The sequence below is a fragment of the Schistocerca americana genome, chromosome 7, assembly GCF_021461395.2.
Source record: "Schistocerca americana isolate TAMUIC-IGC-003095 chromosome 7, iqSchAmer2.1, whole genome shotgun sequence".
NCBI classification, from domain to species: Eukaryota; Metazoa; Arthropoda; class Insecta; order Orthoptera; family Acrididae; genus Schistocerca; species Schistocerca americana.
The window spans coordinates 84,513,458-84,585,546 of NC_060125.1; positions in this window are offsets into that span (position 1 = coordinate 84,513,458).

The following is a 72,089-nucleotide window of genomic DNA, read 5'->3' on the forward strand; positions in this document are numbered from 1 at the left end:
TAGAGAGCCAGCTGCTCATCTCTTAGGCAACTCCCACCAAGCCGTTCCGAGCACTGGACTGTAACATCAACGCGACTGCTATAAAAAAAAGCAACTATTAAAAAAGCATAACACAATCACGACGACAGTAAATATCTTTCCAAGAAAATAGAGAAAAATCCACTTTCTTTTAGTTTTATGAGTAAATTAGGAATACTTTTGACGTTCGACTGCAGGATACAATTCGCATCTCATTATTTTGTAATGTCCAACGAAGTGCACCGCCACCAGTCACAAATGATCACCTTGCATAAAATCAGGAAAAAAAACTTTGATTATTCTGCTGCGAAAATTACCGACCACCAGGATGTCCTCACTATCTCGAAACCGTCGTCGGAGTAAAGAAAAAGCGAGACTTAAACTCCAAAGAAAAAAATATAAATTAAGGAATTTCTTTCAGCTTGCTGAACAAACTATCATGCACATGTGTATTACAAACATTTCAGACAATCTTTCACGCCATTGGCTTACATGCCAGAAAAAACACTTTCATTTTACATTCGACAACAACAAGCTTTAATTCAAGAATATGTAGCTGTGTTGTCCACTGCGGCAGGTCCTGCCTTGCTATTGCAGTCCTATATCGTACTAGAATTTCCGAATCAAATCGTGAGAGCCAGTCTCTCCCTGTGTAGGTGGGAGACAGAAATTTCGTTAAAAGATATCACCGCAACGAAAAAAAAAAGAAAAGAAAAAGAAACGCCTGTCAAGAATCATTCTGTGGTGCCCTAGCCATCTCCTCCATCCACCAGGAGGCACGTCGTTGATATCAATTTGATAGGCTGTGTAGTTAAATTGATCATGTGGATCAGTTTGCATGGCAAGGAATTATTATTTTTTTTTTTTCAGTAGCCGGCTTACACTCACTAGGGAGGTCAAATGAGAATCCGTGGAGGGAAGACGATGTTATTTCAAAGGAACACTATTGAGAACCGACATTTGAAGCTGACCGCAGAGGGACTCTACAGCCCACGCCACACATTTCGTGTAAGGACTACACTGTTAAAAACACGATCGTAGCGACTATGTTACCGTCCCATGCATAAAATGCGGTCTTTAGTCTGCAGGCACATACACGAGTTGCTGACAGCGTTACATTTTTGGGCCGAAATGCTGTCTGAGATTTGGAATCAGGTCTACTCATTCTATCATGAACTTGCGCTGGATCCTGTAGAGACGGCTTTTAATGATTGCAGCCAATGGCGAATCACATTCGTGCCACTCTCATATCTCGAAACGAGTCATCTTTTTCGAATCTATCTGCTAAGGACCCCATACAACAAAAACGCCAGCACTGTTTTTTAAACAGTCCCTCTGCATCTTGTAACTGCTCCTCAATCTCTGCTCTGGCATCCTTGCAGCTTCGTCTATGTTATGGTCCCAATCTAAGTCGGACCTGAGCGGAAGTCAGAGAGGGCTGTATCTGTGACCTTCTACATCTGGTGGAGAAACAGGACGAGCTGAGTTAATGCGACAGGAGCGCGTTCTGACCATTCAGTGGAAATGGGAACATGTTCCGTAGCTCCACCAACCGTGTACAATGTGTAAGGTCAGCGCCAAGTGAAGCTTTCCCCTGCAACATGAGGTAGTAGAAAAGATAGTACGAGCAGTTACGGTAGTGTGACTCCACATTATGCATGGCATGGAGGAAGGACAAGGATTTTGCTATTGCATTGCGACACATCTGCAAACTACATACACGTACTGCAGTCCAAAGGAGATCTGCGTCTCTCAAGGTGCATTCACGTCTATCACCGAAACATTCTCTCCAACCTCGATATTTTATACCATTCAATAGAGAACACCCATGAACTATAAAAACTCTGCTATCGTCATCTGTTAGAGAACTAGATAATGTATTACCACGTCCCTGTCTTCTGATATATATGAAACAAATACAGTCTGCTTTCTGGCATTGACCATGCGTGGTGATCCTATTAAATATAAAGGTATTGGTTCATTGGAGCCGGTGGTTTGTGATCGAAGTCGCTTCCTCAGCCCTGTGTAAAGTTTCATCACCTGTAGTGTAGAAGGATCATATCCAACAGACTATCAATCACACGAGAAGGTTCCTGTATTTTTCCTTCATGAGCAGTTTAATACATTGCTTTTTCAGTTGTAGCACACCCAACCAGTGTACACCGTCATACACTTTGTTTTCTCCACCATGACTTAGATGTCCGTGTCAGTTGCTGCTAAACCGGCATTAACACGTTTTGATCCTTTGGCTCTCAGCTTTAATTCCGCCAGTACCTCGTCTCCTACCTTCCAAACTTCACTGTGAGGACGGGGCGTTAGTCGTGCTTGGGTAGGTCAGTTGGTAGGGCACTTGTCCGCGAAAGGCAAAGGTCCCGAATTCCAGTCTCAGTCCGGCACACAGTTTCTAATCTGCCAGGAAATTTCATATCAGCGCACACTCCGCTGTAGAGTGAAAATTTCATTCGACATCTGACTGGTTTAGCAGAAACTTACAGTTCTGAAGCCAATGCCAAGTCCTGCAAACTGCAGCCAAGCATTTCATAGAGCTGTCCAAGTCTATGACTCAAGGCTTTCTCTAGACTCAGAACCAGCAGGCACTATCAGTTCTTGGGGCACTGCTGCAGGTTGTGCACTTCGTCGAAACTCCATTAACTTATCTATCTTCTCTGCCAGACGCTGGAATGATCCAAGTACGATCTCGGAGCTGAGATCTTTTTCCCAGTGTACGCCAAAATCTGCAGCAGGTGCATCCTGTTCTCTCAAAAGCTGCCGAAATAGCCTCTTCAACATGTCGAATGACCAACAGTGGGACTAAAGTGGACTGTTAAGGGGAGCTTGTACCACAACACTGGCACTTGAAACGTCCCCTTTTGATCATTTATACATGACTGTGCTTAAACTGACACACAATATTTTGTTAGCGCAACGCAATCTGACTTTCAAAATTCCCTACAAAAGAATGGCCCTGACTAACATTAAACTATACCTTTCACAAATCACTTACCTCACAAAAATCTTCGCTGCTCAAGCTACTGCAATACAGCGAGCGCCACTACTGCCAGCTAAATAAAAGATTCAAACTATGGAAGGCACTAACTACTGATAGGGATAGTTAGCAAATGAAAGATATTAATAGAGAACAAACAATGTATTTACCTTGATATCATCATATATAAATATAGCAGTTCATGACAAATTTCAAAACTCCGCCATCTCTCTCTCCACATCCACCACTGCTGGCGGCTCACCTCCAACTGCGCAACGCTACTCGCTGTTCACAGCCAGCTGCCTAACACTACAATGGCGAGTATTACAATAATGCAAAGCAGCTACAGACTGCACACAGCACAGCCAGTTATTTTCATACAGAGGTGGCGTTACCAATAAAAAAACCTAAACAGCCTACTTACATAGCCCCCATGCTCCCCACAACAAATTTTACAAATTGGATTGGGCAGTGGCCAATACAGATTTGAAAAATTTTTTTCATAGTTACAATAACAAAGAAATCAAATGCACACACTTATTGATACAATGTTGGTCAAAAGCTAAAATTGTCTCACAGTCCATAAAGACAGTCCTAATCGTACATAACAGTAGAATAGCAGTGTTTTTCTCAAAGTCTGAGCAGTAAAAGAAAATGCACACGGAAGTAGTGGATTTCCATGCAGTCTTGAAGAAGTAGCGTTGTCCTTCCAACGGAAAGACAGTGCTGACTCTTGACATGCTGACAGATAATGGGCCACAACAGAGCAAACCCACAGCAGAGTCAGTCGTAGTTTGGAAGAATATTGGTAGGTAGGTCATCACAGAGCAGACCCACTGTAGTCCTGGTAGAGAGTATGGTATTGGTGGGCCACCAGAGGTGCAGACCCACTGTAGTCCTTGTAGTGATAATGGTATTGGTGGGTCATCAAAGATGCAGACCCACTGTAGTCCTTGTAGAAATAATGGCGTTGGTGGGTCATCATAGATGCAGACCCACTGTAGTCCTTGTAGAGATAGCCAGCAGCCATCTGTTGTGACTGTGCAGGTGCACAATCACCATTGCAGAGTCTTGCGGATAATATAGCAAGTCCATAAACCACCACTTGTGCACTCACAAAGTTTTTGGAATTGTCCTTAGAACCAGCAATGCTGTTATCCAGTCCCTTGCTGAATCATTAACACACGTGCAAACACTAACAGTCCCTACTTCTCACATATTGTCCATATACTATGACCAACAGAAACGTGTGCAGTGAAATGTAACTAACAAGTTAATAATATCATGAACTGGTGACAATTACAATTTTATAACATAAGAATACAATAACAAAGGTACAAAATACATCATTAAAAACATAACAATACAGATAACATTTGTAGTACCGGCTTTACAACAGAATAGAAATAAACATGTACATCAGTGGAATTATGACATGAGTACATACATAAAAGATCACAATAACTTTTGAAACATCAACTTCACACATGAGCATTAAACAGAACAGAATTAATAATGTCTAACATCTTTACAAAGTAAATAACATAGTATCAGAAAAATTCTACAATGTAACTCATATCCGCTAAACACAGAAAGACAGGAAAAACACAAATATACAAGAGTACACAAACACATAGCAGAATAACACAAGAGGAAAGGGCAGGGTTTGTTTTCAGTGTAACATTTGGTACTGCAGTCCAACCTAAAACTTCATTCCATAGATCTTTCGTCTTATTTCAAAATTTGTTTCCACCAAAAAAATCCTATCAAAGCATGCTTTCTGTATTTATATGTTCACATATTTCTTACCTCATTATTTATTTCCAAGAAAATCTTACATAAACCTGTTGTCCCTAAACCCTACTTTTTTGCTCATATCCTCTTTCAAAATACTTTTTTTTGGCCAAACCATTTTCTTATAGCTTCTCAATGCATTTCATCCAATTCATCACATCTCGTTCTCTCATATAGCCTACCCCATCTTAAGCTAACTTAAATCTACTGAGCTCAGATGCTAAACTAAGGGACGAGGCAATGCAGCAGCACAAAACAATTAACACAAGCAGCAATGACAAAAAATACAGATTGGCAAAGCTAGCAGCAGCAAATGTAATAACTTATATCAAAACATGACATAGCTCAAGCAGAAAAAAATATTACACTAAAAATGGCCATGTCTAATACCTATGTCACATCTTAACACTAGAGTGATGCATCACAATTTATTCTACAAAAGAAATTACCAAGTACTTGAAAAGAAAATTATGAATGCAGTTCCTGTGAAGGTAAATGTCGCTTTGTGCTCCCTCATTTTTTTGAAAAAAATTATTATATACTCGATCTGTAGACAGAAAATATTTATATTAGTACATCTATAAAATTTTATTTTAACCAATGCTGCAGTGCAGCTAGAAACTAGATATCAAATGAAATAAGCAACTATGTAGAAAGCAAAGCGTAAGAACATTGTTCAATAGTCATGTGGCATTTCATAAGTAGTAAAAAAAATCTCTCATCTAGAAAGACAGTAGTCATAGTCAGGTGTGTAGACAAACTATTTCTTGTCATTTCATTAGGCATTTCAGTAAATATCAGAAAGTACGATATATTTCCAAGTAATTAGCGTGTCGGATTTGCGATGCTTTCTCTAAAGGAATGACAATGGCCAGGATAATGGCCTCCCTTTTTTTCCCTTCCTGTGCTCTGAAAGGCACGCGCCAATGGCCCTCTCTCCAGGCGTCTGACACAGCTGGGTGCCCACGACGCATTACGTGCAGGTGGTCACTTAACTTTCTTACGGAAATATTTACGACAGCAGTTTCCGCTACAGTGACAGTCTCACATAAAAATATTTCACAGGCCAAGAATTAGCGTTGCAAATCTGTAGAAAGAAAATCCTATAAATATAAGTGTCCAAATAAAATATTCGTCAGCATTGTGATACAGTCACGCATATACACACATTTCATAACTCTTAAAGTACGATTCTTGGTTTCCAACATCCTGTTTCACAAGTCAAGAGTCCCTACCCACTACTCATTACTCCTTACCTTATTACACATATATATATTCGTCGACACGTCAATCTTGCGACGACACTTCAATATTTCATCATAATAAATACATAGCATAACCAAATTCCTCATATAGCATCATCTTATTGATCATAAACATATCTCAACAGCATAGTACACATCGTCGTCGTAATAATAACACCTCAGTCAAATCTCAAAATCGTCGTAGCTTCCTCCAGTAATTTCAAAACCTAAAAAAAATTCTCTGCTCATTTCAATAGTGTCATCTACCTCAAACGTACTTTAAAATCATGCTCCCTTACCAAATACATAATTCAAAGCTCTCATAGTATCACAATGATTCCGAAAAAATATGAAGAGTTCACACAGTACAGACAAAATACAATTTCGTAAGTGTGAAGTTATCCAACTGTGTAATTACGTAAACATCTGTCACTGATGGAGTAAAAAAAATGTTTATCTCTCAGTTAAATAATCAGATAGCTGTGTAATTTGTGTGTTAGAGAAATATGGTACCGATGTGTAAAGTTGTGTAAGCAAATACCATATTAGCTAGGGTTCCTTGTGGTTGCCACACACATGGTACACAAAGTAAGCATGTACCCCCCTGAGGATTAATGTAATTATACCCTCAGGTGTTACAGATTACACCAATGGAATGAAATATATCACGGAAAACTTTCTTTGTAATTCAAAAATCTTTAAAAATAAATGTTTTAAGTACAAAATTAATAACTCAAATACGTGTACTGTAGCGCTAAATGTGCGTCTTGTTGCAACATAATCTCTGTGGAAGTGTCGTAGTTATCGTCCTCCGAAAGCTAAGTTCTGCAGAAGTCAATGTACTTACCTCATAATACACAAAAGTGAAATGCTTTGCGTGTAAATGTCTTAGTTATTACACTTATTGCCGTGATGAAGAAAGTACTGTACAGTAACGTATTGTTGTGCTACGGAAAAGGCAGTCTCATTGTAGCTATACTACAAAAGTTACTACTAAAACATGTTTTACTTTCCAGAAGAATTCAGAAAAACTGTGCAGATATAAAACAGATACACTGCAAAAGCAACAAGGTAAATTGTGTCACACATTAGTAGCGTCGTGATATAGTCGTGTAGCTGTCAAATAAACTAACCACTGTGTCACCTGGTATCTCTCAGAAAGCACCTTGAATCCATAACGTATCTGCAAGTACCCCAAAATGTTGCATTAAAATCTCATTAGCAGTGCAGGTATATGTTCTAAGTATGTGAGCCTTATAGTCGTTACGTAATCGTGCAACTAACAAGCAAGAATGTACACACACAATAACACTGTGACGTCTGTTCACTATAACAATGCATTTGTAATTTCTGTTTAAAAATGTTCCCTAGGTTCTAGACTGGATATTTAACTTCAAACATTGTTGCATGTTAACAGTTTCTTAAGTCTGACAAAGCATACTAGAAATGTGAAGTGAAAAGTTTTATGGCAAAGACAAAGTTAAAATGCAGATTATCTTTCAATAAACGGTTTTACATGTGAAATGTGGTACAATCTTTTACTCTTCAAGGTACTCAGAATTTCAGCTTGAACGCAATTATCATGCAGTATACGTCGGTAAAGAATACTGGAATTTTTCACAAGGTTAGCGTCTATGTTATTTTTCCCTGAGCCAGCTGGCGCACGCGGCTGCCTGCTGTGCGAGTCATTGTCTGTCTCTTTGTTGCCGCGCGTTGTTATTGGGATTAGGAGACCTAACTTCTACAAATTCACCGTGACGAGAGGGCCCTGCTCTGTTTGAATCCCGCCAGTTCTGATGCAATTCAGGTCTGTCGTTACGATCATATCGTCTGGCGTCATGTCGGTAGATTCCATAGTTTCTTTCTTGTCGGTCACATGGTGGAGAATTTCTCCTTGAATCGTAACTGCGCGCTGATCCGTTGCGTCTAAAGTTATTCTGTCTCCCTTGATAGTATTTATTTTGGTTCCCATATTGTCTGTTTCTCTTATTGTCTCTGTGATAGTCATTACCACGGAGAGGTGATCTTTCCCTGTAGTTATTACTACTCTGCCAACGGTTGTCGTACGGGTGGTGTCTGTTTTGGTCACGATATGTGTTGTGAGAATAGCTTTGTCGTGTCCAGTTATTATTTCTTTCATCGCGGAATTGCGACGGATGTGATCTGTAATTGTTGTGCTCCTGCGTTCCGCGATTGTCAGTGTCAATTTCCAGTTCTTGTAACAGTCCCTGAAATGCTTCAATGTCGTCTTTACAACGTCCTGCCAAAATAATATGTCGTAAATGTTCAGGCAGTTTGATTAAGCAAATGCGGATGAGTTCTGAGGGGCTGTATGGGTTTGAAAGATACTGATTCTTATGCAACATGTCTTCAAAATATTTCACAAGACTGGAAAATTCAGATTGTTCGAAACGTTTCATCATTATGATGCTATGTTTTACCCGATCTTGTGTGGCTTGAGACCAATATGCTGAGAGGAAGGCATGGTAAAACTCTCCTTCACTGTGGCAATCGTGAATTACCGATCGCATTCTTACAGCTGGTTCATTCTCCAAGTAGCCACACATAAATTCTAATCTGTGCTCTAATGACCAGTTGGGAGGAAAACAATGAGAGAATTGATGGAGCCATGCTTGTGGATGAATGTCGTTGCCAGAATTCTTAAATGTTTTAAATTTACGTGTAGTAATGAACAGCTTATAGTCAAAGTCATCATGTCGGCGAGTCGCATATCGGTCATTGTTACGTCGTTTCGGCGGTTCCATTTCAAAATTCGGTGCGCATTTCCAATTTCTTTCATAATTACCGAAATGCCCTGTGTTATTATTTTGTGGCTTTTCCGTATTTCTAAGTTCCTCTTCCCGTGTTGGAGCGCGAGTGTCCTCTGAAATATGAAATTTTTGTATTACTTGTGCCAACTGATCTTGTACTTCCCGGATTTCTCTTTTGTATTGCGTATTAATTTGTTTGCACTCTTCTGTGTCATTCAGATTATCATCTACCTTCGTAGATAAATTATTGAACTGATCCGAAAGTTTGGCTACTTTCTCCGATAGTGAACACATTTCCTCAGTGTGTTTTTCTGAACCAAGTTTCAGAGTGTCCATTTGTGTTGAAATCGAATCTACTGTGTCCTTTAAGTTTTCCTGAGTTTTTGCAAGTTGCGTAACCGAATCGGTAGATGCAACTGAGTCAAATTTAGCTTGCAAGGTCTCATGATTTTCATGAACAATAATTTGCAGTTCTTTTATGGCTGCTTCGTGATTCTGTAATGCCTTCTCATGCCGCGAAAAAATAGGTTGAAAATGCTCACAAATTTGTGTTTTTACGTCATTACAGACTTTTTGACATTTCGATTCAATGTTATGTAACTCACTAGTTAAATCTTCACGTGTTTGTTCAAGTGTGGTGTCTAACTTTTGAAGATTTTGTCCCATTGCGTCTAACTGTTGCTGTGTTTGTCTCTGGTGTTGTTCCATTGTGTCTAATTGTTGCTGTGTTTGTCTCTGGTGTTGTTCCATTGTGTCTAACTTTTCAAGCTTTTGTCCCATTTGTTGCATTAATTGTAATAACAATGCACTGGTGTCTGAAACATCTTCCTCAGTGCTTTTCGGCAGTGAATTTGCACCGGCAACATTCACATTTTGACAAGCGGAAAATGTGTCTTGACTCATTTGAGAAAACGGTGAGGACGCAAAACCTGAATCTACCGTATTTGCAAAATTGTGTCCTGTCATTTCGGATTTCTGAGGCGAGCTGTTGCCGACCGATCGATCGATAATGCTTCCCTCTTCACTAATTGGTTCACTGTCCACGCCATTATTTGCCGCCCGCTCCATTTCCCTATGCACAATTACCAAATTACTACTTTGAACATCAGTTAATTCATTACTCGGTGGCGCTAACACACTGCTTTCATTTTCACTGTCATTTCTCAGTTTACTTTGGAGGCTAGTATTACGTTTTTCACACGCCATTATTGTCACAGTATTTCACACGACAACACAGAAAAACACAATTTGAAGATCAAAAATAAGAGAACACATTAACATAGCACTGAAAATAATATCTAGTTAATTGCAGCTGCGAAATACTTGGCGCAAATCTACATGCATGCCACAACTGTTTTACTGTACAACAATGAAAGTCTGCAACTACAAAGGAGATTTTCTCTACAATTACGCGCTAGCAATAAACAAAATCTACACTAATTACACAAATTACAAGAAAAAATCAGAAGATTCCAGTGAGGTATCCTCGGCTAAGGGTCAACATATGAAACGTCCCCTTTTGAACAATTACAAATGACTGTGCTTAAACTGACACACAATATTTTGTTAGCGCAACGCAATCTGACTTTCAAAATTCCCTACAAAAGAATGGCCCTGACTAACATTAAACTATACCTTTCACAAATCACTTACCTCACAAAAATCTTCGCTGCTCAAGCTACTGCAATACAGCGAGCGCCACTACTGCCAGCTAAATAAAAGATTCAGACTATGGAAGGCACTAACTACTGATAGGGATAGTTAGCAAATGAAAGATATTAATAGAGAACAAACAATGTATTTACCCTGATATCATCATATATAAATATAGCAGTTCATGACAAATTTCAAAACTCCGCCATCTCTCTCTCCACATCCACCACTGCTGGCGGCTCACCTCCAACTGCGCAACGCTACGCGCTGTTCACAGCCAGCTGCCTAACACTACAATGGCGAGTATTACAACAATGCAAAGCAGCCACAGACTGCACACAGCACAGCCAGTGATTTTCATACAGAGGTGGCGTTACCAATAAAAAAACCTAAACAGCCTACTTACACACTGTCTTAAGTAGCATCCAGTTTATGTTAATAAAGAACTGCGTTAATTCGCGTGTAACAGAAAGAGGATACTCGCCACCAGCAACGTCCTCTCCTTGCTTCCCATCGTACAAGCCTACAGTGACAACGTGACGACACAAAAATAACCACACTGGTACATTACGAATCAAAGCAGTTATTAAATCACCGAAGTAGAGAACCACAACGAGATAGGTCAGCAACAAATGAAGCTATTGGACCGTGAAATGTTCTTAGAAATTATAGAATAGAATATTTAAAAAATGGTTCAAATGGCTCTGAGCACTATGGGACTTAACTACTGTGGTCATCAGTCCTCTAGAACTTAGAACTACTTAAACCTAACTAACCTAAGGACATCACACACATCCATGCCCGAGGCAGGATTCGAACCTGCGACCGTAGCAGTCGCGCGGTTCCGGACTGCGCGCCTAGAACCGCTAGACCACCGCGGCCGGCTAGAATATTTACCTGAGTTTCCAGATCTTAACTGTAAAACATTGACTTCCAGATCGGGTCCTGTAAAAGAAATTCAAACAAATCTCAATGGAAAAACTGAATATTACTGACTATGAAATTCTTATTCGTTATCGAGACTTAAATCAACAGAAAATTTTTTTGCCTGTAATGGAATCTGAGCTGCAGCTTGTAGCTGTGACTATGGCAACAAAAATGTAGATGAACCAACTAATACTTCCGCAGAACATGATGCAAGCCTAAGATATCGGACCAAGTGAAGAACTTTCGTCACGAAATATTTTCATGAAATTTGCACACTGCTGCACAACCTGTAATTTTATGAACAAATAGAGTTTCCTTGTGCAAGCTGTGTAGCATATTAATTACTGTAAAATAATGTTTCAATGTAACGTGGGTTATGTCATTGTAAGAGGCAGATGTCATTCGGTCAGTCCATTATACACTCCTGGAAATGGAAAAAAGAACACATTGACACCGGTGTGTCAGACCCACCATACTTGCTCCGGACACTGCGAGAGGGCTGTACAAGCAATGATCACACGCACGGCACAGCGGACACACCCGGAACCGCGGTGTTGGCCGTCGAATGGCGCTAGCTGCGCAGCATTTGTGCACCGCCGCCGTCAGTGTCAGCCAGTTTGCCGTGGCATACGGAGCTCCATCGCAGTCTTTAACACTGGTAGCATGCCGCGACAGCGTGGACGTGAACCGTATGTGCAGTTGACGGACTTTGAGCGAGGGCGTATAGTGGGCATGCGGGAGGCCGGGTGGACGTACCGCCGAATTGCTCAACACGTGGGGCGTGAAGTCTCCACAGTACATCGATGTTGTCGCCAGTGGTCGGCGGAAGGTGCACGTGCCCGTCGACCTGGGACCGGACCGCAGCGACACACGGATGCACGCCAAGACCGTAGGATCCTACGCAGTGCCGTAGGGGACCGCACCGCCACTTCCCAGCAAATTAGGGACACTGTAGCTCCTGGGGTATCGGCGAGGACCATTCGCAACCGTCTCCATGAAGCTGGGCTACGGTCCCGCACACCGTTAGGCCGTCTTCCGCTCATGCCCCAACATCGTGCAGCCCGCCTCCAGTGGTGTCGCGACAGGCGTGAATGGAGGGACGAATGGAGACGTGTCGTCTTCAGCGATGAGAGTCGCATCTGACTTGGTGCCAATGATGGTCGTATGCGTGTTTGGCGCCGTGCAGGTGAGCGCCACAATCAGGACTGCATACGACCGAGGCACACAGGGCCAACACCCGGCATCATGGTGTGGGGAGCGATCTCCTACACTGGCCGTACACCACTGGTGATCGTCGAGGGGACACTGAATAGTGCACGGTACATCCAAACCGTCAGCGAACCCATCGTTCTACCATTCCTAGACCGGCAAGGGAACTTGCTGTTCCAACAGGACAATGCACGTCCGCATGTATCCCGTGCCACCCAACGTGCTCTAGAAGGTGTAAGTCAACTACCCTGGCCAGCAAGATCTCCGGATCTGTCCCCCATTGAGCATGTTTGGGACTGGATGAAGCGTCGTCTCACGCGGTCTGCACGTCCAGCACGAACGCTGGTCCAACTGAGGCGCCAGGTGGAAATGGCATGGCAAGCCGTTCCACAGGACTACATCCAGCATCTCTACGATCGTCTCCATGGGAGAATAGCAGCCTGCATTGCTGCGAAAGGTGGATATACACTATACTAGTGCCGACATTGTGCATGCTCTGTTGCCTGTGTCTATGTGCCTGTGGTTCTGTCAGTGTAATCATGTGATGTATCTGACCCCAGGAATGTGTCAATAAAGTTACCCCTTCCTGGGACAATGAATTCACGGTGTTCTTATTTCAATTTCCAGGAGTGTATTTCTGTTTGCATCTGATTAACTGTCGTAAAGTGCTCTCTAAATGACCTTTAGTCTTTTGTCACACCTATATCAGTTGCATAGGTATCGGTATTAACTTCAGTTTCTTTAATGAAGCTGCAGTATATTACATTCTGTGCTAATGTTTCACACAGGTGGAGAGAGGGGTGGTGGTGTGTGTTGCCTGTAGTAAAAGCATTAGGTGGCTAAATGAGGCTTAGGCGTGTAAGCACAGGCCAAAGGGAGCTTCCGAGCGTGGCAGTGGAGAAAACTATTGTATTTGGAATATAACGGCGGCTACAGAGTGCTATGTCAAATATGGCTGTTGCAAGCTCCTAGTCACGCGCTATGATGAACCTAAGACTGTTAAAAGCTGATCGCGGTGAGACGAGTTCAAAGGAACATAGGTCATGATTTTGCGATAGTTATTCCAAAAGCTGCGAAATTTTCTGATTGTGAACATTATGATACGCAGTAGAAAGTAATATCTAAGAACTGCTTTGAGCTATTGTGGAAAATCAGATATTAAATGAAAGCTAAGGAACTCAGTAAAAACTACAAAAGTCACATTTCAGTCATTTTACGTGTGCAGCAGATTTTAGAACAGTATGATTGTGTAACCGTGACACTTCTCTGAACTTGTCAAGGTTACACGTAATGTTAAAGTAGCATGAGTTATGCGCTTCTGTTCCTAATCGTACGACATCACAAATATTTGAAGATTGATGATATTTAATCATCGGTGTATTCATTATGTAAATGCGCATTCATAATGTTTCTGAATAAAAATTACGTGGTTAGCACTCATTACAGATTGTGACTTTCTTCGGCGTCATATACACTGAAGAGCCAAAGAAACTGTTACACCTGCCTAAAATCGTGTAGTGCCCCAGCGAGCACGCATATGTGCCGCAACACGACGTGGCAAGAACTCGACTATTGTCTGAAGTAGTCCTGAAGGGAACTGACACCATGAATCCAGCAGGGCTGTCCATAAATCCATAAGAGTGTGAGGGGATGGAAATCTCTTCTGAACATCACCTTGCAAGGCATCCCAGATATGCTCAATAATGTTAATCTCTTGGGAGTTTGGTGGCTAGCGAAACTGTTTAAACTCAGAAGAGTGTTCCTGGAGCCACTCTGTAGCAATTCTGGACGTGTGGGGTGTAACAATGACCTGCTGGAATTGCCCAAGTCCGTCGTAATCCACAATGGACATCAATGAATGCAGGTGATCAGGTAGGATACTTATATACGTGCCATCTGCCAGAGTCGTATCTGGACATATCAGGGGCTCCATATCACTCCAACTGCACATGCCCCACACCATTACAGAGCCTCCACCGCCCTGGACAGTCCCCTGCAGAGATGCAGGGTCCATGGATTCGTGAGGTTGTCCCCATACCCATAAACGTCCATCCGCTCGATATAATTTTAAACGAGACCAGTCCGACCAGGCAACATGTTTCCAGTCATCAACAATCCAATGTCCGTGTTGGCGGGCCCAGACGAGGCACAAAGCTTCAAAATGGTTCAAATGGCTCAGAGCACTACGGGACTTAACATCGGAGGTCATCAGTCACCTAGAACTTAGAACTACTTAAACCTACCGAACCTAAGGACACCACACACATCCATGCCAGAGGCAGGATTCGAACCTGCGACCGTAGCACACGCGCGGCTCCGGACTGAAGCGCCTAGAACGCTCGGCCACCGTGGTCGGCTCGTAAAGCTTCGTGTCATACAGTCATCAACGGTACACGAGTGAGTCTTCGGTTCTAACAATGATGTTTCGTTGAATGGTTTGCATGGTGACACTTGTTGATGGTCCAGCATAGAAACCTGCAGCAGTTTGCGGAAGGGTTGCACTTCTGTCACATTGAACGATTCTCTTCAGTCGTCGTTGGCCGGCCTGGGTGGCCGGGCGGTTCTAGGCACTACAGTCTGGAACCGCAGGACCGCTACGGTCGGAGGTTCGAATCCTGCCTCGGGCATGGATGCATGTGGTGTCCTTAGGTTAGTTAGGTTTAAGTAGTTCTAAGTTCTAGGGGACTGATGACCTCAGAAGTTACGTCCCATAGTGCTCAGAGCCATTTGAACCGTTTTTGAGTCGTCGTTGGTCTCGTTCTTACAGGATCTTTTTCCAGCAGCAGCGATGTCGTAGATTATCGTTTTACCGGATTCCTGCTACTCACGGTACACTCGTGAAATGATCGCACAGGAAAATCCACACTTCATCGCTACCTCGCTCATGCTGTGTCCCTTTGCTCGTGCGCCGACTATAGCACCACGTTCAAACTCACTTAAATTTTGATAACCTGCCATTGTGGAAGCAATAACCGATCGACAAATGCACCAGAGACTTACTTGTTGTCTTACATAGGCGTGGCCGACCGCAGCGCCATATTCTACCTGTTTAGGTATCTCTGTATTTGATCGCGCACAGCTGTACCAGTTTCTTTGGCGCTTCAGTGTACTCAATAGTATTGTTGAGATGATGTGCAAAATGGCAGCTACTAGATTCATTACACGCCTCATACCGTCGTACAAAAGTCTTGGACACTTCGCCAAGTACAATAGACGCCACACAGATTTCATTCGATCCAACAAGCTGACAAGAAAAGCAACTTTCATTCAGAAACCTGATGCAGGGACATTCAGCATGTAAGAGTAATAGGAACTGTTAGTAGCGCCTTTAGTTAGTTAGGAGTCGTCTGCTAATGCACATAGCTGACACGAACCGATATAGGAAAACACAGAAGGACTGTCGCTCTACAGGTCGTTGAAAATAGTTGAGGAAAAAAATCTCAGAGCCACCTCTTTTAAGAATAAGTAACAGTGAGAAGTTTCCACCCGCTTCAGGTATGAAGCAACCATGGGTTCTTCAATTCATCGATGAAAGGAGAAAGTACAAAAACGTTGAGGGAATTTCGGGAATACAGAAATACAAGTCGCTGAGGAATGAGATAGACAGGAAGTGCAAAGAAGCTAAGACGAAGTGGCTGCATGAAAAATGTGAAGAAATTGGAAAAGATATGATTGTCGGAAGGATTGACTCAGCATATAGGACAATCAAACCAATGTTTGGTGAAATTAAAGGCAAGGGTGGTAACATTAAAGAGCGCAACGGGAATTCCCTGTTAAATTCAGAGGAGAGAGCGAATAGTTGGAAAGAGTACATTTAAGGCCTTTATGAGGGGGAAGATTTGACTGATGTGATAGAAGAAGAAACAGGAGTCGATTTGGAAGAGACAGGGGACCCAGTATTAGAATAACAATTTAAGAGAGCTTTGGAGGACTTAAAATCAAATAAGGCAGAAGGGATGGACCACATTCTATCAGAATTTCTAAAATAATAGCGGGAAGTGAAAGCAAAATGTCTATTCACGTTGGTGTGTAAAATGTATGAGTCTGGCGACATACCATCTGACTTTCAGAAAAATATCATCCACACAATTCCGAAGACTGCAAGAGCTGACAAGTGCGAGAATTACCGCGCAATCAGCTTAATAGTTTATGCATCCACGTTGCTGACAAGAGTGGAAAAGAAAATCGAGGATGTGTTAGATGACGATCAGTTTGGCTGTAAGGAAATGTAAAGGCGCCAGACAGGCAATTCTGACATTCCGGTTGATAACGGAAGCAAGACTAAAGAAAAAGCAAGACACGTTCCTAGGATTTGTCGACCTGGAAAAAGCGTTAGACAGTGTAAAATGGTACAAGATGTTCGAGAATTCTGAAAAAATAGGGGTAAGCTATAGGGAGAGACGGGTAATATACAATACGTACAAGAGCCAAGAAGGAATTATAAGAGAGGATGACCAAGAACGAAGTGCTCGGATTAAAAAGAGTGTAAGGACTGTAGTCTTTCGCCCCTACTGTTCAATATGTACATCGAAGAAGAAAAGAAAAGTTCAGGAGTGGAATTAAAATTGAAGGTGAAACGATATCAATGATACGATTTGCTGATGAGGGTGTTGGGTTGTTTGGGGGAGGAGACCAGACAGCGAGGTCATCGGTCTCATCGGATTAGGGAAGGATGGGGAATGAAGTCGGCCGTGCCCTTTCAAAGGAACCATACCGGCATTTGCCTGGAGCGATTTTAAGGGAATCACGGAAAACTTAAATCAGGATGGCCGGACGCGGGATTGAACCGTCGTACTCCCGAATGCGAGTCCAGTGTCTAACCACTGCGCCACCTCGCTCGGTTGATTTGCTAATGACATTGCTATCCTGAGTGAAAATGTAGAAGAATTACATAATTTGCTGAATAGGATGAACAGTCTAATGAGTACAGAATATGTATTGTGAGTAAATCGAAGAAAGGGGAAATTAATGAGAAGTAACAGAAATTAGAATAGAGAGGGGCCTAATATCAGGATTGATGCTCACGAAGTAAACGTAGTTAAGGGATTCTACTACCTAGGCGGCAAAATAACCAATGACAGATGGAGCAAACAGGACATCAAAAGCAGACTAGCACCGGCAAAAAGGAGTTCCTAGTCAAGAGAAGCCTAGTAGTATCAAAAATAGGCCTTAATTTGAGAAAGAAATGTCTGAGAATGTACGTTTGGAGCGCAGCCTTGTGTGGTAGCGAAACATGGACTGTGGGAAAACCGGAACAAAAGGGAATCGAAGCATTTGAGAGGTGGTGCTGCAGAAAAATTTTGAAAATTAGATGGGCTGATAAGGTAGGGAATGATGAGTTTGTGTGCACAATCGGACAGGAAAGGAATATGTGCAAAACACAGACAAGGAGAAGGTACCAGATGATAGGACATCTGTTAAAACGTCAGGGAATGACTTCCATGGCACTAGAGGGGGCTGTGGAGGACAAAAACTGTAGAGAAAGAGATTGGAGTATATCCAGAAAATAATGGAGGACGTAGGTCCCATGCACTGCTCTGAGATGAAGAGATTGGCACATGAGAGGAATTGGTGGCGGGTCGCATCAAACCAGTCAGAAAGTAAGAAAAAGAAAAAGAAGACAGAGAACAGGATAGTGTCAAATTCCAGAAAGTGATACGTACGGCACGTGGCACGGTGATGGAGGAAATACGTAGAGACTTACCAGACACGTGTTGCTCCGGTCCGCGCCATAGCAGCCTGCTCTATGGTGGTCGGCGGTCGCGAGTCCCTCGTTTTACACATAGAGTAAATATCTCTGGAGTGAGCATTCACATGCGCAGATTAGATTTTGTGTTGTCAACATACATTGCCGGTCTGGTCATGTGTTCTCTGAATGTCGTTTGTTTGTCCATATAGCGCCCTGTATATTTAGAATGTCACTACATCCCTAATACAGAAGGATTCTTGTCGTACTTGTCACGGATTATTTATATATGTTGCGCAGACATTTTAACAGTATCCATTTGATACCGGGAATAGACCAGCTACGTAACGTTTAAGGGCAAGTGATATTACATCCTGCTTCTTTGCCATAGGTGTCACAGTTCAGATGCAATCGATTTTTGGTAGTTTTCAGTATGATACGGCACTTTTTAGTATTACAGAGCCTGACGTACATTTTTGCAGTGATCGTCTTGCAAAACGACTTGACAGTACGCTAGTACTTTTGCAAGTGTTCGAAAAACACAGGATTTGCCACACATTAGCGATTATATCTCTGCTAATTGGTCCTTTTTTCTGCTATTTCTGCGTATTTATTTTCTCGTTTTTGCGACCTAAAGCAGTGACACTTTGAGGTATTTATTTAACGCATTTTACATACTTGCTGCCAGTTTATTAATTAAATAGTAGACTGAGTAATCTGTATACATAATCGATGAGTCACTGATAAATGCGTGGAGGATAGTACTTGCTGAAACAACTAACCATTCCCTTTCCTGTTCCACTAGCAAATTTACGAGAGGAAGCGATTGTTCGTAAACTTTTGTACGAGCCGTAATATCTATTATATAGTCATAAAATCGTAGAAAAATAGGTCTACAGAATCAAGCCTTAATTATAATGCGCCTCGAAATTTTTAAACATACTACCAATGAAAAGTCACTATCCCTCCTTTCACATATTTTTCTTTGCATCCGTAGCAACAACAGTAATTCACCATCGCTATTACACTATCAACAAACGATGAAACACAACAAAAACTCTTGATAATATAAACTTCAAACGTTGCAGAAAGCACACACGCACAGTGAAGTCCCGAAAACACGTGACAGTCCTGGCTTAATGTTGACAACATGCGCAGAACGCAATGCTCACCCCAGAGATATTTACTCTATGGGTTTATACTTACGCTGTGTACGACTGGGCAGGGCTGCCACCTCCCACCCACTCTGTTTTCAGCTTTCCCTCTACTCCGTACCCCACTCCACGTTCCCCTGCCCCTTTCCTGCAATTATAACTCGTGTGCACGTCTGACGTCCGAAGTCTTTCTACACGATGTCTGACAGCAACAAACGCCAAAGACACGTGATTTTTGTGGCATTCACTAACATTCAAGGTAAAGTTTGGCCAAACGATCTGACCAAAAGTCCTAAGACTATTTTTTTCTTACATAAAATAAGTAAGTGTACCGAAATTTGGTATGCAGTCACTCATTGACCATACCACGTCTACAGTGGGAAATGACAGAACAGGCCGAAATACCTGAATTCGTTCTTTCGCAAGAGTTTCACGGCGGAAGATAGTGACATGGTCTCTCTTTTCTAGCCGAAATGCTAGATACTGAGGTAAGCGATCGAGGAACCGAACAGGTACAAGCGCTTAGTAGTAGGAGGGCATGCGGACGAAATCAGACATTACGCAAAAGAACTTGCTCCCCTACTATAGCAGCTTATCATTGGTCGCCACAGCAGCGAACAGTGCGTAGAGAAAAGAAAAAAGCGTAGGTCATTCCCATTTCCACCGCCCGGTGTGACAGAGCGGTTCTAGGCACTTCAGTCTGGAACAGCGCGACCGCTACGGTCGCAGGTTCGAATCCTGCCTCGGACATGGATGTGTGTGATGTCCTTAGGTTAGTTAGGTTTAAGTAGTTTTAAGTTCTAGGGGACTGATGACCTCAGACGTTAAGTCCCATATTGCTCCGAGCCATTTAAACCATTCCCATTTCCACAAAGCGCCGTAGGACAGATGCACAAAATTACATCGCCACATCGCCGACGTCTGTCTGTTGTAGAATTAATGCACGTGTTCTATGCTCATATATTAGGTCGATTCTTGAGAGCATAAATCTCCTGTATAAAAATGAACATGTATTCCAGAAATTGAGGTGTGATCGAATTTTCTCGTTTTGAGAAGACAAAAGGAGGGATATGTTATACTTGCTAAAAACAAAGATCGCACAAATATTTCTCTATTTAAAACAACGGGTTTTCTGTCATCTTCATGTGTTAAAAAACCTTTTTCTTATGAATCGCTTTCATTTTAAGTTGGACCTCTCGCCAAGTTGTCATATGGCACATTATGAAAGTTTGTATATATATAACGACTCCAGAGATGCTCTTCACACAGTACCTCACTGCCGTTTAGTGAAAAGAAAAATAAGAGCCTACCGCGTCTCGTACCAGATTTGGGACTGGATCCGCGACTTCCTTGCAGAGAGAGGACAAAACGTCGCATCTAATGGAACAAAACCGAAAGATCTGAAGGTAATTTCAGGGATACCCCGATGGAGTGTGACAGGACCATTACTGTTCACAATATGTACAAAAATGATGTATATAACGTGGGCAGCTCCATTCACGGATGATGCTATTCTGTATAAGAAGGTAACAACTCCGAAAAAATGTCAAATTCTGATGAATGTAACGCATTATGCACACTTAGGAGAAGGAATCTACAGCTGTGCAATTGGACTGTTGTTGTCAAACTGCTGGAAACTGTAATTACCGTAGCCGGCCGGAGTGGCCGAGCTGTTCTAGGCGCTTCAGTCTGGAACCGTGCGACCGCTACGGTTGCAGGTTCGAATCCTGCCTCGGGCATGGATGTGTGCGATGTCCTTAGGTTAGTTAGGTTTAAGTAGTTCTAAGTTCTAGGGGACTGATGACCTCAGATGTTAAGTCCCATGGTGCTCAGAGCCATTTGAACCATTTTTTGTAATTTCCGTAAAATATCATGCAGTAACCATCTGGACACTGTCTACGCTAATTACTCTACCACGCAAACATGGGAGTTGCACACGTCTGGTATGAGACAATCCCATGGGGAGGGTCTAGAACCGCACAATAACCCTGGGTTCGATGTGGGGCGGCGGTGGGGTGGGTGGACTGCTGTAGCCTGTTGTGGGGTTGTGAACCACTGAGGGCTACGATGGGGACGAAGCCTCTCCGTCGTTTCTAGTTTCCCAGTTTAATACATACATACATACACACATACATACAACCATCTGGAACGACCTTAAGTGGAGTGGCAACATATAGAAAAAAACAGTAGGAAAAGCAGATATCTGACTCAGATTCACACGAGTCTTAAAAAAAAACGCAGTTCATCCACGAAATTAGTGCCTTACAGGATACTTCTTCGACTTATTTTTCAATATTGCTGATTAGTGTGGGATCCTTACCGAGTTGGATCAATAGAAGTTGACGGGACCCAAACAAGAGCGGCGCGTGGCGGTACCCGATCATAATGTTGGAGCGCGATCGTTACAGATGTACCCAACAACCCCCAGTGGCAGACGGTACAAGAGGCGTGTCGAGGTTTCCTGTTGACATTCCGAGAGAGTACGTTCCAGTAGGAGTCAGATAACTTATCAGTTGCTCCATGATACGTCTAACGAAATGACAACAGCGAGAAAAATAGAGCAAATATGAAAGTTTATAGTCATCATTTCTTTCCACGCGCTATTCGCGAATGGAAGGTGGAAGAGGCATGAGACAAATGTAGCTGAAGCACCCCCTGGCGCACACCGTAGATGTAGATGTAGATGACGTCACCGATTAATGGGGTAGAAATGCGGGTACTGCAGCCACACTGCGTCCAGTGTGAGTTGCTTAAAACACAGCCCAGAGTTTTCGCTGCAGAAGCAGGAGGTGACCGTGAGCGTATCTGCGATCGCTCAACACGAGGTAACACCTCTCGACAGTACGACTTCTTCCTCGACGCGATCCAGCCTCGTATTGGCTGCACATCTGCTTCCTGGTCTGTATCCTGCACCTTAGTTTGCTAAATGTAGTTTGCACACGAAGGAAGATTAGGGTTTAGGGTCCCGTCGATTCCGAGGCCATTGGCCACGGAATGCAATCTCGGACAGTGTGCGGGATAGGGGAAGAGATCGACCGAGTGCTTTCAAAGGAACTACACCGGCGTTTGTCTGAAGCGAATTAGGGAAATCACTTGAAACGTAAATATGGATGGCCAAATTGCAAGTCCATCTTACTAACCAATGCGCTACATCCCTCGTTAACTGTAATTCATGCTTCCTGCTACTTGGGGTTGCAAACTTTTGAACACGTGACTTCCACTGTTCCAGGCCAGTCTCCACAACCTCTGGACAAGTCTGACGTTCCAAGAATTCCTGCGCAGTGCCTAGCACTACAGATGCAAAGTGCACGTGATAATTACGTCTACCGCTCTGCTGCAAATTCTCAGCTACTAGCCGCTACCGACTCAACTCCACGGCAGACACGTACTTGACCGCTGTTGAGTGTTCCCCTCAGCGGTCTATATCTCCCCTCCTCTGACTCGAGCACAATGGACAAAAATTAGAGACCTTCTGACGTGACGTCATGCACATACCGCCAACACCTCTCCTAGCCTTGACAGCATTTTCGAATCGGCAACGGTGTACTACAAGCTAATGGTTGGCTGCCACATGGTGTTTCTAACTAATGGAGGCTCCTATTGCATCACCTCACAGCAGTGTTTGAGACCTGAATGTTCAGCGTTTTGTCCTGTAGGGTTCCGCCCACAGCTGGAAGCACACCGACGGACACGTGTTCCTCTATGGCGGGAGATACCACTGATCCATATAGGGTGTTTCCACAAGAGAGTGCATAAATACCACAGAACGTAGAGAATGCTCCACTGAACTATTTAAAGTAAGGGACGTGGGGTTGGAGAAGCCAGCTTGAGGAGATATGAAAATAAACTTGTCTACTACTTTGTCTAACATTACTGTTTTCCAGCTTTTTTACAACTAAAATGCGTACAAGTTTACATATACCACAGTCTAACATAACAGTCGCGACACTTCGACTCGATTTTGTTGCCTACCGCGGCAGCAGCGCCCCAAACGGCCAGTAACTTAAACTGTGAGTTCGGCGTGATCGTGAAAGCGAATAGTGGTTGTTTATTTTGATTTGTACAATGGTTTTTACAAGCGGGAGCGTTTTTAGCCCAATAAATTGCAGCAACACTAGGAAGAAGACACCACAGCTGTCTTTCTTAGGTTTCCTGAGGATGCTGAGAGGTATATAACATGTTACTAAACTGTATCGTCAGGATTCACTTGCAAACTACACGTATATTAATGATTAGTGTTTTGATTTAGAAGCAGAAAATGGCTAGTTAATAGCAGACGAGAAGACCTTATGAATGCCACAAAGATTCGACAATCCACCTAAAGCTGTAAAACAGTCCTATGACACAGAAGCAGCCAGTTCAACTCTCCATGTATCAGTGCCAGATTCGTGTGAATCATCAAGACAGATCTGCTTTGACGATCAAGTGGTTAGATTAAGTGCAGTTATTCGTCTCTTACAAAAACATAATGTTTGGTACGTATTTCATTCACTTCTGTTGTTAGTCACTTCGTGTGATGACATTATTTTGTTAGCAGCTTGTTCACTGACATTGTTTGAAAATTATTCAAATATTTGGTTTTGCGTGAAATATAATGTAATCAGCTCATTATAATGTTTTCAACATATTTCTCCCACTATTTGGCAGTTGCTTGTCCCACTTAAAATAATATAAAGATGAAGGTCGTACTTGTGGCAACAGGCGACAATGACAAACACAGTAGCCCTACAGAACGCTAAATGAGCTGTCAATCGCTTTTTTATGTAGAGGTACATGTCTATGCTTCTTACGTGTGAATCTGAGTGTTTATATTCTTTTGATATCAACGTGGTAAGCTGCAATTCTATCCAATGTCACAAATGTTAATTCACTAATGTGTGTTAGCTTTCATGGGTTTTTTTCCATACTTGCGCTTATTTTAGAATCATTTTTAGAAACATATATGCTTTCTGATACTGCATAAATCCTTGGAGGCAAGAAAATAACTCAAATATTTCGTAAATTACGTAGGAAATGGAGTCAAAACAAACATTATGCTTACTACGCGTCCGACGTTCACCTTACTCGCCGCTTGGAGCGCTAGTGTCGTTCCATCTGTCAAACGGTAACAACTTTTGCAGCAGTGAGTGTCGCGACAGTTATGTTAGACTGTGACATATACTGTGCTGTTTATTCGCATGGACGTTCTTTATTTCCCAAAGGGAAATGAGTGGGACGAGCCTGATTACTAGGAAATCATGAAGCAGGTTTTGTTTACTTTACTTGTCCATAAGGTGGCTCTGTTGAGTTGTTCTTACATTTCCCCACGAGAGGACGTGCTATGAATCAACGACGTACCCGTTCATTACTCAGTGCTATTCAGAGACGTAAAGCACAATACGATAGAGCAGTATCGGTACAGTTTCGCGGAACTCACGGATATGCACCTTGTGGATGGGGAAGGACATTGCAATGTTCTCGCTGCTGAAAGGCTGCACAGGGAACGATTTCCTTGGAGGCATCGTCCGTCACGACGACTGTTTATTTCTCTCGATCGACGAATGCGAGAGACTGGTTCACTGGAGAGGAGAAATGAGGGACCCGGCAACATGAGGACCACTCGCACACCCGATTTTGAATAGGTCGTGCTGGTGGTGCTGGGACGTGTTGCAGCGGACTCTTCGTATTGCACGTGAAATGGGCGCCGCTCAAACTAGCGTGTGGCGAATACTCTGCGAACAACAATTACACCCATATCACCGAGAACGAGTCCATGCACTGCTTGTGACTGACTTTGCACTAAGGGTCGCGTTGTGGCAGTTGTTGCTCCAACAATGGATTGATATTTCCTCCAAATCGTACTGTTTACTGACGAAGCCTCATTTGATACTAATGGTACTTGAAACGTCAGAAATAGCCGCGTGTGGATTGAGAGAAACCCTCACGCTGTAGTAGAGTCACACCATCAAGTACGTTCTGCTGTCAGTTTCTGGGCCAGCATCAGAGATTTGATGAACGTGTTATGAGAAGTCAGTGCTGGCATCAGTAGCTGTTAGCAAATGTCCATCGATGCACAGACATGTATAAGAAAACTCAGTAGCAAACTTTGTAGGTTTCGAAATACAGACACACCCACCCACTCCCCCACCCACCCACCAACACACACACACACACACACACACACACACACTGAAGGGATTACCACATACGCTGATACTTCCCCTATGAATGTAAAGACTGATTGTGATGGTAAAACTTCTACGTTACTTGATTTTCAAACACCAGAGTGGAATTGAACGTACTGAGACTGTTTTCTCTTTACTTATTCTGATCATTTCGAAACTGATACACAATCTGACTTTTAATAATCCCTACAAAGGAATAGCCCTGACTAACAATAATCTGTCTTGTGACAGCCAGAGCGAGAGCACCAGCAGCAGCGAGTACTGTTTGTATAAAGCGTTTATTTTGCATTTTGTTTACGACCTTCCACTAAGGAAGGGATTCTATTTGTGTTTATCTGCTCTGCATAGTAACTAACAGTTCTTGATAAAACTTTACGTAGTTTTCGTGTTAGATTTCTTAGTGTTTTCTTGATCGTTTAGAACAGAAAGCGCCATAAAACCGTCTTTTGTTTGTTTCGCGGCCGTTAGCCACTAGTCACTTGAATCAGCAGTTGTCTTGTGACAGCCAGAGCGAGAGCACCAGCAGCAGCGAGTACTGTTTGTATAAAGCGTTTATTTTGCATTTTGTTTACGACCTTCCACTAAGGAAGGGATTCTATTTGTGTTTATCTGCTCTGCATAGTAACTAACAGTTCTTGATAAAACTTTACGTAGTTTTCGTGTTAGATTTCTTAGTGTTTTCTTGATCGTTTAGAACAGAAAGCGCCCTAAAACCGTCTTTTGTTTGTTTCGCGGCCGTTAGCCACTAGTCACTTGAATCAGCAGTTGTCTTGTGACAGCCAGAGCGAGAGCACCAGCAGCAGCGAGTACTGTTTGTATAAAGCGTTTATTTTGCATTTTGTTTACGACCTTCCACTAAGGAAGGGATTCTATTTGTGTTTATCTGCTCTGCATAGTAACTAACAGTTCTTGATAAAACTTTACGTAGTTTTCGTGTTAGATTTCTTAGTGTTTTCTTGATCGTTTAGAACAGAAAGCGCCCTAAAACCGTCTTTTGTTTGTTTCGCGGCCGTTAGCCACTAGTCACTTGAATCAGCAGTTGTCTTGTGACAGCCAGAGCGAGAGCACCAGCAGCAGCGAGTACTGTTTGTATAAAGCGTTTTTGTACTTATTTGCTGCGCTTAGCTTTTAAATAGTTTTTCTGGGAAAACCTAGCGTAGTTTTCGCGTCTCGTATTTCAGTGAGTGTTTCTTGATTATCAGAGTAGCTCATCAGAAGATTATCTTGGGAATTTGTCACCGTATAGAGTAGGGTAAACATAGTCATGTGTAGGGACTGTGGTTGTTGTGAGCGGACGCAAGGAGAATTGGCCACTCTTCGGGGGCAGGTGGAGGCTTTGTCTGTTAGGCTCATCGAGCTCGAGGCGCAGGCGTCGGCTCGTAGTGGCGTTGGGGCAACTGTGGTGAGACCTATGCCTACTTCGGTGGCCTTGGAATCACATGGAACCCCTGATGTCGCTGCGTCTTCCGGCAGTGAGCATCTTACCGGTCAGCCATCACTCCAGGGTGAATGGCGGACAGTGGTGGGCTCGCGCGTGCCTGGCCGAAAGGCGAAGGTGGGATCTGGCCGCGTGGCAGCTGCCTTACCCCTTTCCAACAGGTACGGGGTGCTTCCTAGTGGTGATGACATCGTTTCCGAGCCACCACAGGATGCCTCGCCTGTTGGGCCAGTGGCCGATTCTCCGGCAAGGTCCCGACAGTCACAGAGGGCGGGCCTATTAGTTATAGGGAGCTCCAACGTTAGGCGGGTTATGGAGCCCCTCAGGAAAATAGCGGGTAGGTCGGGGAAGAATGCCAGTGTGCACTCGGTGTGCCTGCCGGGGGGTCTCGTCCGTAATGTGGAGGAGGCCCTTCCGGCAGCTATTGAACGCACTGGGTGTGACCGGCTGCAGATAGTAGCACATGTCGGAACGAATGACGCCTGCCGCTTGGGTTCTGAGGCCATCCTTGGTTCCTTCCGGCGGCTGGCTGATTTGGTGACGACAACCAGCATCGCACGCGGAGTGCAAGCTGAGCTTAATATCTGCAGCATAGTGCCCAGAGTCGATCGCGGTCCTCTGGTTTGGAGCCGTGTGGAGGGTCTAAACCAGAGGCTCAGACGACTCTGCGACTATAATGGTTGCAAATTCATCGACCTCCGTTATTGGGTGGAGAACTGTAGGGCCCCCCTAGACAGGTCAGGCGTGCACTACACACCGGAAGCAGCTACTAGGGTAGCAGAGTACGTGTGGCGTGCACACGGGGGTTTTTTAGGTTAGAGGGACCCCCCCTTGGGCGAAACGATAAAATACCTGATGGCTTACCAGAGAGGACATTATCATCGTTGATAAAGAACGTCCGTCCTCAGAGACCAAAAACAGGAAAAGTTAACGTAATATTGGTAAACTGCAGGAGTATCCAGGGCAAGGTTCCTGAATTAGTATCTCTTATTGAAGGAAATACTGCGCATATAGTATTAGGAACGGAAAGTTGGTTAAAACCGGAAGTGAACAGTAACGAAATCCTAGACACAGAATGGAATATATACCGCAAGGATAGGATAAACGCCAATGGTGGAGGAGTATTTATAGCAGTAAAGAATTCAATAATATCCAGTGAAGTTATTAGCGAATGCGAATGTGAAATAATCTGGGTTAAGTTAAGTATCAAAGGTGGGTCAGATATGATAGTCGGATGCTTCTATAGACCACCTGCATCAGCAACCGTAGTAGTTGAGCGCCTCAGAGAGAACCTGCAGAACGTCGTGAAGAAGTTTCGTGATCATACTATTGTAATAGGGGGAGACTTCAATCTACCAGGTATAGAATGGGATAGTCACACAATCAGAACTGGAGCCAGGGACAGAGACTCTTGTGACATTATCCTGACTGCCTTGTCCGAGAATTACTTCGAGCAGATAGTTAGAGAACCAACTCGTGAAGCTAACGTTTTAGACCTCATAGCAACAAATAGACCGGAACTTTTCGACTCCGTGAATGTAGAAGAGGGTATCAGTGATCATAAGTCAGTGGTTGCATCAATGACTACAAGTGTAATAAGAAATGCCAAGAAAGGAAGGAAAATATATTTGCTTAACAAGAGTGATAGGGCACAAATCGCAGAATATCTGAGTGACCACCATCAAACGTTCATTTCTGAGGAAGAGGATGTGGAACAAAAATGGAAAAAGTTCAGAAACATCGTCCAGTACGCCTTAGATAAGTTCGTACCGACTAAGGTCCAAAGCGAGGGGAGAGATCCACCGTGGTATAACAATCATGTACGAAAGGTACTACGGAAACAAAGAAAGCTTCATCATAGGTTTAAGAGTAGTCGAATCATAGCTGATAAGGAAAAGCTGAACGAAGCGAAAAAGAGCGTAAAGAGAGCAATGAGAGAAGCATTCAACGAATTCGAACATAAAACATTGGCAAACAATCTAAACAAGAACCCTAAAAAGTTTTGGTCATATGTAAAATCGGTAAGCGGATCTAAATCCCCTATTCAGTCACTCGTTGACCACGATGGCACCGAAACAGAGGACGACCGAAGAAAGGCAGAAATACTGAATTCAGTGTTCCGAAACTGTTTCACTGCGGAAAATCGTAACACGGTCCCTGACTTCAGCCGTCGCACGGACGCCAAAATGGAAAATATTGAAATAAACGATATCGGAATTGAAAAACAACTGCTATCACTTAGTAGCGGAAAAGCATCCGGACCAGACGAGATACCCTTAAGATTCTACAGTGATTATGCTAAAGAACTTGCCCCCTTTCTATCAGCAATTTATCGTAGATCGCTGGAAGAACGTAAAGTACCTAGCGACTGGAAGAAAGCGCAGGTCGTTCCCATTTTCAAGAAGGGTCATAAATCAGATGCGAATAATTATAGGCCTATTTCGCTTACGTCAATCTGTTGTAGAATAATGGAACATGTTTTGTGTTCTCGTATTATGACGTTCTTAGATAATACAAATCTCCTTCATCATAACCAACATGGATTCCGCAAACAGAGATCATGTGAAACTCAGCTCGCCCTATTTGCCCAAGAAATTCACAGTGCCGTAGACACTGGCGAGCAGATTGATGCCGTATTCCTGGACTTCAGGAAGGCATTTGATACGGTTCCGCACTTACGTTTAGTGAAAAAAATACGAGCTTACGGAATATCGGACCAGGTTTGTGATTGGATTCAGGATTTCCTAGAAGAAAGAACACAACATGTCATTCTTAACGGTTCAAAATCTGCAGATGTAGAGGTAATTTCGGGAGTACCGCAGGGAAGCGTGATAGGACCTTTATTGTTTACAATATACATAAATGACTTAGTTGACAACATCGGTAGCTCCGTGAGGCTATTTGCAGATGACACGGTTGTCTACAAGAAAGTAGCAACATCAGAAGACTCGTACGTACTCCAGGAGGACCTGCAGAGGATTAATGCATGGTGCGACAGCTGGCAGCTTTCCCTAAACGTAGATAAATGTAATATAATGCGCATACATAGGGGCAGAAATCCATTCCAGTACGATTATGCCATAGGTGGTAAATCATTGGAAGCGGTAACGACCGTAAAATACTTAGGAGTTACTATCCGGAGCGATCTGAAGTGGAATGATCACATAAAACAAATAGTGGGAAAAGCAGGCGCCAGGTTGAGATTCATAGGAAGAATTCTAAGAAAATGTGACTCATCGACGAAAGAAGTAGCTTACAAAACGCTTGTTCGTCCGATTCTTGAGTATTGCTCATCAGTATGGGACCCTTACCAGGTTGGATTAATAGAAGAGATAGACATGATCCAGCGAAAAGCAGCGCGATTCGTCATGGGGACATTTAGTCAGCGCGAGAGCGTTACGGAGATGCTGAACAAGCTCCAGTGGCGGACACTTCAAGAAAGGCGTTACGCAATACGGAGAGGTTTATTATCGAAATTACGAGAGAGCACATTCCGGGAAGAGATGGGCAACATATTACTACCGCCCACATATATCTCGCGTAATGATCACAACGAAAAGATCCGAGAAATTAGAGCAAATACGGAGACTTACAAGCAGTCGTTCTTCCCACGCACAATTCGTGAATGGAACAGGGAAGGGGGGATCAGATAGTGGTACAATAAGTACCCTCCGCCACACACCGTAAGGTGGCTCGCGGAGTATAGATGTAGATGTAGATGTACATGAATCACTTACCTCACAAAAGCGAGCGCCAATACTGTGAACTAAATAAAAGATTCTGACTACTGATGGCACTAACTGCTGATATGCATGTAGTTAGCAAATGAAAGATTTTGATAGAGAACAAATAATTTATTTACCTTCATAGTGTTCAAAGGCATTATTCATGACATCCAGATTCACAGATTTCTTTTTTCTGACAGACACACGTCCAGATCGTCCGCTCATATTAACATCTCAAAACTCTGGGATTTCTCACCCCGCATCCCTCACTCCTGGCGGCTCACCTCCAACTGCCCAACGCTACGGGCTGTTCACATCCAACTGCCCAACACTACACTGGCGAATAACTGCCAGCAGTGAGTCCAACCAGCCGCAGTTTACACACAGTGCAGTTAGTGATTTTAATACAGTGGCGTTACCAACATACAAACCTAAACATCCTACTTACATAGCCCCCATGCTCCCTACAAAAACTTTTACAAATTGTAAAAGATGGCATTGGCCAATACTGATCTGGTAAAATTTTTCGTATTAACATTAACAAATAGATCAAATGCACACACTTATAGATACACTTTGGGTCAAAAGCAAAACTTGTCCTCGCAGTCCATAAAGACAGTACTGATCATTCATCACAATAGTAATTACAGTTTTATGCACAAAGTCTGAGCAGTAAAAGAAAATGCACACGGAAGTAGTGGATTTCCGTGCAGTCTTGAAGAAGTAGTACTGTCCTTCCAAAACAGAAAGGCAGTGCTGACTCTTGACATGTAGACAGGTAATGGGCCACAAAAGAGCAAACCCACAGCAGAGTCAGTCGAAGTTTTGGAGAGTATTGGTAGGTAGGTCGTCACAGAACAGACCCACAGTATTTCTTGTAGAGATAAGGGTACTAGTGGGGAACCACAGGTGCAGACCCATTGTAGTCCTTGTACAGATGGCCAGCAGCCATCCATTCCGACAGTGCGGGTGCACGATCACCATCGAAGAGTCTTGCGGATAATATAGCATGTCGATGAACCACCACCTGTGCACTCACAAAAAAATTTTTGAAATGCCCTTAGAACCAGCAACGAATTGACGTATGGTGCAGGGAATGGCAATTGAATCTCAATGTAGACAAGTGTAATGTGCTGCGAATACATAGAAAGAAAGAACCTTTATCATTTAGCTACAACATAGCAGGTCAGTAACTGGAAGCAGTTAATTCCATAAATTATCTGGGAGTAGGCATTAGGAGTGATTTAAAATGATCGTCGGTAAAGCAGACGCCAGACTGAGGTTCATTGGAAGTATCCTAAGGAAATGCAACCCGAAAATTTAGGAAGTAGGTCCGCCCACTGCTTGAATACTGCTCACCAGTGTGGATTCTGTACCAGATAGGGTTGATAGAAGAGATAGAGAAGATCCAACGGAGAGCAGCGCACTTTGTTACAGGATCAATTAGTAATCGTGAAAGCATTACGGAGATGATAGATAAACTCCAGTCGAAGACTCTGCAGGAGAGTAGCTCGGTATGGGCTTTTGTTGAAGTTTCAAGAACATACCTTCACCGAGGAATAAAGCAGTATATTTCTCCCTCCTATGTATCTCTCGCGAAGAGACCATGAGGATAAAATCAGAGAGATTAGAGCCCACACAGAGGCATACCGACAATCTTTCTTTCCACGAACAATACGAGACTGGAATAGAAGGAAGAACCGATAGAGGTACTCAAAGTGCCCTCCGCCACACACCATCAGGTGGCTTGCGGAGTATGGATGTAGATGTAGATGATATCTGTTAACCAATCCCTTGCTGAATTATCAACACATGTCCAAGCACTAACTGTGCATATACTATGACCAACAGAAATGTATGCAATGAAATGAATCCCTACTATTTACTTAATTTCATGAACTGATATCAATTACAACTTTATAACATGAGAATACAATTAGAAAAGTACAAAAAACATCATTAAGAAACATAAAGATAACATTAGTAGTAAACCAGGTCTTACAGAAGAATAGAAATAAGCATTTACATGAGTATTATAGGAATTGTGACATAATTAAATACATTAAAAAAATGAGAATATTAATTAGAACATAAAATTGATATATGAGCATAAAAAAGAAAACATAACAGAATAAGTAATATCTAAAAAAATTCCAAAGCAAAGAACAGGTTGTATTTGAGGATAACAGTACTCCTTATCATAGTAAATTCAGCTTACTATTAGAAAAATTCTACAACATAACTCTTATCAGATGAACACATAAACACAGGAAGAACATAGACACACAAGGTTACACATAAAAACATAGCGGAATCACATAAAATGAAAGGACAGGGTTTGTTTTCAGTATAACATTTGGTACTGCAGTATCCATCGTATTTCATTTATAAACAAAACTTTCTTTACTTCTTGGAGATCTCGGTTAGTTCATCATTATTCCCAAAAAGCTTTCTGTATTAGTTTTTTCACATATTCATTACCTCCATATTTGTTTTCAAGAAAATCCTACCTCACCCTGTTGTCCCTAAACCCTACTTGTCTATTCAAATTCTCTTTCAAAATAACTACTTCTCATTGTACAATACTCATTTTGGCCCAAATCTTTTACCGTATAGCTTCTCAATGCATTCTTTCCCTATTCTTCATAGTTAGTTTCTTGTATAGTATCCCAATTCTTAAGTTAACTTAAATCTACTGAGCTCAGATACATAAACTAAGGGGTGAGGCAATGCAGCAGCATGAACATTAACACAAACAGGTACGAGAAAAAAATTCAAAGTGTCGAAGTAAGTAGCAATAAATATAAATTAGTAAAGCAAATTCAACATTACAACTAATATGAGTCAATGTGCAGTAACAAGAAAAATAAATCAGTAGTAACACTGGCTTAGCAGAGTAATACATAGTGAAATTCAGTAGGACAATGCCTGACAAACAGCAGCAGCAAAAGCAATAAACTACACCTAAACATGACAAAGCTCACGCAGAAAAAATATTACTGTAAAGGTAGCAATGCAGATAAAGGAAATGTCTATTTACACCTTAGTACTTATGTCACATCTTAACACTAGAGTGATGCATCACAAACCTTACTCTAACAAACAAGTTACCAAGTCAGTGAAAAGAATTATGTATGCAATTCCTGTGGAGGGAAATGTCTATTTACATCCTAATGTCTATAGCAGTTCTCCTTCCTGTACTTCTTTAGTTTCCTTGTGCTCCCTTTTTTAAGAAAGTAGATCATAAAATTATTATTTAGTGGATGTGTAGCCAGAAAATATTTACATTGGTACATATATTAAATTTTATTTTAACCAATGCTGCAGTGCAGCTAGAAACTAGACATCAAACAAAATTGGCAAATGTATACAAGGCAAAGCATAAATATGTCATTCAGTAGCCCTATGGCATTTCACAAAGCAGTAAGAAATCTCACAACTAGAAAGACAGTAGTCATAATCAGATGTATAGGCATAAAATATTTCTCATCACTTCATAGGCATTTCAGTAAATATCAGAAAGTATGAGCTTCAAAGTGTACTCAAATCTTTTCAAGTATAAGCGTGTTGTGTTTGCTTTCTACAAAGAAATGGCAATAGCGAGGTTAATGGCCTCTTTGTTCTACACCTGTGCCTCTGAAAGGCACACACTAACGTCTCTTTTTTTTTTTTTTCAGGCGACTGTCGCACAGCTGGGCTCCCACAGAGCATCAAGTCAAGGTCACTTATCTTCTTTACCGAAATATTTACGACAGCAGTTTCCGCTACAGTGACAGTTTGATACCAATAAAACTTTCACAGATCGAAAAATTTGCATTAGAAGTGTGTAGAAACAAAATCACATTCATGCATTTACACACATTTCACAACTCTTAAAGTACGATTCTTGGTTTCCAACATCCTTTTTCACAAACCAGAGTCTTTAACCCTTACTCATTATTCATATACATACAAACACATAACCACATTCCTCATATAGCATTATATTACTGATAATAAACATATCTCAACGCCATAATACACATCGTCGTCATAAAAATATCATCATAGCACATCAATCAAATCTCAAAATCGTCATAGTTTCCTCCAATAATCTCAAAACCTTTAAAAAAATGCTCTCATGCTCGTATCAATAGCGTCATCTACCTTGAACACACTTCAAAAATCATGATACCTTACCAAACACATCTTTCACATCTCTCACAGTATAACAATGGTTCCAAAAGTTAATGTTAAAAGTTCCCAAAATGCAGACAACGTACAATTTCATAAGTGTGAAGTAATCTAACTGTGTAGTTACATAAACATGTACCACTGATGTAGTAAAAATGTTTGTCTCACTGTTAAATAATCAGATAGCAGTGTAATTCTGTGTTAGAGAAATATAGTGCTGATGTGTAAAACTGAATAAGCAAATACCATATTAGCTAGGGCTCCTTGCACTTGCCACATGTATGGTACACAAAGTAAGCATGTACTCCCCTGGGGGTTAATGCAGATATACCCTCAAGTGTTACAAATTACAGCAACAGAATGACATGTATCACTGAAAACCTTCTTTGTAATACAAAATCTTTCAAAAAAAATGTTTTAAGTACAAAAACTAATCACTCAAATGTGTGTCCTGTAGCGCTAAACTGTGCTTCTTACTGTAATATAATTTCTGTCACAGTTTAATGGCAAAAATATGCCAAGTGTCGTAGTTATCGTTGTCTGTAAGCAAAGTTCTGTAGAAGTCAATGTACTTACCTTACCATTTACGAAAGTAAAGTGCTATGCACTGTAACATATTGTTGTGCTATGGAAAAGAGTGTGTCATCGTAGTTACACCACAAAAGGTACTACAAAAACATGTTTTACTTCCCAGAGGACTGTAGAAAAACTGTGCAAACACAAAACAAATGCAGTGCAAAAGTAAGAATGTAAATTGTGTCACTCATTAATAGCGTCATAATATAATTGTGTAGCTGTCAAACGATCCAAATACTATGTCCTCCACAATCTCCAAGAAAGCACTTTAAATAAAACATGTTTCTTTAAGTAAACCAAAATGTGGCATAATCTCATTAGCAGCATATGTTCCAAATATGTAAGCACTATAGTCGTTACATAACCCTGCAATCAACAAACAAAATGTATACACACTGAGACTGTGTTGTCTGTTCCCTATAGAAATGCACTCATAAAATTACAGTCTTAATATGTTCCCTAGGTTCTTGGCTGGATAGTTGACTTCAAAACATTGTTGCATGTTAACAGTTTCTAAGTATGACAAAGCGTAATAGTGACGTGAAGTGAAAAATTTTATGGCAAAGACTAAGTTAAAAAGCAGATTATCTTTCAATAAGCAGTTTTACAAGTGAAATGTGGTGTAATCTTTTATTTTTCTTAGTACATAAATTCTCAACTCCAACGCAATTATCATGTGGTATACGTTGGTAGACAATATTGAAATTTTTCTCAAGGTTAGCGTCCATGTTATTTTTCTCAGGGCCAGCCGGCGCACGTGGCTGCCTGCTGTCTCTTTGTTGTCGCACGTCGTTATTGGGATTTTGAGATCTAACCTCTACAATTTCAACTTGTCTAGAGGGCCCTGCCCTGTTTGAATCACGCTAGTTTGGGTTAAATTCTGGTCTGTTGTTAAGATTTTATCGTCTGTCATCTGGTCGCTGGTTGCCATAGTTTCTTTCTTGTTGGTCACGTGGTGGAGAATTGCTCCCAGAATCGAAACTGCATGGTGGACCATTGTGTCTGCAGTTATTTTGTCTCCCTTGATAATAATTATTGCCGGCCGAAGTGGCCGTGCGGTTAAAGGCGCTGCAGTCTGGAACCGCAAGACCGCTACGGTCGCAGGTTCGAATCGGGCATGGATGTTTGTGATGTCCTTAGGTTAGTTAGGTTTAACTAGTTCTAAGTTCTAGGGGACTAATGACCTCAGCAGTTGAGTCCCATAGTGCTCAGAGCCATTTGAACCATTTGATAATAATTATTCTGGTTCCCATATTGTCTGTTTCTATGATTGTCTCTATCATAGTCATTTCCACAGAGAGGTGATCTTTCCCTGTAACTATTGTTACTCTGCCAACGGTTATCATATGGGTGGTGTCTGTTTTGGTCACGATTTGCGTTATAATAGTAATCTTGTCTTGTCCAGTTATTATTTCTGTCGTCACAGAATTGTGATGGATGTGACCTGTAATTATTGTTTTCCTGTTTTCGCACTCCGCGACTGTCAGTGTCTATTTCCAATTCTAGCAGCAGTCCCTGAAAATTTTCAATGTCGTCTTTGCAACGCCCTGCCAAAATAATATGTCTTAAATATTTCGGCAACTCAATTAAATAAATGCGAATAAGTTCTTAGGGGCTGTATGGGTTTGACAGATACTGATTCTTATGCAGCATGTTATCAAAATATTTTACAAGACTGGAATATTCAGGTTGTTCGAAATGTTTCATCATTATGATGCTATGTTTTACTCGATCTCGAGTAGCTTGAGACCAGTATGCTGAGAGGTAGGCATGATAAAATTCTCCTTCACTGCAACAATCGCGAATGACCGATCGCAGTCTTACAGCTGGTTCATTCTCTGAGTAGCCACACACAAACTCTAATCTGTGCTCTAATGACTAGTTGGGAGGAAAACAGTGAGAGAATTGATGGAGCCACACTTGTGGATGAATGTCGTTGCCAGAATTCTTAAATGTTGTGAATTTACGTGTAGTAATGAATAGCTTATAGTCAAAGTCCTTGCGTCGGCGAGTCGCAAATCGGTCATTGTTATGTCGTGCTGGCGATTCCATCCCAAAATTCGGTGCACCTTGCCAATTTCTTTCAAAATTTCTGAAATGCCCTGTGTTATTATTTTGTGGCTTTTTCGTATTTCTAAATCCTTCTTCCCGAGTCGGAGCGCGAGTCTCCTCTGAAATATGTAATTCTGGTATTACATGCGTCAACTGATTTTGTACTTTCTTCATTTCTCTTTTGTACTGTGTATTAATTTGATTCTGATTTTGTTTAAATTTCTTAATTTGCTCATACTCTTCTGTGTCAGTGAAAGCTACCGGTCTTGTGTAATTCATATCATTATCTACTTTTATAGATAAGGAAGTGAACTGGTCCGAAAGTTCGGGTACTTTCTCTGATAATGAACTAATTTTCTCCGTGTGTTTTTCTGAACCAAGTTTTAGAGTATCTACTGTGTCCTTTTAAGTTTTCTTGAGTTTGTACAAGTAGCGTAACCGTATCGTTAGACGCAACTGAGTCAATTTTAGCCTGCAATGTGTCGTGATTTTCATGAACAATAGTTTGCAGTTCTTTTATGGCTGCTTCATGATTCTGTAACGCATCTTCATGATGCGAAAAAATAGGATGAAAATGGTCTCAAATTTATGTCTATACGTCTTTTCAAACCTTTTGACATTTAGCTTCGATGTTATGTAACTCATTAGTTAAATCTTCATGTGTTTGTTCAAGCGTTTGTTCCAATGAGTCTAACTTTTGAAGCTTTTGCTGTGTTTGTCTCTGATTTTGTTCCATTGTGTCTAACTTTTGAAGCTGGTTATGTACTGGGCAGAACAAGCGAAAAAAACGGCTGCATACTGACGTAAAAGAATGACTGAATCAGAGGGCCACTGAGCAACTACACATTTAATTTTAAGTTTTTTCTCTTCAGCGACAAGTGCATCGACACGGCGTTAAAGAAAAAACGATAAGCTGAGAGAGTGGCTTGGTACCATACAAGTTTAATGGGCCACACCTCAAGCGAATAAAATTTGGTTGTAAGAAATATTATATAAGTGATATGAATAAACAATTCAAAGTATATGCAGTAGCAGTCCGGTAAGTGACGTAATAATATAGGTTTGATGCTACAGAACAAGTAAGGGACCGACCAACACACAGTGGAGTCACTGATTCAGAAACTCCCAACACCCATTTTTCTTTTTGTAATATGTATACATATACGTATATTATTCGTCACGTCGAAAAGAAGAAGTAACTCCCGCAATTTCTACATATCGAATGACAACATTTATGGCAATTAAACACATTTCAAGCATATTTAAGTTACACATTGTCTGGAGTAAACAATGTCTATTTTATGTAGTAGGAACATAAAACAATCTACCATGATCAATGCTGATTGAGACTCTTCTTGTAACACGATATGTTAGTTATACACCCTTTTCTAAGTAATCCGATGGGGCTGTAGTTAAACAGATTTATTCCTAGAAGCGATGCTGAATGTAGTTACAAAAGCAGCGCGTAGTGTACTTGAAGTAGATGCCGATGCTTCCCCACCTGCTCCATAAATAAATAACAAGCTCCCATGAATAATGTGAAGGGAATTTTGTACAATGTTTTCTTATGTAAAGATTTGTGATTCCAGAACATATGGATATATATATGTATGTATGTAAGGATGATAAATGTAACTGAGGTTACGCTTATTTATTCTATAATATGAATGTAAATGAATCTATTATTTACAAAATAAACTGATATGATATATCCTCAGATAGCGTTGATTACTATTATTTATCTTGTAACTTATTGAAAGATATTATTGACTGCATAATTGATCCCTTTACCTACTGTGTAAATAAATGTCTAGCTGAAAACAAGTTTCCTGATGTACTAAAAATATCTAGAGTGGTCCCAGTATATACGAAAGGTGATAAGAACTGTCCTGCTAGTTACAGACCAATACCGTTAACTCCTCTTTTCTCAGAAATTCTTGAAACAATTATATATAATCAAGTTAGCACGTATTTAGATAACTTAAACTTAATAAGTGACAAACAATATGGATTCATGAAAGGTAAATCCACAACAGATGCTATGGATTCTCTCGTAAAATATTTTCTGGATGTGTTCGAGGCTAGGGGATTTGCTCAGGCTACATTTTGTGATCTGAGCAGAGCGTTTGACTGTGTGGACCATGATACTTTACTGAATAAGCTATCCTATTATGGTTTTGCTAATAGCAGCATAAATATGATTAAATCCTTCCTTGAGAACCGCCAACAAGTTGTGTGCATTAACAGGGATAAGTCAGATCTGATTAATGTTAGGTCTAGCATGCCACAGGGCTCAGTACTTGGACCTCTATTGGTTTTACTTATGATTAATGACCTGCCATCTTTTGTAAACTCTCACACAATAATGTATGCCGATGACACGACCTTTTTAAATAAAAGCTCAGATTTAAACACACTAAAAAATATAGTTAAAGATACCCTTGCTCAGAGTTCATTATGGTTTAGAGCGAACGGTTTTCTACTAAATGAAAGTAAGACCCAGGTACTTTCCTTTAGCTTAAGAGAGAATCATGACTTGCTTAAGAGAGAATCATGACTTAGAAAGTATAAAATTTTTAGGTGTTATAGTAGACAACAAGTTGACGTGGGAACCACACGTCAAACATTTATCTGCCAGACTCTCAAGAGTTATCTATTTAATTAGAAACTTAAAAAGACATGTCCCTAATAGTTATAAGATCAGCATATTTTGCTTTCTTTCAAGGTATCATATCATATGGAATCTTATTGTGGGGCAATAGCAGTCACGTAAAGGGCATTCTACTTTTACAAAAAAAATTAATAAGAATAATAACCGACTCAGATAAGTTAGAACACTGTAAACCCTTGTTTGTTAAATTGCAATGCCTGACGGTAATAAACTTGTACATCTATAATGTTCTATTGTATGTTATGAACAATATTTCAAATATATCATTAAGAAGGGATCTACATAGCCATAACACCAGGAACAAATCATGTTTAGATGTACTATATCAGAGACTATCCAAGTCACAGAATTCATATTTAGTTCTTGGACTTAAGTTGTACAGTAAGTTAAGTATAGATTTAAAAGAGTTACCCATCAATATCTTCAAAGCTAAGTTGTACAGAATACTAGTAAATAATCCTTTCTACATAGTAGATGAATTTTTTGAAACTGAAAATACTGTCTTTCAACACTGTATCTAGCGGATGGCCTTATGTAATCCAAACTAAATTGTATTTAGCAATTAATGTTAAAAGTGTAAGTTATCTTGACGTTGTCTATTGCTATATGAGCTGAACGACAATAAAATTTGATTGATTGATTGATTGATGAAAATAATCAAAGCTAATGTAGCGTTTTAACTGTTCCCAAAATGAAACTCAGTATGAAGTAAGTATGAGTGGCATGTCAGCAATAATATATATGAATGTACCGGTATTGAAATTGTAACTATGTAAATAATGATTTGTTTATAGAGTAACAAGGTACGGAAGTAGATGCTTTATGCAAAATAAGTCTGCAGCAGAGTTGGACGGCAATTAGGTAAGGAACCTGTGTAAAAGTAAAAGTGATTTTTTTTTCTAAGGTGAAGTGTATTGAAGCTTAGTACACATATGCAAACTTACATAATTTTTTACTAAACTACACTCAAGTCTGAACAAATATAGAAGCGTTTTATAAGGAACTTACTTTATCAGCAGGTGCTGATCGACCTATTTCCTCTCCGCTGAATAAGTGCGTTTAAGACGGATAAACAATGGCTCTCGGGCCGTAAAATTGGAGGTCTTCCGTCAGAGCATCGAAATTACCACAAGCACGCACACCGTTTCCAAGAAGTGAACAAATATTTGTGGAGGAATCCACGGCGCAACACACGACGACTCCACTGCTTCTCTTCGCTTGAAATGGACATATGAGTTAAATGTAATCGGTGAGGAAGCACCCGTTAAAAGTTCCAATGCCAGGCCGCCAACTACCTGCCACGCATGTAGGCATAAAAAAGAAAGAGACTTGACTAAACCAAGCATTGTTGAATACGCACAGTATTTGATATTTGTTCTCAGTACTTATGTTTAAGATCTTACATAAAAAGGACGTGTAATTTTTACTCGTCCAACAACAATGTGTGTAGTAAATGTTATGAGTGTATAAATGTAAAATATGTATATATTAAAAATCATCATAGCCGCAAGAATATTTTTATTTATTGCGCCAAAAGATTCGTTCATAAGCATGACTTTTGCTTGCAATCATAATTTCTTCCAACCTGCGAGACATGTTAATATATACACGCCAATTGCTAATCATCAAGATTTAGTGGATGGGCTGCATGATCAGCAACCACAGAAAATTAGAGGTAAATTGTGATATCAGTGCAACCTAATAGTGACTTTTATTAAATATATTTGTGCAATAATCGAACAATTGACTTTTCGTAAAGCACCAAGTTTGCTGCAAAATCAGACATTCTAAAAATCTCCATGGACAGAGTAAGAAAAATTATGCTATATACATTATTAATTTTTGTGACTTCAGTATTTATAAATTGCTTTGTATTTTTCTTAAGCTCCGAGGAAGACTGTTCATGGTACCAGTTAAGTTTCAACAAGAATCCATGCTTTAATTCCAGTACTGCAAGTGGTAATTATCTCTCATTATGTAAATTTCATGACAATTCATACTCTTTGCGTTAGTTGTCGGGCTGCCTTACAGCACATTTATTCTAAAACCGACCAACAGACTGCCACATTGTGCCCCCAGCACATACTTGTATTGTCTCACACTTATCAATGTTAAAGCGTATTTTGTTCCTGGTTTCTGGCATTATTAGTGTCAGTTGCTGTTGAATTGTATTTTTGTTTATATGTTAGGAATAGGCTCACTGAATGAAATTAGCATAATATATGGGAGTAATTAATCCAATAATGCCAATTGTTGTTGTTGTGGTCTTCAGTCCTGAGACTGGTTTGATGCAGCTCTCCATGCTACTCTATCCTGTGCAAGCTTTTTCGTCTCCCAGTACCTACTGCAACCTACATCCTTCTGAATCTGCTTAGTGTATTCATCTCTTGGTCTCCCCCTACGATTTTTACCCTCCACGCTGCCCTCCAATACTAAATTGGTGATCCCTTGATGCCTCAGAACATGTCCTACCAACCGATCCCTTCTTCTGGTCAAGTTGTGCCACAAACTTCTCTTCTCCCCAATCCTATTCAATACTTCCTCATTAGTTATGTGATCTACCCATCTAATCTTCAGCATTCTTCTGTAGCACCACATTTCGAAAGCTTCTATTCTCTTCTTGTCCAAACTATTTATCGTCCATGTTTCACTTCCATACATGGCTACACTCCATACGAATACTTTCAGAAATGACTTCCTGACACTTAAATCAATACTGGATGTTAACAAATTTCTCTTCTTCAGAAACGCTTTCCTTGCCATTGCCAGCCTACCTTTTATATCCTCTCTACTTCGAGCATCATCAGTTATTTTGATCCCCAAATAGCAAAACTCCTTTACTACTTTAAGTGCCTCATTTCCTAATCTAATTCCCTCAGCATCACCTGACTTAATTAGACTACATTCCATTATCCTTGTTTTGCTTTTGTTGATGTTCATCTTATATCCTCCTTTCAAGACACTGTCCATTCCATTCAACTGCTCTTCCAAGTCCTTTGCTGTCTCTGAACCTCAAAGTTTTTATTTCTTCTCCATGAATTTTAATGCCAATTACCAATGTGAATATCAACAAGGGAGGTGTAGTAAGGTTACATAAGAACAACAGGTTTGGAAATCAGGCTTGTATGCTTCAACTGACCAGATTATGGCATGCTAACAAGAATCTTTTTGAAGAAACTCAGAAAATTTTTCTGAACAGAATTACAAAACAAAAAATAGGGCTGATGCCATTTGGGGTCAGGAAGTAATACAGCAAAGAACAAACAGATTTTGGAAGAACTCAGGAATAAGTTGCAAAATAATTTAAGGAAGATATTAATGAAAGTAGCATCAAAGCTCAGGAAAAACTTGTGAGAGTATCAACCAAAATAAAAAAGCTCAGAACATTCTTGTAAAAGAGATCCAGAAGGTCCATGGAAGTTCAAAAGTTCAGTGACAGGCACTACAGACAAGGTGTGAATCTGGATCAAGTAATGGAAGAGCTCATTGGAAAGAACCAGAAGGTAAAAAAGGATTCAAAAAGGAAATAGAAGCAGTTTCAATAAGCATTAATCAGTAAAAGCAAGATTGGGACTAGTTAGTATAAAGAGGTCACAAAACATATAAATACTGTAGAACCAGATGTGAGTCTACATATTGCTTCTAATACAAAACAAATAAAGAAGCTAAGTGATGATGTTTCCTGTACTGATTCAGAAAAAAAACTATACGTGTAGTATGTTGATGCTGTATTTGCTGATTTGGGGACAGTGAAACAATAAGTAGGACAACAGATAGAAACTAAGGACAAGTTGCTGTTGTGTGATGGTGTGAATGCAGAGGAGGCAGCTAGAAAGATTTGAATTGTGTGTGGAACGAGTGCTTTTGGGAAAAATACGCCTGAAAAAGATATTCTTGTTTCAACAAAGATCGTTCTGGCATGAATGATTTTCCACATTAAGGAAGTCTCGACTACGGATATATGTGATAGATTACCATTTTACCATCATGCAACATTTGCATTCAACAGAAGTCTGGTGTAGGAGTACTGCATGCTCTAATTCCAAACAACAAAAATCAACGGAGTGACTATTACTGAACGTCATCAGGTCGCTCATTGAGAATTCGTATGCAGTTCTGTTACTGGTCACGTGTTATGATGCCTTTATCGTTAACTTCCTAAGAAGAAATGAAAGGCTGAGCTCCTCCAAAAGACAAAAACTCGAGCAAAGAGTAGTATGAACATAATATTTTACAACTGATAGCTCCAAAAATGTGTTTTGGGCTACGAATTCTGCCCCAAGGGCTGTGTGCAACACAGCTGGAATTTGTTGTCAACAACTGAGACACCTTTCGGTCTTAGCGTAAGAAAATCGAGCAACACAACTACATCACATGTGCTACTGTATGCTAACACACTTCTTGATTTGAGAAACAAAACTGTCCAGGAGATTGAAATTAAAGTAGTCTCTCAAGCACTTGTATTGATAGAGAAGTCCTCTCTCAAGCACTTGTCCCTCTCGTCATGTATTCGTAAAGATTTACCTTTCCCGCTCTTGATCGATCAACCGTCAACGCAATTCATTTCTAGACGAAAATACTCTTAAAACTACTCTGGTATAATGATATCGTTGGAACCGGTAGGTTTCTACTGGCGTAGAATTTGTAAACAACTTTAGCATTGTCACATCGTTTTAGATATCGTGAAAGAAAATTCTTTTGCTGATTAATTTCTCTTTGATGATTACTGTTGCGTTTAGTAAACTAATGGAAAATCCAATTAAAATATTCACTGTACTAATACAAACTAAATTCAGCTTACTACAGAAACATCACGACGGCAGACTATATTAATAAAGCATTACGTATCTGTAAGACGATTGAGCCTATTTTAACACGAATTAGTAGGACATTACCGACTTTTGACTTCGAAAAGATCTGTATTTACTTCATTTCCTGTATCGTTCGAAATTATTATGAAAATGTGGCATTTCATAGATAAAATTGTGTATTCACAACAACAAAAAATATGTCGTCATTGTGAATTTGGCAGTACCGTAAGGTTTTCGCTCTGACACTAAGGGTTACTGAAAGTAGCAAGGCGCATTTTGCTCGAGCGTTGTCTTACGATTCCCTTATAGCGTTTGTATCTGCCTGCGTATAGCTCTACTACAAAAGAATTAAAAATCTGGCTCTCAGCGAGTCTCGAAAGGCGAACGAAAGCAGCTTGCACCTGGTAGCCAAACATGTTTCTTGGGAACAGGCTACTTCCTAAAGTGGGAAGACATTCTTTTGTGGTTGAATTGTTGGCAAATGTCAGTCAGACGTGTGCCGTTGGTCTAAGCGTTTCGGTGTGTTGAATTTGCACCAATTATTTTTCTACATGTTTTTTCTGTCCCAAATAGAGAGTTGAAGTCTCAGATTAGTACTTTCACGTCATCTTGGTGAATTTGGCTCATAGTATTTTCGACTGTATATCTTTTATAGGGGCTCTGAATGAGCATAGTCATAAGTCGATTGTAGATGGATGCGATTTCTTTGACAGAGTTGATGATAGATCTGTGTTCGAGAAATGCAATGCCGAAGATTGGTATGCCTTTCGCTACCTTTCGTTGTATTTTGCTCTTGAAGATGCAGTGGTTTCCGTAATGCAAGTTTTAATTGTCAATTAATCGTGGTTCTTGAAGAGCAATGATGAGAATTTTATGGCGGACGATTTCTTTTGTGAGATTATTGAGGTTTCTTGTTTGGAGCAATGTACCGATGTTTAGTTTTTAAATGAATGTTTTCTGCTTGTGGGGAAATTTACCAGAGATCTTCGATATTCTCTGCCGTGCTAACCTGGATTCCCCAGAGTGCGAAAATCCAACTGCCGCCTATCGGTGGCCAGGTTGTGTACCACCTGGGGTAAAGTGACCTTTGCTTGCATAGTTCATGTTTTCTTGTGTTTCATTGGTTTGGCCTGGGTGATACCGGGACCGGATAGGACCAGAGGGTGTTGAACCCTTTGGAAGCAAATATTTTCAGCCAAGCTCATTGAGATAACAGACGGTGACCAGAGTAGCGGTGATTTTCACTCAGATGTGTCTGGATTTTGGGTTCAACGGATTGAGTAGCCGTTCAGGATTGTGTTAGTATTTGGTTCACCCCAAGTATTTGATTTCCTCGGTACCACCCATATGGGGGACGGTTTCCCCTATCGGCCACACGGGATTTTTATTATTATTATGTCATCAGCAAAACTGATATGGAGTATCTTCCCTCCACTGAAATAGATGTGTATTGTTCGATTCAATATTTCCATCAGATAAATATGGGTTATAATTACGTTACATTGCTGCTAGTCGACATATTTCTCATTTTTTCTTAGACATTTGCTAGCTGTTACTCCATCATAGGAATTTATGTGCGCAGCATTGTTGCAATACAGACGTTCAAATTATCCGATTTCTATAATTTCATTTCGATACAAGAGCATCCTAATCGGATTCAGCCAGTCAGACTTAATTTGGATATCCGATTACGACTTTCATCATATGACAGACTGGGTGAACCACATTCTTAATCGGACTGTTGAATCCAGATCACTTATCTATGACAGGGCGTGAATTCTTAAACACTGTGGAATATAATAATCCAATGTGATTATTACAAATACGTTATTTAAATATAAATATATGAACTACCGAGATAACAGTTTATTTACAGGAGCGGAGAACCATCCATCATAGCAGAGCAGTGTGAGATTCGTTTCAGGCCCAGATAGACAGCTGAGGAACTGACTGGTGCATGTGTTGTTCAACACATAGTAGTTGTCATCCTCACTGGAATCAATGACTATTTGCGTGTGTGTGTGTGCGCGCGTGTGTGTGTGTGCGCGCGCGCGCTTGTGTGTGTGTGTGTGTGTGTGTGTGTGTGTGTGTGCGTGTTTTCGTGTTAACGCAGAGGTAACAAGGTCATTGCCATGTGTCCCTAACAAATGCAAGCGACCTTTGGACGAATATAGAAAACGTATGGTAGGAAGTAAACCATCACGCTACACTGTCGACGACTTAATGAAATCAATTCCCCTACGCCCTCGAGAAATCTTACGTAATGATCGTGGGTGGGTTGGTTACTAAAAGTATACTAGCCCACAAAGCCCATGTGGACAGTTATCAGAAAATCGGTCAAGATTTGCTTTGTCGCAGCTCTTTAGCATACAACAAGTCCATTTACGTTCACTCCCCTCTTTACAATTCTTGCAATGCAAGGTAATTGAAAAATCTCATCCACTCTACGCCAACTGAGGTACTGACTGGTGCATGTGTTGTTCAAGCCACAGTAGTTGTCACCCTCACTGGAATCAATGACTGTTTGTGTTTGTGTTCGTGTTTGTGTGTGTGTGTTAGCGCACATGTGTGTATTCAGCAATGACTGCCAGCTGCCACAACACTTCACAGAATCCTTGCGGAGGCAACACAACTGTGCGTGCACTTCAGACTTCATTCAGTGAGACGTCAGGAGATGGATGAAAACGTCAAATTAACGTCGCTTTCCGAGTCGTATTCAATCCAGAATGAGGTGTTACTAAGGTAGTTGAGCGTTCTAGCAATTACACTTTTATGATTCCCATATGAGTATTTCGAAAGCCAAAAGAACCCGTTAGTGTGAAACTATCGGGAACTGCATTATATCAAACTGCAAGAACTTGAGACAATACGTGGACTCTTCGCTGGGTGACCTATTACTGTTATTTAGCATTCTCTCCGTCCTAGTCGTAATGCAAATGGAACTTCAGAGGCGCTTTCCGCTTTTCTTGGCAAACATCAGCAACCTGTAAGCACTGAGAGTCACAACTGCATGATGATAATGGTTCAGGTTGTCAGTAGTTGTGGTGGTGTTATGCTGTCAAACTGCTTACAGTAAAGTTAATGGTGGCCCACATAATTTAGCGCTGACTACCTACTTAAGTAAAGATAGTGATGTGGCGTCGTCGCTTGTCTTTATTTGGCCTCAGTTTGAGTAATCCGATTTAACGAACATAGTACTCCAATCGCGGGCTCCTAATACAGTATGACTGCAGAGATTATCGTGCGGATATTATACTAATTCTGCAATGAAATGCTTAACAAATCTTACCCTCAGCTATGCAGCTGGAATGACTCATTACACAGGTACTCAATGTTGCACTTGGTTAAGTGATCCTTTCGCTGCAATCCTGCTTGTACTGTCCGTAAATACTCGTATACTTCAGAAATGGTTCAAATGGCTCTGAGCACTATGGGACTTAACTTCTGAGGTTATCAGTCCGCTAGAACTTAGAACTACTTAAACCTAACTAACATAAGGACCTCAGACACATCCATGTCCGAGACGGGATTCGAACCTGCGACTGTAGCGCCTGGAACCGCTCGGCCACCCCGGCCTGCATACTTGTATACTGACCATTCGTTATTTGACTAAATATGAACTACAATCTGATTCGCATATATATGACATCGGCTAGCGTTGGCACAAAGTAATCACTAAGGGTTGGTTGCCGCCGAAGTCCTGTTACATTGATGGCAAGACAAATGTTCGCAAATCACCTCTATTGCCTCAAAAAGAATTGCATCTTAAATATCGGAGGACCGACGTCCACACTGTCACAGCGCGTTGAAATACAGCAACGACGGCAGATGAAAATTTGTGACCGACTGGGATTCGAACGCAGACCTCCTGCTTACTAGACAGACGTTCTGATGACTTGACTATTATTATTTTTTTTTTTAATGTTTGAGAAGACTTTCAGCACCAGGTAGGCGGAGGCAAAGAGGGCAGGGGTCGAAGATCCGGTCCTGTCATGGTCCTTCAACAAGGTTCCGCTTCCAGCTGTTAGTGGCCATGCGCTTGGGATTCCCCCTTAACCGCAGTCGGAGTTCAGTTACATCTAACCAGTGCGCATCTATTGCACTATTGTAAGAACCGAGGTGCAGTATTTTGGTATTAAAATTTTGTAAATTTGTGGTTACAACTTATGAGACCAAGCTGCTTAGTTCATCAGTCCCTAAGCTTACACATTACTTAATCTAACTTAAACTAACTTACGCTATCGACAACACACACACCCATGCCGTAGGGAGGATTCGAACCTCCGACGGTGGATACTATGATGACACAGCAGTCAACCTCTCTGCAGCACCTATCTACACACGCTCCTCGTCAGACGCGAATTCCCATTTTTGCCGCATACCACATGCGCGGTACCCCCCCGGCCATTGTTCCACTAGCTTGCGTCCACACTGTAGTCCCGCAAGGGTCGGACGATGTCGTGCGTCTAGCACTGAAAACTTTCGATGACCCGTGGAGACCCAAATAATTATACAGGATGTTTCAGCAGGAATAGTAAATATTCTAGGAGATGGTAGTACAGACAAATTGTTGAAATAATGACATATAACATGCGTCCAATTTTTATTGAACATACAGATAGCTGGGTTCAATGCATTTTCGTTTCGTATGTTGGTCCTTACAGGACCCAGTTGTCTACACTTCCTTGAAAATGAGCGTCCAGCGTCATTGGAAGAGGTTCATTTGGCTGCAAGAATGCGTATGTTCCTCCAGCATGACGGGGCTCCTGCACATTCTAGTCGTCATGTGACACATTATCCAAACCTAACATTTCCTGGAAGATGGATCATTGGATATGGGCACTTTTCTTGGCCTTCAAGGTCCCCGGACCTTTTCTCTTTCGATTTTTGCCTGCGGGGATGGTTAAAGGCGAAGTCTACAAAGAAAAAGTAAACCCAAGAGCCGATTTGATCGTTCGGATTATGAATAGTGCAGCCCTCATAAAAGAACGCAAAGACGACCTACACGTGGTGTTATCAAGAGAAGTCAAATGTGCATTGAAGTTGGTGGGGGAATTTTTGAAAATCGGCTTTGAATGTCCTCGTTGCCGTTGCCTTTGCTTTCAGTTTGTTAGGGTTACGTACTAACAGCTGTATCTCTGTACAAAATAAAAAGTGGACGCATTTATATGGAATTTTTTATGCAATTCGTCTGTACTACCACCTACCAAAATATCTAATATTCCTCCTGAAACACTCTGTGTATGGATATATGTGTGGTGTCTGTTCTTTCGGACATGTCCGAAAGAAAATGCTTCATGGCATTCTGCAACGACCTTCGGTCGCAGGGGCTGATAGAGATTTCAGAGCTGCTTGGCTGTCTGAATAAAAGTAGATGCTACGATTTTTGTAGGGTCTACTCTAATTCTCCTCCGCGCACATGTTGATAGAAGATACTATGTAATACTGTGGCCATCTTCCCTAAAGAGATTCTAGGCAGTACACCAGACCCGGTGGTTTCATCTGTTTTCGACCTGTCAGTATACAACTATATTATGTCTCCTGAACGGTGTAGTGGTTCGTTCTTCCACTGCTCCCTGCTTCCAACTGTTACATGGCAAGGTTTATTGAAACAGCTAGAAGTTACTGTATAGTTAGTCGGCGTTTCCCCAGCCATCACCATACTGATTTGGGATTCCGTATATTCTAGCTATATCCAGTTATTTACAATTTTTAGCCTTTATGTCCCTGCTGCGGCCTACATTTTAAGCCACAGGTGTAAGGCGGGCATGTCTAGCCTAATATCCATCCCAAGAGTGGATGTCCTGCTAATTCCGTCTGTTTGTGAAAGCAGGCCAGTCTCTGCACTTTGCGAGACCCCCTAGCAGCCACCTTCTGTTCGACTTTGTTCATATTATATGACAATAAATTATCATTTGTATTTTTGCAGAGTTGTATATCCAGTACGTACTGGGTTTAGACCCCAGTTTACCATACAGCAGCTTCTAGTGCTTATAAGATTATCTTTCGCAGTGGAATATATTCTTTATGTGAGGTGTTCATAATACACTCCTGGAAATGGAAAAAAGAACACATTGACACCGATGTGTCAGACCCACCATACTTGCTCCGGACACTGCGAGAGGGCTGTACAAGCAACGATCACACGCACGGCACAGCGGACACACCAGGAACCGCGGTGTTGGCCGTCGAATGGCGCTAGCTGCGCAGCATTTGTGCACCGCCGCCGTCAGTGTCAGCCAGTTTGCCGTGGCATACGGAGCTCCATCGCAGTCTTTAACACTGGTAGCATGCCGCGACAGCGTGGACGTGAACCGTATGTGCAGTTGACGGACTTTGAGCGAGGGCGTATAGTGGGCATGAGGGAGGCCGGGTGGGCGTACCGCCGAATTGCTCAACACGTGGGGCGTGAGGTCTCCACAGTACATCGATGTTGTCGCCAGTGGTCGGCGGAAGGTGCACGTGCCCGTCGACCTGGGACCGGACCGCAGCAACGCACGGATGCACGCCAAGACTGTAGGATCCTACGCAGTGCCGTAGGGGACCGCACCGCCACTTCCCAGCAAATTAGGGACACTGTTGCTCCTGGGGTATCGGCGAGGACCATTCGCAACCGTCTCCATGAAGCTGGGCTACGGTCCCGCACACCGTTAGGCCGTCTTCCGCTCACGCCACAACATCGTGCAGCCCGCCTCCAGTGGTGTCGCGACAGGCGTGAATGGAGGGACGAATGGAGACGTGTCGTCTTCAGCGATGAGAGTCGCTTCTGCCTTGGTGCCAATGATGGTCGTATGCGTGTTTGGCGCCGTGCAGGTGAGCGCCACAATCAGGGCTGCATACGACCGAGGCACACAGGGCCAACACCCGGCATCATGGTGTGGGGAGCGATCTCCTACACTGGCCGTACACCACTGGTGATCGTCGAGGGGACACTGAATAGTGCACGGTACATCCAAACCGTCATCGAACCCATCGTTCTACCATTCCTAGACCGGCAAGGGAACTTGCTGTTCCAACAGGACAATGCACGTCCGCGTGTATCCCGTGCCACCCAACGTGCTCTAGAAGGTGTAAGTCAACTACCCTGACCAGCAAGATCTCCGGATCTGTCCCCCATTGAGCATGTTTGGGACTGGATGAAGCGTCGTCTCACGCGGTCTGCACGTCCAGCACGAACGCTGGTCCAACTGAGGCGCCAGGTGGAAATGGCATGGCAAGCCGTTCCACAGGACTACATCCAGCATCTCTACGATCGTCTCCATGGGAGAATAGCAGCCTGCATTGCTGCGAAAGGTGGATATACACTGTACTAGTGCCGACATTGTGCATGCTCTGTTGCCTGTGTCTATGTGCCTGTGGTTCTGTCAGTGTGATCATGTGATGTATCTGACCCCAGGAATGTGTCAATAAAGTTTCCCCTTGCTGGGACAATGAATTCACGGTGTTCTTATTTCAATTTCCAGGAGTGTAGTTTTCCATCCAGGGCTACCTCTACATACACTTCAACCCTCTCTAAAGTTTCATCGAGAAACATAATTTTTCAGTATATGTGCTGGAGATGCTTCCCCATAAATAATACTACACCAATTTTCGTGCGGCTTGTCTTTAAATACTTTTTCACAATGTTCAGTGTACATAGGTTTAACAATACTATCAAATTTTCTAAGTCTTGCTGTGAATAAATCGTCTACTTATTCTTTTCAAGAATAGTCTCTCGCATTCAGCTCATCTATGAGTTCATTCACCACTAGGTTCTTCATCTCTAACCATTTACTCGAAGGTCGTATTACTAGAACCCCCTCGACATCCAGGAAGATACAGAGAGCATCCAGAAAGGGCAGTGCTTTTTCCACCTTCCCGACAAATTGGTGAAGTGTTACCTCACATGATTTGCTTCGTAAGTATTATGAAAATGTGGCAGTTCATAGATAAAATTATGTATTCACAACAACAAAAAAGTATGTCGGCAGAAAATAAAAGTGGCATTATGAATTTGGCAGTACCGTAAGGTTTTTCGCTTTGACACTAAGGGTTACTAAAAGTAGCAAGACGAATTTTACTAGAACGTTGTCTTACCATTCCCTCATTGAATTTGTATCTGCCTGCTTGTAGTTCTGCTACAAAAGAATTAAAAATCTTGCATTCAGCGAGTGTCGAAAGGCGAACAAAGGCAGCGTGCATCTGACAGGCAAGCACGTTACCTAGGAGCTAGCGAACAGGTGCGGGTATTTGACGTACTTACTGGCTCAGTAGGCGCTATGGCAAATAAATCGCAACATAAGAGACGAGAGTAGTTGTATTTCCCGTGTGAAACCACTTTCGTTGACTCAAAAGCATTAACTGATATCCTTATGTCACGTCTCAAGAGGAAATCACTTACAGTATTCAATTGAAATGACACGATAATATCAAGTGAATTTAGCAGGATAGTTCTGTGCCATCAAGGAAGTAACTCGTCGGTCACAGAGTTGCCAAACATATTCTGCGCTGTTGCCAAGTTTCAGTTATAGTGCCAGGAAGGATACCAGCTGATGTGTTCTGTGAGTGACCTCGGAAGTGACTACAGCATCATCTCAAAGTTGCGGGTGGCAAGGGCCGCTAGATCCTCATTATATGCCCATGAGTCTTATTCGCATTTCTGTAACTAGGTTTAGAGGCTAGAGTGCAATTACTTGTAATACATCGATGCACTGAATGCAAAGTAAATGTCATATATTAATAGCTGCGACAATTATTTGTGTTTTACTGTCTTAATCGGATCGAAACATTGAAAGTGTATTCACCAGACGTGATTCACAATTTTGGAGCTTCTCCAGTGGTTGAGTTGGCAATGCCTCTTTGCTGTACAATCACTGTCATTGGCACATCCACCAGAAGACAGGCATGGCTTGGCTTATTGTTGTCAGCTTTCCTGATGGATATTCTGCCTTTGCTCGAAACGTGAAGACTTAAGGTGAATTCGAACATTCCATATGGCGAAAATTTGATGTTTCTATTCTTCCAGCTCTAACATACAAATAACAGTTACAATAAGCGGCAGAAAAGCGCCTGTGAACCAACAGTTAATGATGCAATCATAATTAGTGGAATCTGACAAGTTCCATCTGTCATCTGATAATTGTGAAAACTACTTTTTCATCTTCACAGCACCGCAGTATGAACTCAAGGGTTTCATAGAATAGCTATACTTAATTTCGTTGTGATCGTTTTCAATGACAGTAGGGGAGGAGCAAAACCATCTGACTTGAAACATACTTTTCCAGTGGGATTTGAATCTTTGGCTACAGTTGCAGTAGCATGTCCAGTGAGGTATCAAGAATGTGAGCAATCACTCATTGCTATAGTATAGCCTAGGGCAGAAGGAAGCAGGTTTCCGACAAAGTAAACGATGAGAGACACTGTCGCTGTCACTTATTAAACAGGAATTGTTCAGAAAATTACAACAATATCTAGTGAAATGAGTAGGCTGATGCAGCTCCAGTCCGGCACTATCACTGAGTTGCCAAACGTTTTCCGAATAGCACTTATGATATAAATGTGTGTGTGCGTGTGTGTGTGTGTGTGTGTGTGTGTGTATGTCTGTTCTTAGGACATTTCCGAAAGAACAGACACTACGAATCGAAATAGACAGACTTCTTAATCAATTAAAGATTGAAGGACAGATGTCCAGGCTATCATAGGCATTAAAATAGAACAACAGCGTCAGATGAAAATTTGTACCTGACCAGATTCGAACCCGGATTTAGAAAATTTTAATACCAAAATACTTCATCTCGGTTCTTACAATAGTGCAGTAGGTGCGCACTGGTTGGATGTAACTGAAGAGAGACTCCAACTCGGATTGTAGTTAAGAGCGAATCCCAAGCGCATGGCCACGAACAATTGGGAGCGGAAACTTAATGTCATCAGAACCTTGTTGAAGGATCATGACATGCGATCGTTAGACCGACTGCACAAAGTTCAGATTATAAATACATACATACTTAGAAAAATATATTACGTCGGAGCAGTCTTACCGATACTGCAGATCACTGCACATAAAAATATAAGCTGTAGCCTCTTGGTATCTGTGGAAACAAAATATCATCAAAGTATCCTTCGACACGGCGACTTTGCAGAGGCAAAACGGAGGAGTTGGAATTAAAGACGTGCTTTTAAACTAATACACGCCACTAAGACAGGCATCACGAAACTTCTGTTCCTCTCGTTAGATCCTGGGGATAGGAACGCTCCTGTTAATGTAGCACGCCAGCCTAGATTACGTCCGAAAGTACTATGGCGTTTGGAGCTGTATAAGACTTCCACAAGCACAAACCAACACTAGAACCGTTTATGATTATATTACCAGACATCGCCTTCACAAACCAATTCCGGTAACTTAACCAACAAAAAACTGGAGGAACGCCTGGAAAAATATCAACAATAAAATTATACCAACTAGAGTAAGTGCCGTATGGTGCGACTTTGTGAACGAAACCATACCCACAGCGGAACGATTATGTAAAATCAAATTGAGACCATCTCTATACGGCGACAAATGACGGCTTGTAGAAACTGTATCGCACATCTTCTCATGTGAAAATAGAATCAGAATTTGGAACTGGACTACAAAGAAGTTAGCACTGTCAACAGAACCGCAGAAAGTCAAATACCGATAACTGAAGCTTTACAACCCGACTGGAAATGTTACCCGTCCGCAAAGAATAACAGTTATTCGTGGCATCTGGGACAGTTTGTGTTTTACGTCATAACAAACAAAACTTAGTAGAGTTCATGTTCTATATTGCAGTAGAACATTTCAAGCTGAAGAAGAATAACAAATATAAGGAATGGTTTTAAATTTTTTATCTACAAAGAGGTGGGCACTTTTATTCATTAAAAGAGGAATCTATTCTTTCACTTTTTTTATTCCTGGAATACTCTTTTACGTTGGATCTAAAATCAGAACTGTTCTAATTTGGCAAAACCCCTCCGGCTCCGAAATTTCTTTTATTTGTTGAAAAATATATGGCTTCCTTACAGACCTCATATGCATCCAGTGCATAATAAATTAAAATGTGAATATATTTCTGAATGAATGTTTGTTATGGATTTTTCCGTCACCCTTTCCACTGTTATAAGTTATGTTCTACAAGGAACGCACTCCACTGGAGGTGGCAATCTGTAATTTATTTTACCTAAATTACTACTTCAGTTTTGTTCTACAATTTAAAAGAATATACGGGTGCAAACATGGAATACATGGGAATAATAGCAGCTGCTCAGTGCAGGTATGGGAGAGGCATTGTGGCCAGGCCTCGGATCTTCGACCCCTGCCCTCTTTGCCTCCGCCTACCTGGTGCTGAAAGTCTTCTCAAACATTAAACAAAAAAATAATAGTCCAGTCATCGGAACGTCTGTCTAGTAAGCAGGAGGTCTGGGTTCGAAGCCCAGTCGATCACAAATTTTCATCTGCCGTCGTTGCTGTATTTCAACGCGCTGTGACAGTGTGGACGTCGGTCCTTCGATATTTAAGATGCAATTGTTTTTTTAGGCAATAGAGGTGATTTGCGAAAATTTGTCTTGCCATCAATGTAAGAGGACTTCAACGGCATCCAACCCTTAGTCATACCTCTGTGCCGGCGCTAACCCATGTCATATACATGTGAATCAGATTGTAGTTCATATTTAGTAAAATAACGAATGGTCAGTATACAAGTATGCAGGCCGGGGTGGCCGAGCGGTTCCAGGCGCTACAGTCGGGAACCGCGCGACCGCTACGGTCGCAGGTTCGAATCCTGTCTCGGACATGGATGTGTCTGATGTCCTTATGTTAGTTAGGTTTAAGTAGTTCTAGGTTCTAGCGGACTGATAACCTCAGAAGTTAAGTCCCATAGTGCTCAGAGCCATTTGAACCATTTCTGAAGTATACGAGTATTTACGAACAGTACAAGCAGGATTGTAGCGAACTGATCACTTAACCCAGTGCAACATGGAGTACCTGTGTAATGAGTCATTCCAGCTACATAGCTGAGGGTAAGATTTGTTAAGCATTTCATTGCAGAATTAGTGTAATACCCGCACGATAATCTCTGCTGTCATACTGTATTAGGAGCCCGCGATTGGAGTACTATGTTAGTTGAATCGGATTACTCAAGCTGAGGCCTAATAAAGACAAGCGATGACGCCACAACACTATCTTTACTTAAGTAGGTAGTCAGCGCTAAATTACGTGCGCCACCATTAACTTTACTGTAAGCAGTTTGGCAGCATAACACCACCACAACTACTGACAACCTGAACCACTATCATCACGCAGTTGTGACTCTCAGTGGTTACAGGTTGCAGATGTTTGTCAAGAATAGCGGAAAGCGCCTCTGAAGTTCCATTTGCATTACGACTAGGACGGAGAGAATGCTAAATAACAGTAATAGGTCACCCAGCTAAGAGAAGAGTCCACGTATTGTCTCAAGTTCTTGCAGTTTGATATTAATGCAGTTCCCGATAGTTTCACACTAACGGGTTCTTTTGGCTTTCGAAATACTCATATGGGAATCATAAAAGTGTAATTGCTAGAACACTCAACTACCTTAGTAACACCTCATTCTGGATTGAATACGACTCGGAAAGCGACGTTAATTTGACGTTTTCATCCATCTCCTGACGTCTCACTGAATGAAGTCTGAAGTGCACGCACAGTTGTGTTGCCTCCGCAAGGATTCTGTGAAGTGTTGTGGCAGCTGGCAGTCATTGCTGAATACACACATGAGTGCTAACACACACACACAAACACAAACAGTCATTGATTCCAGTGAGGGTGACAACTACTGTGGGTTGAACAACACATGCACCAGTCAGTTCCTCAGTTGGCGTAGAGTGGATGAGATTTTTCAATTACCTTGCATTGCAAGAATTGTAAAGAGGGGAGTGAACGTAAATGGACTTGTTGTATGCTAAAGAGCTGCGACAAAGCAAATCTTGACCGATTTTCAGATAACTGTCCACATGGGCTTTGTGGGATAGTATACTTTTAGTAACCAACCCACCCACGATCATTACGTAAGATTTCTCGAGGGCGTAGGGGAATTGATTTCATTAAGTCGTCGACAGTGTAGCGTGATGGTTTACTTCCTACCATACGTTTTCTATATTCGTCCAAAGGTCGCTTGCATTTGTTAGGGACATATGGCAATGACCTTGTTACCTCTACGTTAACACGAAAACACACACACACACACACACACACACACACAAGCGCACACACACACACGCAATTAGTCATTGATTCCAGTGAGGATGACAACTACTGTGTGTTGAACAACACATGCACCAGTCAGTTCCTCAGCTGTCTATCTGGCCCTGAAACGAATCTCACACTGCTCTGCTATGATGGATGGGTCTCCACTCCTGTAAATAAACTGTTATCTCGTTAGTTCATATATTTATATTTAAATAACGTATTTGTGATAATCACATTGGATTATTATATTCCACAGTGTTTAAGAATTCACGCCCTGTCATAGATAAGTGATCTGGATTCAACAGTCCGATTAAGAATGTGGTTCACCCAGTCTATCATATGATGAGAGTCGTAATCGGATCTCCAAATTAAGACTGACTGGCTGAATCCGATTAGGATGCTCTTGTATCGAAATGAAATTATAGAAATCGGATAATTTGAACGTCTGTATTGCAACAATGCTGCGCACATAAATTCCTATGATGGAGTAACAGCTAGCAAATGTCTAAGAAAAAATGAGAAATATGTCGACTAGCAGCAATGTTACGTAATTATAATCCATATTTATCTGATGGAAATATTGAATCGAACAATACACATCTATTTCAGTGGAGGGAAGATACTCCATATCAGTTTTGCTGATGACATAATAATAATAAAAATCCCGTGTGGCCGATAGGGGAAACCGTCCCCCATATGGGTGGTACCGAGGAAATCAAATACTTGGGGTGAACCAAATACTAACACAATCCTGAACGGCTACTCAATCCGTTAAACCCAAAATCCAGACACATCTGAGTGAAAATCACCGCTACTCTGGTCACCGTCTGTTATCTCAATGAGCTTGGCTGAAAATATTTGCTTCCAAAGGGTTCAACACCCTCTGGTCCTGTCTGGTCCCGGTATCACCCAGGGCAAACCAATGAAACAAAAGAAAACATGAACTATGCAAGCAAAGGTCACTTTACCCCAGGTGGTACACAACCTGGCCACCGATAGGCGGCAGTTGGATTTTCGCACTCTGGGGAATCCAGGTTAGCACGGCAGAGAATATCGAAGATCTCTGGTAAATTTCCCTACAAGCAGAAAATATTCATTTAAAAACTAAACATCGGTACATTGATCCAAACAAGAAACCTCAATAATCTCACAAAAGAAATCGTCCGCCATAAAATTCTCATCATTGCTCTTCAAGAACCACGATTAATTGACAATTAAAACTTGCATTACGGAAACCACTGCATCTTCAAGAGCAAAATACAACGAAAGGTAGTGAAAGGCGTACCAATCTTCGGCACTGCATTTCTCGAACACAGATCTATCACCAACTCTGTCAAAGAAATCGCATCCATCTACAATCGACTTATGACTATGCTCATTCAGAGCCCCTATAAAAGATATACAGTCGAAAATACTATGAGCCAAATTCACCAAGATTACGTGAAAGTACTAATCTGAGACTTCAACTCTCTATTTGGGACAGAAAAAACATGTAGAAAAGTAATTGGTACAAATTCAACTCACCACAACGCTTAGACCAACGGCACACGTCTGACTGACATTTGCCACCAATTCAACCACAAAAGAATGTCTTCCCACTTTAGGAAGTAGCCTGTTCCCAAGAAACATGTTTGGCTACCAGGTGCAAGCTGCTTTCGTTCGCCTTTCGAGACTCGCTGAGAGCCAGATTTTTAATTCTTTTGTAGTAGAGCTATAAGCAGGCAGATGCAAACGCTATAAGGGAATCGTAAGACAACGCTCGAGCAAAATGCGCCTTGCTACTTTCAGTAACCCTTAGTGTCAGAGCGAAAACCTTACGGTACTGCCAAATTCATAATGACGACGAACGATACAGGAAATGAAGTAAATACAGATCTTTTCGAAGTCAAAAGTCGGTAATGTTCTACTAATTCGTGTTAAAATAGGCTCAATAGTCTTACAGATACTTAATGCTTTATTAAGATGGTCTGCCGTCGTGATGCTTCTGTAGTAAGCTGAATTTATTTTGCATTAGTACAGTGAATATTTTAATTGGATTTTCCATTAGTTTACTAAACGCAATAGTAATCATCAAAGAGAAATTAATCAGCAAAAGAATTTTCTTTCACGATATCTAAAACGATGTGACAATGCTAAAGTTGTTTACAAATTCTACGCCAGTAGAAACCTACCAGTTCCAACGATATCATTATACCAGAGTAGTTTTAAGAGTATTTTCGTCTAGAAATGAATTGCGTTGACGGTTGATCGGTCAAGAGCGGGAAAGGTAAATCTTTACGAATACATGACGAGAGGGACAAGTGCTTGAGAGAGGACTTCTCTATCAATACAAGTGCTTGAGAGACTACTTTAATTTCAATCTCCAGGACAGTTTTGTTTCTCAAATCAAGAAGTGTGTTATCATACAGTAGCACATGTGATGTAGTTGTGTTGCTCGATTTTCTTACGCTAAGACCGAAAGGTGTCTCAGTTGTTGGCAACAAATTCCAGCTGTGATGCACACAGCCCTTGGGGCAGAATTCGTACCCCAAAACACACTTTTGGAGCTATCAGATGTAAAATATTATGTTCATACTACTCTTTGCTCGAGTTTATGTCTTTTGGAGGGGCTCAGCCATTCATTTCTTCTTAGGAAGCTAACGACGAAGGCATCATAACTCGTCCCCAGTAACAGTACTGCATAGGAATGCTCAATGAGCGACCTGATGACGTTCAATAATAGTCACTCCGTTGATTTTTGTTGTTTGGAATTAGATGGTTCAAATGGCTCTGAGCACTATGGGACTTAACATCTTAGTTCATCAGTCCCCTAGAACTGAGAATTACTTAAACCTAACTAACCTAAGAACATCACACACATCCATGACCGCGGCAGGATTCGAACCTGCAACCGGAGCCGTCCCGCGGTTCCGGACTGTAGCCCCTAGAATTGGAATTAGAGCATGCAGTACTCCTACACCAGACTTCTGAACTTTGCCTGTTGAATGCAAATGTTGCATGATGGTAAAATGGTAATCTATCACATATATCAGTAGTCGAGACTTCCTTAATGTGGAAAATCATTCATGCCAGAACGATCTTCGTTGTAACAAGAATATCTTTTTCTGGCGTATTTTTCCCAAAAGCAGTCGCTCCACACACAGTTCAAATCCTTCTAGCTGCCTCCTCTGCATTCACCCCTCTGTTATACCAAAAGTAAACGTTGTGTTGCTGATGTTACACGTATTTGCACTTGCGACCCAATTTTACAATGCTTAACTGTAGTTCATGATTTTCAAGTTTGCGAAATCCATTGCTTAGCTGCCAGATGATAACTAGAACTTTATGTTCGAAAATGACAGTTGAGTCACACACTGACAGCGTCGCGACGCGTTCACCTGAGCGACGCCGGATTTCAGGCGGCGGGAGGCGTCTGGCCGGTGGCCGGTAGCCGCTGCAGCGCGAGGAAACGCTCGAGCGAAAGCTGTTATTATCGCGCGCAGCCACGAGCTGTCCTGCGGAATTGTTGGTGGGTAGAATGTTAAGAGAATTATCTTCGATGTTCAGTCAGACTCATAACTTTAGACCGACTGCGGTAAAAAAAAAAAAAAAAGAAAAGAAATACAGTTGGACGCGAACAGGCGACTATAAGTTTGGAACGCACGACGCTTGCCACTAGACCACGGGCTCACGTAGTCCGAGAACCTCTCGCGAGTAGATAACACTTTCTCCTGACACTTCCGCATCTTACAGTGTTGCCAGATTGTACAGATTGCCGGACTTAAGAGTTGTCAGGGGCGGTCAGTTTTATTGGCCACCTTAAGTGAATGACTCTGACTTAGTCTCTGTGGCGGCCAGCCGGCGGTCAGTCTTATTGTCTAAGACTGTACATGTGTCGAGGTGTATGGATGTTTCATTAATTTTGATTTCTCATGCTAACTAATACAATTATTCCATTGATGATTCGGTGTGTCTACATGTGTGTGTGCATTATCAGTATCTAGATAGAAGGTTTCTGCTTCAAACTCCTCCATCCTGAGCAAGATCCCAGTTTGAAAGGTGGCCCATTGTACATGTCATGCTTGATTTGCCTGCCTGTGTAATGGTCTATGGTACCTTGCATACAAGCATCGTAGATGTAGTCTGTCATATGAAAGTATCTGTGCCAAATTGTATCACGCAAATAAAGCAACAGCAGTAGGTGACCAAGACATTGCCAGCTCTGTTCCTGGTTGACATGACTTACACTTATTCCCAATTATAGTTTCTTTTTTACAGTCTGTACCTATGTTTGAGGTGGAGATGATTGTATCACCGGTATGGTTACATTCTGTATTAGTGGTTGCTGTCTGATTTCTTATTCTGTGCACTCAATTTGTCATTCTTCTAATTGCATGTATGTTGGGCACTCAGGTCCCCCAGCCTTGTCACAGAACCTGTTTCAATATTTGCACAGAATGCACCCAACATGTGCTTCTTCATGGCTGCCTGCCCACCTGTGGCCTGGCTTCGCACCTCTTCTACAGACCTGTTCTCTGTCACAGCATTTCTGGGGATGGGCTACACCAAAACAGTTGAAACACTTTTGCACTGCTACAGAGTCCTTGATGCTTAGTGCCTTGAATTGTATACGCACTCTCTCAATCTGTAGCAGCAGGAGACGGACCCTCAGAGTGACTCCCAGAATATTGTTGACAGTACATTTTCCTCTCAGTCCTGTTTTAAATTTAATATTTACTTCCTCCTTGAATATGTCATTGGTGATGTGTTCACTAAGATTTATTTCGTAGAGGTCTTCGAAAAAGTCAGGGTCAGTCACTGCGTTAGGTATCTGATACACTGTCAACAGCAACCTGAATTTCTGAGGCTCTTCACATCTGATATCTTTTAACTGTGCTGTTTTCTCAATAATTTTCTGTTTGTCTGCCTGTCTGCCTTTCTGCCTCTAAAATTATTGTATTTGCAGTTGATCTAATGGCTTTTATTTTGACTTTATCTTGTTTGGTATTTATGGTTTTTGTTATATTATCATGCACAGGCTTTGCATCCTGATTGCTTTTCAATTTGAAAAATAAAACACTGGTCACTTTGTTTTTGCTTGGACTACCTATTCCTGCATAATTTTTTGGCTTCCTAACTGAGCCAGCAACTGTGACTGATGCAAGGCAGCAGAATGGGCCTGATTTTGGATCTTAACTTCTGATTCTCTGTTCTGAGGTGGGCAATTTCCACTTCAAGACATAGCATTCTGTCCTGTGCATCCAGGACATTGGCAGCAGCCAGTTATCTCTGCAAGTGCTCATTTTCTTTCCTTAGTGGTTTGGTTTGTTCTTCTAGTTTAGCTTGGGGTAGGAAAAACACCCATATTTTGTTCTTTCATCTACATCTACATCCATACTCCGCAAGCCACCTGACGGTGTGTGGCGGAGGGTACCTTGAGTACCTCTATCGGTTCTCCCTTCTATTCCAGTCTCATATTGTTCGTGGAAAGAAGGATTGTCGGTATGCTTCTGTGTGGGCTCTAATCTCTCTGATTTTATCCTCATGGTCTCTTCGCGAGATATATGTAGGAGGGAGCAATATACTGCTTGACTCTTCGGTGAATGTATGTTCTCGAAACTTTAACAAAAGCCCGTGACGAGCTACTGAGCGTCTCTCCTGCAGAGTCTTCCACTGGAGTTTATCTATCATCTACATAACGCTTTTGGGATTACTAAATGATCCTGTAACGAAGTGCACTGCTCTCCGTTGGATCTTCTCTATCTCTTCTATCAACCCTATCTGGTACGGATCCCACACTCCCGAACAGTATTCAAGCAGTGGGCGAACAAGCTTCTTTACTGAAGCAGACTGTGGCATAGATACTTTACTCTATTTTGGGTCACAATGTAGTTCTCCCAAGATTTTGCCAACTACCACAATTTTCTCAGCAGCCAACGTATCCATATTTGTCACCATCCTGGCAGAAATACTATGCATTATTACACCTGTTTTCCTGCCATTTGGTGTGTCTTCATTCCTTTTGCCCTCAGATATCATCATTAGTAGTTTTGGAGTCCTACTTTCACTAATTGGACTGGCAGTGGCTGCCACTGGCATAGGCCTTGCAGTTTTTCTCCAGTATCCACAGTTTTATGGGGACATGGAGTCAGTGTAGTCAAGAATACACAATGTACGCATCTCAGTTACTTCACAGTATGAGGTATTGAGAGCAGAATGTCACTCCTTACTGACAGCAGTGAGAACAGCTGGTGGTGGCTCCTGCTGACTTTGAATTGTTGGCGAACCAGCATGACGTGGCATGCTTTCAAGCAAGAACCAACAGTTGGTGGCTGCTGCTGGCACGTCAGATTCCACTGCTGCTGGTGAGGTGTGACATGAGGCATGACACGGAGTGGCATGCTAAAAACATAAGAGCAAATTAAGCTGACTCCTGTAATCTACACACACTTGGCCAGTGGGACAGCGACGGCTTCTCTCCAGTCAAGCGACAGACAATACCCAATGGATGAAAGTGCTACAGATAATAAAGTACAGTATCTGATGATTAAACAAGAAGTGCACTAGCTCAGAGAACCCTCCTGGTACCTGCAAAAGTAGATACCACTGTCTATAAGCAACTTTAACCTAGAAAAACTGCATCTGATATGCAGAGCCACATCAATCTGAAGCCGACCGAGCTGCCATCTTATTGACAGCTTTACTAAGGCCAGTGGTTGTAGTGCCACCCCACAAAGCATTACGTCACTGAAGTCACATAATAATAGGAAGGATGGGGGCAGCTGAAAAAACAGTGCTGACAGCACACACTGGGACATTTCATTGTCAAAAGGGAGATACACATTACACATGGTAAATTCTAGAGTTGTCTCATACAAACAGCCACAGCCTCCAAAGCCATATTGAGTGGTATGTGTTCACTGCAGCCAAAGTCCAGAACACACATGCAGACACTGTCCGGCAATCTTTCATACTCAGTGCAATTATTAAAGTATCCATGACAATCATGGAGGGTAGGGTCCTGCCTGGCTGGTAATCAACTTTCCTGAAAGGCGATGCAAAAAGCAGGAGAACCACACAATAGACATTGTATCTCAGCCTAATGACAGGAAAAACTGCTATAGGTCCACTGGAGAAACACACTATCAGTAACTTGTGGGGGAATGAAGGGACCAAGGAGGCAAATCATGCCTCAGGGCCCCATTCCACAGATTGCGAGGATATGGCATTGATACACATTGATTCTGCGTCAAGGTATGTGGGGTTCTGGGGCCCCAAGGGGCAGCATTTCAGAGACAGAGGTAGAACATGCAGAGCTTGGTGGCATGGGGGCCATCAAGATACCTTCCTTCTTAGAGGACTTCTTCTTGTCCTCCTCCTGCTTCCATGATTGCAATGTCTGTGAGGATTTCTCTGCCCCAGATTCTGGGATAGAGAATAAATGTGGAGTCCTCCGACCTGAAATTTGTGGCACCTTCTGCCACTGCCTGGCATCTGTTTGTAAAACAGCAGATTCCTTGGAAGCAAGCATCTCAAGAGACCCCTTCCAGGTACGAGATGCCAGAGAAGGGTGTTGCTTCACCAGCTGGTAGTTGGGGACTGACATCCCATGTGGGCGGAGAGTTGACACTCCTGAAGTGGGTGTGGGGGAAGAAGTAGGAGGACGGCCCCCTGCCACCAGGAGAGGGGTCAGAGTCAAGCAGCCCTGAGGGCCTGATGTAGAAGACATGAATGGTAACTGCAGCTGTAGCATATGTCACCATCGTAAGTGTAGGATGTAGAGGATCATATTTTTTCTTGGCCTCTTGATATGTGTGTCAGACAAGGATCTTCTGTTCTTGGATTTTCTTTTCTCTTTGGAAGATGGTCCACTCCAGTGAACGGAGAATGATACTTCGCACAGTAGTTGATACAGACAGGGGAAAAGGCACAAGACTGATTGATTGACTGATTGATTGAGGGGGTTTATGGGACCAAACAGCAAGGTCATCAGTCCCATGATTCCGAAGTTACTCACAGAAGAAAGAGGGTCTGCTAAAAGTGGACAGATCCAGTCAGGAGAGTCAAATAATAAAATAACAAAGTTAAAACACATACATAGTAAAAGGTACAAAAGGTGGGACCAAATCTAAAAACTGGAGAAAAGGGGCAGTCTTTCCATGGGGGAGTGGTCATGGGGTCCCAGATCGACAAGACATAAAGAGAGATCCCAACATGAAGATATGGGATAATGTCAGTCTGGCTCCACAACCACAATTCATTATGCAGGAAAAAACAATGGGTGAGCCTGGTATGAACATTGCGTAGACAGCATAAAACAGTGGATTCCTTCTGAAAGGAGCAGAAGGAAGAGCACCAAATTGCAACAGACTCCTTGATTGTGTGGAGTTTATTACTATGAGAAGTAGTGCACCAGATGGCATTCCAATTTTGCACAAAGAGAGATCTGAAATAGACCCACATATCCACAGCTGGAATCATAAAGGGGAATGGGGGGTAAGTATCTGCTTCCTGAGCCAAATGGTCAGCCAGTTCATTCCCTGGGATGCCCTCATGACTTGGGAACCAGAGAAAGACAACACCAGGCAGAGAGAAGGTCATGGATAGCAGAGACCAAAGTGTGTTGAGAGTAGTGTGGGCTGATAGCCTGCAGCTGCTCATTGAGTCGGAACGAATTAAAAAACTGTGGAGGGAGGCCTGAAAAACAAAATGGTGGGCTCTGTGAATGTCGAGAAGCTCTGCTGTAAACACACTACATGATCCCAGCAGTAAATGGTGTTTTAAGCCAGTAGGAGACATGAAAACGTATCCCACCTTATTGAGTGTCTAAGAATCATCAGTGTAGAAGATGGTGGCATCCTGGAACTCTGCAAGGATGGCGTGTATGAGATGCTGGAAAACTATAGGGGCAACAGACATCTTAGGACCCTGGAATAGGTCAGTCCTAATCCATGGTCTAGGCACCATCCAATGGGGACTGGGGAGAAAATACGTGGGGTGCATTACGGTGAGTGGATATGGAGATCCTGACAGAGGGAAGTGAGACACATGCTAACTGGCAATCCTGCCATGAGCAGCTGTCAGGAGGGAGACATCCCTCATTTGCAAAGACAACAGGGAATTGACAAATGGTGACTGCATAAGAAACCAGAAGTTGGCTCCATCATATTTGTAGAGGGGGGAATCCCTGCTTCTGTGAGAATTGGCAATGGGACTAGTGCAAAAGGCACCAATAGCCAGACGCACCCCACAATGGTGAACAAGGTCAAGTAGTTGCAGAGTGTAAGGCACCGCTGAGCCATAAGCCTGACTAACATAATGTAGTCTGGACAAAACCAGAGCACAGTAAAGATGGAAAAGCGTGGAATGGTCTGCACCTCAATCCCTGTGGGCTAGGAGGTGGAGAGCATTAATCTTCCACGTGCATGTAGTCTTTAGGTGGTCATGTCAGCTTTCCATGAAAAATAAGGCCTAAGAAACAGGACTGTGCTACAACATTGAGGAGCTGGTCATCTAAATAAAGTTCTGGATCAGGGTGGACTGTGGGTTGATGACAGAAATGTGTAACCTGTGTTTTGGAGGGAGAAAACTGGAAGCAACGGGAGATGGCCCACATTGAGGCCCATCTGATAGTACCTTGGGGCCAGCACTTAGAAGATGCTATTGAGTGGGAGCTGCACCAGATGCAAATATCATCATCATACAATTCTGAGGTAACCACAGGCCCATCAGAGGTTACAAGCCCATTGATAGCCATGAGGAAGAGTGTGACACTTAGCACAGAACCCTGTGGGATACCATTCTCCTGAACCCGAGGGATGCTGAGTCAAGTGTCAACTTGAACCCGGAAGAGTTGTTGAGATAAAAACTCATAGAAAAAAACTGGTGGGGAGGGGGGGGGGGGGGGCACGAAAGCCCCAGTCGTGGAGGGTAACTGAAATGTGATGGTGCCAAGTCATATTTATGTCTTATTTAGGTCAACTAAGACAACAACAAGGTGGCAGTGGTGAGTAAATGCCTGCTGGATGGCTGTTTCCAATCTGAGTAAATGGCCAGTTGGAGATCGTTTGCTCAGAAGACACACTGATTCGGCGGGAAAAGGCCCCGAGATTTGAGTACCAAACATAATCTGAAGCTAACCATCCTCTCAAGCAGTTTATAAAATACATTCATCAGGCTAATTGGGTAGTATCTGTTGAGGGACATTGGGTTCTTCCTGGGCTTAAGGATGGGAATAACTATACTGTCTTGCCATTCTGATGGGAAAGCACCCGTGAGCCAAATGCGGTTGAAGACCCTGAAGAGATGTTGCCTCTGGGGAATGCCCAAGTGCTGGGCCATCTGGTTGTGGATGGAATCCAGGCCTAGGTCCATGTCTCATGAAGAGGTAAGAGCCTGCAAGAATTCCCATTCAGTGAAGGGTTCATTACAGAGCTCAGAATGGTGCAGGTTAAAACAAAGGGCGGTCTGTTCAACGTGGCATTTCTGCCAGAAAAAGGTAGCAGGATATGAAGAGGACACCAATGCCGTCACAAATTGTGTTGCGAGGTGTTCTGCAAGAACCAATGGATCAGTGCACAGAGCACCTTGGAGGTTAAGACCCTGGACAGTTGACTGTCCTGGCAGCCCAGAAGGCTGTGAAGCTTGGACCACACCTGCGATGAAGAGGCATACATTCCCAGGGAAGAAATATAGCTCTCCCAGCATTCTTTTTTAATCTGCTTAATAAGGTAATGAGCCTTAGCATGGAGTCCCTTAAAAGCAAGGAGGCTGGTCTGTGAAGGGTGTCATTAAATCGCTGCAGCACCCATCAGTGGTCCTGGACAGCAACTGCTACATCCTTAGTCCACCACAGTATCGGTCAATGGTGAGTGGGATCTGTGAATAGAGGGACAGCAGTCCCAGCAGCATGAAGAATAGTGGTCATTGTCACAAAGGTCATCATGGGATGACCAATGTAGGGAAGCCAAAAGAGCAGGGGAGGAGATTGTTAGATTGATAGCAGTAAAGGCGCCATGAGTGGCACTTAAGTGGGTAGGGGAACCATCATTGAGGAGAACAAATCGAAGTCCATAATAAGTTGGTCAGTTAGGAGACCCCCACCCACTGATGTGGGACTCTTCCTGAGTGCGTGGTGAGCATTGAAGCCCCAATGAGGAGAAATGGGGGTGGGAGTTGCTGTATTAAGGTAGACAGTTCAATGTAAGGAAGTGGCCTACCTGAAGGAAGGTAGACATTGCAAATGGTGATTGCCAGAGTCATTTGCACTATAACCACTATTGCCTCCAGATTGCTTCCAGACTGTCACAAATGACATCGGATCGAACCAAAGTGCATACCCCGCCAGATGCTATCTTCTGTTTCAGAGGTGGAAGAGGGCAGGGCACAGAGGGAGTACAGGCATCTGCAAGATCCAGAACCAAAAGAGAGCGGGCAACCTTGTGGCACACAGATGAGGTGTCCTTGGGGAGGGGGGGGGGGGGGAGGGGGGGGGAAGCCCCATCATCAGAAGGTGCTGAAGAAGGGGGGGGACATCTTCAGATGGGGAGGGGGAGTGGCTCCCGGATGGGAAGTCAGAGGAACTGCAGGGGAGGGGGAGGAGAGAGGGGGACAGGGCTGAGGTAAGGAAGAGGCAGGAGGGGGAAAGGATGTAACAGAGGCAGACACAGATGGCAGAACACAGGGGCTTCCCTCATGGAGTGGGTGCCCAGTCACCACATAGAGGGTCTGCGGGAAGACATATGCCCAAAACGCAAGCACCAAAAGCACCTCATGAGTGGTGGGGCATACAGCTCCACATACCATCTGTAGCACATAACCTTGCATGAAGAGCTGTAGATTGGGTGGCAGAAGAAGCTTTGATTAACAGGGAACCCCACCGAACCTTACTAAGAGACTCCACTTCACCAAACTTGTCCTTAATATTCTCCACAAAAAAAAACTGGCGTTGTGGTGGTGAATGTGTCCCCATATGTCTTAGTACAGATGAGATAACGGGGAAAGTGTTTCATCCCAAGACAATGAGCCTGTGAGCCTGGCCCTCATCCCATGGTGCAGCCAGGGAAGAGAAGGCTGCCAGCTCATACGAAGCAGCATTCAATGATCCTTCACCATTCGAAGAGAAAGCAGTTTGAGAATGTCCCCTTTTTTTCAACTTGATATGCTTTATGTGCCAAGCATCCACCCTGACACCACCCACTCTGATCAGGGCCTCTCCCCATGGGTGCCACCCAGCCACAGCAAGGGCCACCTGGCAAGTCAGCCATTCTGGGAGTTCTGACACTCCAAGAAGTTGAGCAACCACTCCTTGGCATACATGGGGAAGCACTCAGGTAGCAGTAGTGCGATCCCTGAGTTGTCAGGAAGCTCAGCCGCCGGCCGGTGTGGCCGTGCAGTTCTAGGCACTTCAGTTTGGAACCGCGTGACCGCTACGGTCGCAGGTTTGAATCCTGCCTTGGGCATGGATGTGTGTGATGTCCTTAGGTTAGTTAGGTTTAGGTAGTTCTAAGTTCTAGGGGACTGATGACCACAGATGTTAAGTCCCATAGTGCTCAGAGCCATTTTTGAAGCTCAGCCAGATGGGTACAAAACAGTCCCATGACACGGACTGGCTACACATGCTGATGATCTAGCAGGGTGGAAGGGGGCTACAGCAGGGAAGAGAGAGAGGAAGGAAGGGCAGAGAGAAATTTACACCATAGACAATAGGGTGGGAGTTCTTCCCCAAATGGCTCCACTAAAAACAGAAAAGTTAGACATGGAGATCAAAACTCATGTGAAGACCTAAACACTAAAAAGGATGAGAGAACAGATAGAAGAAACAAAATTGGAAGCAGTACAGGGAACTAGGTGGAGAGCCAGGTTGATATAAATCAGAACACCAAGAGAGGGGAAGGAGGGGGCAATGGGGAAAGAGCAAGGACAGGGAGGGAAGGCAGGGTGAAGGAAATGCAGCCATGGAAAGAAGAACACGCTGCAATAGCTCGGGGCCCTGTGCCATGCGCGAACTCATGGAAGAACCATGAGCCCCCTCGGGGGGGAATGGGCACAAGGAGTGTTTGTATGCTACAAATGTCCACAAAACCCCAGATGGGACTGGCGTTGCAATATGAAGACATGTGCCTGAATCTCATGCATTTGTAGCACTGCTTGGGAGGGGGAACATATGGCTACACATTGCACTTATACACCGTCACTTTGACCTTTTCATGTGACAAGTCACCTTCAGAGGCCAAGATGGAGGCCCAAGCATCAACCCTATTGTCGTTTGGCCACCACTGGACACAATGGACAAAATGCACATCCTCTCACTCATCATCAGTCTGTAAAAGCAGATTGCTGTGGTAGATGATAACCTGTACCATACTGAGACTGTTGTGGGAAGTTTTAGTTACAGAAAGGTCACCCAAGTTGTCACAGTTGAGCAGCACCTGCAACTTAGAAAGTGGTGCCATCTTAATCAGAACTGAACCACTTTTCAATTTTAAAATCATTGCTACTTCCACAAACCTATCCTCAAGGTGGCTTTGTGGTGGGACAGGTGTCTCAGTCAGTCCTGTGGTGTGCATTTCTCCTTGTTTCTTAGCCCCACAATGCTCCCATGGCATAGCCAGGAAAAGAAACATTGTGAGGTCATATCTCTCCACATTGTAATAGTATTTTCCTCCAGAAAAGATTTCTGGGGACATGCAACCACCAGTGGAAAGAAATTTAATATCCTTCATGTGCAAGTCTTCCAGTGTGGTGCAACACGCTCTGAATAAGGGTTCTCCCAACAGGCGCCATTCAGCCGCATAATGGTCACCTGGCCAGTAAACCATTTCCCAGAGTCCCCGTGCC